A 72,089-nucleotide genomic window follows, 5' to 3' on the forward strand; every position below is an offset into this window, starting at 1 on the left:
GGGGGTACCAATAAGTTTGTTTATATGTTATACCACTTAGCTGTGGGGTATGGAATGGTTTAGGTTGATAAAATGTGAGCAAACGTATTTGACACTTTCTAAAAGCTGATTGATCAGGAAGTCAGCATGCTCTAAAATACGGGAAGAGTTATCTGAACCCAGAAAAGCACAAGGGTGGGAAGCAATGATACCATCACCTGTGGTCACTTTTCATATCCTTTGCTCTTTACAGGAGCAATTTTACAAAGCAATTTTCTTAAAATAAAATAACACCCCAAGTATAGAACTCACCACCATCTGGGACACCTTTAAATGTGTTTCCTAAGGGTGATTTATAAGTGCCACCTCACTCATTAAAGCAGACAAAGAACCGACCAGGGACAGCTTCCTGCCAGATATTGAATACGTAGAAACAGGGCTTGGGTACTATGTCTACAACCAGAAATATGCTTTATCATTCGGAAATTTAATAAAACAAGAAAAGGCCCTCCATATACACAGATTACAATATTATGAACATGGCTGTGGGCCAAGCCTTCTATTAGGTGAACAGTACAGGCTTGGAAACTGTGCAAAATGATGCATTTCATAAAAATAAAATCCAGCCACTAAATCAGAAGATATGTGTACGATTTCCTGAATTACATAAACATCTCCATCAATCAGGCAGGCCAACCTTAGAAAATATTAGTTCATATATTTATTAGATGTCTTGCCTGGCTTTCCTCCCAGGAGCCCAGGGGCAGAATGACCAAGAATCCCTTACCAACTCTTACCAGGAGGCTCTATCAATGAGTCCTTCCCTTATGGATGTTGTGAGTTTGCTGGGGGTTCAGTCTGGGACTGGGTGGAACCCTGGGTCCCTTCCCAAACCTTCGTTTCTGTATCTGTGAAGGTAAAGGTAAAGGGACCCCTGACCATTAGGTACAGTCGTGACCGACTCTGGGGTTGCGGCGCTCATCTCGTGTTATTGGCCGAGGGAGCCGGCGTACAGCTTCCAGGTCATGTGGCCAGCATGACAAAGCCGCTACTGGCGAACCAGAGCAGCACACGGAAACGCCATTTACCTTCCCACCGGAGTGGTACATATTTATCTACTTGCACTTTGACGTGCTTTCAAACTGCTAGGTTGGCAGGAGCTGGGACCGAGCAGCGGGGATTCGAACCGCCGACCATCTGATCGGCAAGCCCTAGGCTCTGTGGTTTAACCCACAGCGCCACCCGCATGTGAAGGTAGGATGCAAAAGGAAGCCTGCCAAACTGGTCCCTTTATCGAGGTAAAGGCTGTAACTGGCCAGTTAGGTGCTCATCAGCATCTCAAGGAATGATGGTGCTCTCCAAGAAAGGGGGTTGGCATTCCCACCCACTCCCCTCACCTGGCTGGAGGCTAGTGATCTCAGGGAAAGGAACAGTATCCCCCCCCCCAAAAAATATTAAGTAAGTAAATAAAAATACTTAACTAAAAGTAGAAATAAGCAGAATATTTGAGATTGAAATGCTCACTGCAATGGAAAAAAGGATGAATTTTGAGAAGGGAGTGCTGAAAAGGTTTTCGGCAAATCCAAGAAAATTTGTTTTAGATTATATTTTTTAAAAAAGTTGTGTTCTTTGTAATTTTGCTAAACATACTTGTTAACTGCATGAAAGGTACTCCCTGGTGTTAATTTTATTTAACTTCCTAGTTTTCAAAGACTGAAGATTTGGACAGGTTTTTCTGAGAAGTTGGAGTCAAAAGGAAGTGATTTAAAACAACTGTTGTCGAGACATTCCATTCCGAATCTGCAGCTAGACAGAGCCAGACGGAGGATGATGCTGGGTGGGTTTCCTTTCCCCCTAACATAAATCCTGACTATGCCCATGGTAGGGGTGGTTGGAGCTGGCAACCCTAAAAGCCCATCCCTGTGACCTAGAACTTGGACAGTATGGCCGCAACGCCCAGAACCAAGAATGCAATGGGAGAGACATCCGTTTATTCTACTACAAAGCCATGTTGGCTTATAGCTCTTTTCCCTGCTAGATCTCCGAATCAAGCATTGCTTTAGGGCGATTCCACACCCACCTTCCGTTTGCCATACAGCGCTTTCTTTTCACACAATAATTATTAGGCTCATGGAGTCTGCTGCTGCTCCCACGCCGGTGTCAAAAGTCGACAATGGATTCAATTAGTCGGTCAGCAGAAATCCGCGAGCCTTCAAAAAGCAGCGTGAAAGACTGCAATCCATCACGCAAATCGCCTTTTTTATTTTCTGTTTCTAATCCTATCCTTAATCAGCGCCAAGCAACCGAATGCTGGAAGGAAAAAGGCAAGCATTGCAAACGGCTGCTTTTCTTTCTCCTCTGACTTCATCGTAATACAGTAGCGCTGAAAACCTGCTCGGGATTTCTAGCAAAAGCCCTAACCGGGGTGGTTAATCAGGGGTTAACAGGGAAGCCCTCGCAATGCATGACGGGAGTTGTAGTCGCCGGCGGTTCCGAAGGGCGCAAACCAATCGCTCGCTCTTCCTCTTTCCCTGCTTGTAATGGCCGCTTCCAGGAAGGTAAGGCGAGTTTGACTCCCGTGCGACTCAAAAGGGATCGGTGGGCAGACGGGGCGCCGGAGAATCCGGTGCAGCCGCTCTGGGGTTTCAAGTTGCCCGAATGCTTTTCAAATCGCCCCTTTCCCCGTTTGGAGCAAAAACTTGACAGGTTGAGAGACCCCAAGTTGCTCCCAGTTGCAGCTTAAGTTTCTTTCCTGGCCGTGTCGTGTGTCGCCGCGCGTGACTCCCAAGCTCGGAGCTTTTTCCTCCTGGCCTCGGGTGGTTTCAGGATGATTTGATTTGCCTTATTTATGTGTTTTCTCCCTAATTCTTTTTTAGTAGTAGGCGTTGTCCAGGACGGCTGTCAGCTTCCTAAGATCCCAGCGCCAACCACTCCAGGGAATACCCTAAAGACACAGGCTGTTACCCCCCGGTAAGGTACTGCTGGTTGTGTGTTCGTGGGACTGCCGTGTTATCCAAGGATGTAGCTTGCTCTCTTCATACAGGGGTAGTTAGCCATGTTGGTTTGCTATAGCAACAGAAACTGCAGAGTCCAGAGTTGGGGCATAAACTTTCATGGGCTGGAAACCCGTCAACCGATGCTTCCTTAAATATTAGGCATTGCTTAGACTTTTAAGAGGATAATAATAATAATAATAATAATAATAATAATAATAATAATAATAATAATAATATTTTTTTACTATTTATACCCCGCCCATCTGGCTGGGTTTCCCCAGCCACTCTGGGCGGCTTCCAACAAAATATTAAAATACGTATCGAAGTATCGAATTCCTTGTTGATTTGAGTAAGGGGGGACGGACCACAGTGTGCAATCCTCACCTTGTCTACTGACAAGTAAGCCCTATTGAATTCAATGGATCTACTCCCAGGTATGTGGGTTATAGATTGTAGTCTTTGTCCGCCATTTAGACTTTAGCGTTTGCTTTCTTGCAAGAAGAAAATCCTCTGCGATTGTATCCTTGTATATACACCTGTCAAAATGTTTTACTGTTTAAATGTTTTACTGTATTTCTGGGAGCTGGTAGGAAGAGGATAGAGAGTTCTGTTCCTGTTGCAGAACCCTGCTGTATTTTTATGAAGCATGTGGATGAGGAGCTTTTCCCACTGTGGTATAGGAAGTTGCCGTATACATTTATTCCATCTAGGTCAGCTGACTGCTGGCAGTTCTCCAGGGTTTTGAGCAGAGAACCTTTGCTAACCAACCTGGAGATGTTGGGGATTGAACCTTGAACCTGAGGCCTTGTGAATGCAAAGTTTGTGCCCTACCGCTGACTCCAACCCATTTGGGGTCTCTGGCAGGCACAGAGGCAATGGGATGCTCCAGCCTTCATGAGTTTCTTGTATTTTATGGCTACCGGGCTAGTGTTTAAATACATGGCTGTGTAATATAAGACTTCCCTTATTGTAAAGAGGTGTCCCTCATTCTGAAACACTATGGCCTCATATGTTGTAATGGTCATTGTTTATCTCATGCAGCATAGCCCTTAAATACATTTTTTATAATAATAAAAACTTAAAATATAAGATTACCCCCTCCATTAAAGGGGGGGTAGAAAAGAAGTGTGCCCCTTACTTAGTGGACTATATTTGGCATCATAACAATAGGCCCTGCAAATATATCTTTATTTCATTAAACAGTTACTTGGCCTAAATGTTTTTTGTTATGAAATTTGATCTGACAATATTGTGTGCATGCCCCCAAACATGCACACTGATGAATGTGAGGGTACTTGAGGGATGGGGATAATGAAAAACAAAATGACACAGCTTAATTTGCTGTGTTTAAATAAAGCATCGTATTAGTAAGCTAACAGGGAATGTCTATTTTTAGAAACCAATACACATTTTGGTTTTTAAATGGATAGTGCAGTATACGAGTTTGGACCTATTGTGCCAAAAATTGGGCAAAATCACGTTTTGATCCACCCTCATGCAGAGTTTGTCAGTGCTATATCAAGAGAGAGCCAAGCCTATGCCAAAAAAATGGGCGCAGTCATAGAAAAGTCACATGTCAGCCGGCCATCTGGAGTCAAAATGGCACCCAGCAACTAAACATGGACAGATAGCACGGCCCACACCTCAGAAATGCCTCGTGCCAAGTTTAGCAATGATATCTTGAGAGGTGTCCGAATGTGTACAGAACAGAGGGACAGACAAACTCCTTTTTAAAATATATAGTAGATAAGCTGTCATTTTTATTGTCGTTCTTTTAAAAAAAATGTTAATGCAGATTTCACTTCCCTGTTTCAGTCAGTCTGCTGTGGCCTCCACATTACTCCATCTATCACCCCACCCAAAAAAACAGTTGTTATTGGCCTGATATTTTTATAACTGAACCAGGCAGAAGAGGAGGTAGGGTCATGAAGAAAATTGTCAATAAATGAATTCATAATAAATGGATGATCTTTCATCAAAATAGTTCAGTTGGTAGAGCATAAGATTCTAAATCTCAGGGTCATGGCTTCAAGCCCCATGTTGAGCAAAAAGATTCCTGCATTGCAGGGGGTTGGACCCTTGTGGTCCCTTCCAACTTTACAATTCTAGGAAGCTGGAATTTCCATAACATATTAGCTATTCAAATAGTTGCTATGCAAACCAATACATTTAGCATAGTGGCACCAGTAATTTGGAACACTGTATTGAAATCTGACAAATGCCCTCCATTGTGATATTTCACCACCTGCTGAAAACATTTCATTTCGCCGGGAGTTCTTAGAGAATTAATTTGATTCGGTGTTGGTAATGTTTTCTCTACTTTATGTTCTTAGAATTTTAAGTTGTTTAATTATTGTATGCTGCCATGATTTATTTTGGGGGGGAGGGGAGATGACAGTTTATAAGTATTTTTATCAATAATAAACTAATTTTAAATCCTGAGATAAGCAACCAATAAGTATCTCACTCTGTCATCTTCTCCTTTCTCCCTATTCTCTGCATTGTTCAACTAACCATTCCCTCTGTTTCTGATGCTCAGCCACGAGTGCCTGTTATGTATGTAGCCGAAATGGCAACTCTCATGCACAAGAGGAAAGTATCGGCAGACTTGGCAAAGCCCCGAGATTTTCTGACATACGAAAATTACGTTGAAAAGCTCCTGAGAGAGGAGGGACAACCCCAAACACAGCTCAGGGGAGACTGAGCATGCTCAGTGGTCAGAGAATACAAAATACCTGTGGGGAGGTGAACAGCAAGCCATGTATGAGGGGAGGGTGGGGTGTATTGGCCTGTTGAAGGACATGGCTGACTGGAATAGTGAAAGCGCCACACTGAAACATTCTGTTGCCGATCCCACTTGTCTCTTTCTGATGGCTTGGAAGGTTCCTGCCAATCATAAGCAACACCTCGCAAACATGCCAAGTGGGTGGGAGCAGGAGTACGTTGCACCTACTTTTTTAAGCAATACTCATAAGTCATGCCAGTTGTGAATTTGACAAACTTTCCCTCTCTTCCCCCCCCCCCCCCGCCCCTGTGTTTAGCCTTTCATTCAGGATCATCGGATCAACAATGGTTGGAAACATGGGCGCTACCAGGAATGCTTCCCATCTCTTCTTGGTGCTTTTATCACTCCTGATCGGGCTGCCTGTTGTGGCAGCTATGGATACAGGCGATGCATTAGCCCTACTCCTGGTTATGTTTCTTAGTTGCATTGGATTATGTGCCTGCCTGGGCTTATATGCAAGGAAACGCAACGGAGAGCTATGACTGAAGAAAAAGATGTCCCAGTCAAGCATAGCTACCTTGTTTGATGAGTTTCTGGCTGTTTCCAATACTGGAGTACGACTCATCAAATCCTTATTGCCATGTGGTGTTCAGGAACAAGGACTGTGCCTGACTGGAAGATTTTGGAGAATTGCACCCCACGCTCATAGGAAGACAAATATTTAATATTTCTTGGGATTAAGATGCTGCCTTAAAAAGGGGGCGGGAGTCTTGTTTCGACTGAATAGGGGAAATTATCATTTCTGAATGTGAATTTATATTAGCTGAGGTGCAGTGGAGAATTTGTGGCAGGGAGGAGAGGCAGTCTGGGTGGAGATTAGTGCAAAGAAACACCAGACTATACAGCACTGGAGAATAAATAAAGATGCAGAACTAGTTCATTTAGAAACTACTTTGATTAGCTTCCTGTGATTAAATGTGTATCTCTCTTAACTTCCCCCAAATTAATATATATATATGTTTGTTTGTGGATAGGTCAAGCTGCTGTGTACCTTCCTAGTTTTGTTATGTATTCATTTTGGGACCGTCCTGGTATAGCTAAATTTGCAGATTTTGGTTGTTTTCGGGTACAATCTATTGGGAGCATATGTTACGCAAGCTTTGTTGAAGCACAATTATGGGGTTTTTTTTCCTGGTATGCTTCCTTTTCTTAATTTCAGTAGAAGTTGCATGAAAGTTTCTGATAAATTAGGCTCTCAATTGTTCAATCAAAATATTTCCAGGGGAGGATGTTTGAATGACCAAATATATTTTCTATATATCCTTTTTTATTACGATGTTTTATTGTTTGCAGCGTCATGTTCAGTATTTTAAAGATACTCACTGTGGGTGGAAGCTTTCAGTGTTTTAAAGGTGTTTAACAAGGTTGAGGGTCACTGATGATTATCCTGGGTCTTCCGGTGTAACTAAATCAATAAACTCCACAAGTTGTATGGTTTAAATGGCAGCATGCAAGCTTTCTTAGTTTGTGTGCTTAATTCTTCAGGGCTTGAGGAGAAAGTCTGTCTAAATTTAGTCAAGATCCCGACTGAATCCAGTGCTTAAAAAAGAAACCAACAAATTGCATTGGTTATAGAAATGCAGGGATAGTGGGATAGGCATGCTTAGCTAGATCTTGTAAGGCAGTTGTTGCTTTATGTTACACAACTGGAAGAGTCTGAACATGGCATAATATAATTAAGTCAGGAATAAGCATAGGTAGGCAACCATTGAACCTCCCGATGTTGAGCACATTTTCTGTCATCCTTGGCCATGCTGGCTAAGGTTCCAACAAAATCTGGAGCTCTGCAGGTTCCTTGCACCTTTTCCAGTGGAAGGACCTCCAGTCTTTGGTCCCAAGAGCCCAGTAGGTATGTTTGCTGTGAGATTGTATGAAGCTTTGCTCTTTTGCGGAGGCAGGGTCTAGTCACAGTAATGTCAACCTAAGGAGGCAAAATAGGAACAAGCAGATTTACAGGCTGGCAGTAGCTGATGAAGGGATCTCTCTTGGTGAGCGACTCAAGAACTTGTAGGAGGCCACTAGAAGTTGGCTACAGAAGACTGAAACCACAGAGGCAGGGCGCGCCTATTCTTTTCTCTCCCATTACAAGCTTTTGTGTTTGGTAGCACCGTGTTTGACCCTTTGGAGTTGTTGCAAGTCTGGCTTGCAGAGAAGAATCGGCAGTAGCATTTAAGCAAAGAGCCTCTGAGCTGCATGCTGGTATCTTTGTGGTAACGTTTCAAGATGTTGAATGGGTTATGAAGCTTTGCCTATTACTGGTCTTGCAGTCAGCCTCTCTTTTGTATTGGGTCTCGTGCAGGCCTGATGTACATAGGGAAATGTAAACATCCATCAAGGGCAAACCTTCCTGCTGCAGCTATTGGCCAGCTGGTTTTCATTTACTGTATATTTTTCTAGTTTCAAAGTCACTAGAATACTCTTTCTGAGGTCCTTGCTCTAGCTTTCTCTCCCAGTAAATTGTCTCAAGGCAAAAAAGCGGTGTAGCATCTAGCAAGCATCACCAAGAGGTATTTTTACAAGGAGTTTTCCTAAAACTTCACTCTCCACATTTGAAATCAACTCTATTAGCATGCTTTCAAGAAATTCTGAAATGAATCTGTTTGTGTCCCTCCACTCATGAAAGACTCATTGACCCACTGGAGCAGTTTTCCCCCAAACCTGGGTCTCCAGCTGTTTTCAGGCTAAGATTCCCATCATCCCGGACCACTGGTCTTGCCAGCTAGGGATGATGGGAGTTGTAGTCCAAAAACAAGTTTGTGAAACCCTGCAGTGGAGGCTTTAGTGAATAGAAGTGAGAGTTGATGCTCACTCTCTTCCCCCGGGAGTCCCTACTGTAAATTTGCTTCAGGGGGTGGGGGCCCTTTGGAATAGTGTGGGAAGGGGCACAGGGGGCTGTAGAAGAAAGAGGAAATTCGTAAAAGCCGTCTCCCTCCTTCTATTCACTGAAAGAATTTTGGGGAGCCAAGAACTTTGCATGAGCAGAGGAACACAATTTGATACAACCCAAAGGCTTTCCCAGACGTGGTTCAATACAGCTTAAATGTTGTAGGTCACCGTAGAGATTCACTTTGGTTCCTTCTCAGTGTGCTCCTTTAATGTGAGAATCACTGGATATGTGACTTCTGTATGATAACCCTTTCTAAAGCAAGCCGGAGGGCAGCTGTCGTTTTTTTCATCACCTAGTAGGGAATATGAAGCCAAAGAAAAGGTGTTGTTTTCCTTTCCGTGGTTTGTTTTTGTGCATTGTTGAATTAGTTTTTCCTTACACAAGCATCATACTTGCAACCCCCTCAAATGCTATCCATTTTCAGTACAGGCATTTGATCAAAACAATAGTTTCTCTCTGTGCCCCTTAATTTGGTATCTCAGTTCTTACGAACTACAGGAACAAAACCTTGGCACTTGTGCTTGCTAGCCTGTGAATTTCTCCCCCCACTCTGGTTTTGTTTCTCCTCATATTTTTAATAAAAAATCTTTTCATTCTCTTTATTTGAGTGACTTTGTTGTGACAGAAGTGGGGTAATTAATTGCAAATGGCAAAGATTAGAAATACTACTTTTTCTTGTTATTGGTCTCAGGCTGTGAATTAATTCTTTTTGGCAACTTCTCTAATGTGTATAAGACCTGATTCTCTGCATTCTTAATCCCTTTTATTTAAGTAGTGCAGCAGGCATAGGAGCCTGGATTTTTCAGGGTTGGGGCCCCTGTTGATATAAGACCTTTTGCCTTTGTGTGGCAGTGTACGTGGAATTTTCGGTTGTGAAATTCATTTGCAAACGCTTTCATTAGGGTGACGTGGAGGGGCTGTTTAAACCTTCCCCAGATCGCACAATTAAATTCCATTCCCCTCACTTCAGTAGTCGTTTAACCCTGGTCATTGAGAGACAGCCTAAATGAAAAGATTTACAACTATATTTGCAAGATGCTCAAACTCTGGCACATCTCCAGTGGAGGGAATTTTATAGTTGTGGGCAGACACAGAGAATCCTTCTCTGCACATCTTTCTCACATTGTCATTTTGCACAGATGGTATCCTTGGGTTTTTGGTTGATGCTAGACGCATTGGGAAATAAACATTTTGAAGTGTGCACATGAGGTTTTTTACCATTTTGGATCTAACACTCTCCCTCACCCACACCCCACATGAAATGAGTCCATGCTCTAGTGCAAAAGTATGGTGTTTTGCCAGTGCCTTGTGTACTGTGTCCCTTCCACCCGTGGTCCCAAAGGGGGAGACCCTTGACATCCCTAACACCCTGGGCCACTTCATGCATTAAAACAAGCAACTCAAGACTGAAAATGTGCTCTGTAATTGTGCATATGTTAAACTAATGAAAAGAGATGGGTTGTTTTTTTAAAGACCCACTGTTGCGAGAGCATTCTAAGTTGATTTATTGAAGCATGCAAATGTCTTTTTCTTGTATGTTTAAAAAGTGTATTACACAAAATAGATAGCTGTACATTTATTAGGAATCTCTTCACTTCTGCTATCTAAAAGCTTCCCATTGCCCTCCTGCTGCTGAAATCAAGAGGCTGCCCCATGTGTGCTTCATGTATATGCTTAGAAACCAAAGAAAAAAATGCAAAGTTTTATGACTTTTTAAGTAGGACTGGAGTGGTCTAAGGCCCTGGCTCACAAATTTATGTAAATGTATAGCATTTACGGTACTTACGTAATAGAATTCATATTCCACTAAACTGCAAAAACCTAAGCAATTTACATAAAATGCACATTAGAATTATCAATAAAAAGTCAGAAGTGAAGAACAGGTAGACTTAAAAATTCAAAATGTAAATAAAACAAGCAGTTAAAAATATGCATTATTTAAAAAAACTATGTATTAAAGTGTATGTCAGGGTTACATTTTTCCAGCTGGCCCTGAAAGAATTGTGCAGAAGAACATTTGGCAGTAGTGGGATGGGAAATGTTTTGTGCTGTTTGATACCTAATAAATAGCAAGGTTGCCTGTTTTGGAGGAGCGTTCCTCTCCTTTTCGTCAGCAGAAGTCCTTTTAAGCTCAAAAGGACAGCTCCAGCTGTTAGCCACTTAGCGAGGAGGATACAGGCAACATACACCAACAATAATAATATCATTACATCCTTAAGTGGCAAAAAAGTATTCACTCCAAACTTTTCCTGACCAGATACACAGATATTCACGGTCTTTCTAAAGATTAAGTCATATGCCTTATGAAATGCATAATGGTGCCTCTTCGCCGCAGAAGCTGTTTAAAATGCAGGCTCACTGTGATAAGCACTGTGGTGTAAACACTTAGTGAGGCCCAGAAATGCATTAAATGTGTGGGCACATAATAGCCTGCAAACAAATATTAATGGGAGCCCCCCCCCTCCAGTAGCAACAAGAAAATCCTCAAACAACACACTTGTTAGCAAATGGAACCTACCACCTAAGCTGACGGGAGAGGAAGCCATTGCTGAATTCCAGTTCCCCTGCCAGTTGGAAGTCTCTGGAGGGACACAGGATTCCTGATTTAAGCAATCTGCAAACAGAAACCTACCATCTTTCAGTCCATAACTTGTAAACTGGCTAAATAATAGAGACACTCTAGATCAGCTAAGCTGCCTGCATCAGCTTAATGATGCAGGCAGACCCAAGTGAAAGGCCTTTGCTGGGTTTTGGGGCCTCTGTCATTAAATGCATCAAGTCTTCACTAGAATCTTGTCTCCCACTCAGATGTTGCATTAGCACACTTTGTTTTCCATAGCCATTTCTTCCACCTGAAGTATCATAGCATTTAATGCATTGATTAAGGAGTCAAGACAGTCCCTCTGGAAAATGGAAATGTGGCCATTGTTTTCTCCAGAACTGTGCAGCGAAGACGAGCATTACTAAAGCAGAGCACGCCACCATTCATATTGACTTATGTCGAAAATGCACACCTGATATCTTTATCACGAGACATACTCAGAGTTCATTATCTCATGCTTAGCCCCTCAGGCCAAAATTCTGCTTTGCCTTTCTCTTTCTAATTTTGGTACCTCGCAGATGATTTGTTTTGTGGGAATGGAAGCAAGCTAACTTGATGGGACATGGAGATAAAGAAGTTGACTGCTCCTGCTTGCATGCGAACTGGTAATTACAATGATTCATTCATAACAATATGTCTAGACCAAAAGGTTGCAGAGATCTGTATCATAGCGTTATGGGGACCAGATGGAGCTGTACATATTAAAAATAACCCCCCCTCCCCTTCACTGCACAGAAGTTCTGGCTCTGTGGCATTGATTTCCAAGAACTGGATTCTGCTGCTTGACTGATTCACTTCCCAAGCTAAGGGTTTAACAGCACCAGTGGCTTGTTCTTGTGTTGATGGTGGTGGAAGCATAACAGTGCATGGGAGAAAAACAGCAGGAGACCGCAGAAGGAAAATGGACAAGTTCTCAGGTTGTAAACCTGTGTCTGGGCTCTATTCGTTCTAGGCTTACTTGAATGATTGTCCATATAAAAACATTCCACATGTCTTAGGGAGAAGGATTCTAGCATAGCCTTCCAGCCGAATGGAAGATGTAAAACAAAACCTCATTCTCTCCTTTATCTATTCAATGAAAAGAGAACATTGGTGGAATTTTAGCACTGATAAAAGTTTTTTAAAAAATAAGTTTATAATAAGTTTACAAAAGGGTGGAATTAAATTCACACAGAACATCCATTGGGGAATTATAGCTATGTTCATATCACTTACTCATTATTATTTTCACAAAAAGTAAAATTAAATATTGTGATTCACAATGATATAAAAAGAATCCTCATTGTTCTCAAACGAACATTGTCATGAAAGATAGTAGCCCCTCCAAGTGTCCCTATTTTCCAGGGACAGTCCCAGATTTAGAGAAGCTGTCCCAGTTTCTGATCTGATCTCAGAATGTCCCGCTTTTCCTTAGAACATCCCTATTTTCTTTCGAGAAATGTTGGAGAGTATGAGATGAGTGATCTGAACACTTGTATTGCTTCCTAGCTGGCTTTATCATTTGATTCTGAGCAGCTTTAAAGCCTTCATAAAGTTTACTAAACAGGAAGTGCGTACTTGTGCAACTGTTACGCAGTCATAGACTCATACGTCATATGTTTAATGTTACTAACAAACTCGGCCTAGATAGTAAAACCTGCCTGTTTAAAAAAAAAGTGGCAAAAGGTCAAACCAGAAGCAGAGAAAATGGGTTCACTGGTAACAGAATCTGCTGCCATACTACTTTGGGGTGTAATGAATCGAGCTGACCCCTCTCCCTTACAAAGAGATACATTTTCAATATTTCATTCTATATACACACAATAAATACACACGTTTAAGAGTCCCTCGTTCTGGAGATGGGAGATGCTACGTTTAAGGATAGTCCTCACGATGGCGTCAGAGAAAGACAAAAACATAATTCTTAATCGAAATCCTCACCTGTACCTGAGATTTGATGTCATTGCGCATTGTAACATACTATTTTGGAATGTTATCTGTTTCTTATGATAAAGGGTTTTTTGAGGGTTTTTTCCTCCAAGGGTACCTAGTTGCATTAAAGCAATACATTTTAGGGAGAAAATATTGGATTTTTGGAAAGAATGACCTCATTCCTTACATCACCCTCAGATTAAGCTGAAAGCACCGCTTGGGCTTGATAGACGGGTCAATCAAACACTTTTATGCAGAGTGTCTTTCAAGATGTTGGCAATTACAATGGGAAAAGTGTGGAACAGCAAGCCAGATTCTCGGTACTCGACTTGCCTCAACCCTTTGGCCTGTTCCTAGTATTGTGTGTGTGCACACGCGCGCGCACACAGAGTGTTATGAAAAATGCACACGCAGACATCAAAGGATGGCTTTATAGCAGAATGACTCATTTGTTTCATTTGTTCTATCCTGAAGTTTAATGAATCCAATTAATCATGCATATTTTAGTAGGCACTTCATTACCAAGTGGCTTTCTAGGGCCACAAAGAAGATAGCTATGCCTAATTCATAGGGGCTCAGGCTGTAGAGGCAGAGGAAATCTTTGTGACCTTTTGTACGGGATAACTGGTCAGAGACTTCCCTATATATATCACAAAGAAACAATCCAGCTAAATTTAAGCACATTTAACTCCCACTGAGTGTAGCAGTGCAGCTCGAGGTTTTGAGAGGCATTGGAGAAAACATCCTCAGAATTAGGCGGGGTGGGGATACCATGTACAAATTTGCTTGTGCTATGTCTCGTCGTCTTTGGTGCTCCATGACTAGTGGTGGTGGTGATGTTGCTATTGGTGGTCTTTGACGGCATACATTTAAGGTACATTTCCCCACACACTGGGAAGTGTAGTTTGTTAAGGGTGCTGGAAGTTGTAGCTCTATGAGGAATAAACTACAGTTCCCAGGAGTCTTTGGGAATGCTTTAAATGCATGGAGTGCGTCATACCTGCCAAGTACCCCTGCCGCCATTTTGGAACTGGGCAGAGCATGCTCAGAAGCGACTTTCGATGCCGCTCTGTCCAGTTCCAAAATGGCCGCCAGAGCAGCATCGAAAGTCGCTTCTGAGCATGCTCCGCCCAGTTCCAAAATGGCCGCCACACCAGAAATCGCTTCTGTGCATGTCCAGAGACTCCAGACATGTGCAGAAGGAGCCTCCCCCGGCCAGTAAGTAAACCGGGGAAAAACAAAAAAAATCCGTTTTTCCAGCTGGGAACGGCTGGAAAAACGGGGGTTTCCCGGGGAATACGGGAGATTTGGCAGCTATGGAGTGCGTACAGCCATAGGTGCTTGCAATTTCCCATCCTTACCACTTCCTGGTGCTAGGATACAGAATTCCTGGAAGAGGAATAGGTATTGGGGTGGGGGGGAGAGAAATTGCCCATAAAGTGGGAACTAGCTCTATATTATCCTAGCACAAAGTCATTACATGTACTCTTAGGAGCAGCCCATCTAAACTGCTGTGCTAGGTTTGGAACAGGCTGAACATGGAGCAATCTGCCTAGCTATTACCGTATTTTCCTGTGTATAAGACTAGGCTTTTCAAAAAAAATAATGTCAAAAATTAGGCGGTGTCTTATACACAGATACACCCCCCCCCCATTTTCTAAAACCTGATTCCCCAAAAATAGGGGGTGTCTTATACATGGGGGCGTTTTATAGGTGAAAAAATACGGTATATGCAGCCCTATTTTTGTGATTGCAAAAAATAGGCTTAAATATACATTCACCTGCAATGTGTCTATGGCAGTGTGGATGTGCATTATTGACTGGTGTGCATTAGATCTCCTGTGTTTGCATTCTTTCTCATTCTCCATTATCTTTATTTATCTTTATTTATTTTTTATTATTTTTATCATATCCATCAGTTGCATTTTTGCATTAAGGTGTCTCAAAGCAACTTGCACAATAAAAACAAAGATGTTAAAACCCGATATAAAAATAGCAACAAGCAAAAACTAAAGTACTCATCCAGAAACATATTCTCTAACAATCTCTTAGGAATCTTCCTTACTGACCGTTTCATTGTGGATTTTTTTACTTTTTTGGGGGGTGGAACCCAACTTGTATAGAAGCAGGTCATTATAAACCCAACAGGATATAAATAAAAATTGGAATTATTCCGGCCCCTCCGGTGTAGGCTTCTTATCAGCATTAGTCTTTATCACTTGCTTCATTCCTGTTGAACCTTGCCTCGGTTCTTCCTGTTCTGGCACAAACACCGCCACTGTAAACAAGATATTTTCATATCTTCCAAGACTGTCTGCCCTGGAGCTGTGTTATGAGTTGGTCCCTGTTTACTAGCGTGAGATAAGGAGGGTCAAGTGATATATTTTACTGGATTATTTTTTATGAGATCTTGTATATTTGACGGCAATGTCATTTACAATGTGACGAAGAAACCAGCTGAACATAGTACTAGAATTGAAGACGATTTTTCAGCCTACGGTTATGAGTCACTGTGCAGGAAGTGCTACACACAGGTTCCAATGCGAAAAGTCCCTCCCTCGGGGGTAGTGACAATGAAACAGAAGCTATGGATGCCTCTGCGATTGCAATTGTCCTTTGCTGCTAGTGTTGCACACCCACAGATGGACACATAGGCTGCAGTCCTATAAATACCTGGGGATTAAACCCAACGGCCCGCCCTCAGAGGCTGATGGAGCTAATGGATTTCCAGACAGCCACGGAGGATTTTCCAACTGCTGTGACTGGCGCTTCTGTTGAAGCCCTGGCTGACCTCCAGGACATCTGAATGTCTTGGGCTGATCGTCCCTGAGTGCCCTCTTCTGCAGGGATGCCAACTTGAATAAAATGGGGGGGGCAGGTAAGCCCCGCCCTGCATAATCAACCACATGACACCATTTGAATGGGAATGGCCATCAACTTTGTGGGGGCCCAGCCGCCTCAAATATTTTATTGTGGGGGCCAATGCCCCCATGGCCTTTGTGGGGCTTGCTTGACTGCCCAGTATAGTCCAGCGCTTAGGACAAGGAAACAAGCTGGGAGACGGCTTGAACACGAGTGGAGGAAAACCCTGGTCAAATGCAATAGGACACTGGTGAGGGCTCATAATCAAGCCTACCTAGTGGCAGTGAAGGCAGCAAAGAAGGCATACTCATTGTGCCATCCAACAGAGGTTTTCCGGGTAATGGTGGGTTTTTTACAATCTGGCCCAAGGGAGGTGGCAGAGCCAATGTGGTCACTGTGACCTTTTTTTGCAAACCATTTTTGAGGATAAAATTGCTTGCATCCACTGGGATCTTGACGCCACTATTACAGAAGATGAATCTCAAGGGGCATCCAGAGTCCTGTCTAGTCCTGTTGTGCTGGATGAGTCTCAGTTAATAAACTTGAGGATATGGACAAGGTCAGGGTGACCACTTGTGCTTTGGACCCTTGCCCCTCTTGGCCTATAAAAGCCAGCAGGGAGGGGACAGCTGGATGGGCCACAGAGGTGATTCAGCACATTTCAGGGATACTGTCTAGGCCAGGCATACCCAAACTGCGGCCCTCCAGATGTTTTGGCCTACAACTCCCATGATCCCTAGCTAACAGGACCAGTGGTCGGGGAAGATGGGAATTGTAGTCCAAAACATCTGGAGGGCCGAAGTTTGGGGGTGCCTGGTCTAGGCCTAAGGATGCATCTTCAGACATAATATGACATTTGCCAGGCCAAACCACCCTTCTCGTTCCTCCCAACATTCTCATTCCTCCCAACAGAGTCACGGCTTATAGCAATCATCCAGTAAAATGTTTCCTAGTAGCATAAGACTGCATTGTAATATGCACTGTAAATTTGATACCATTTTTCCAATGTACTTTTAACTAACCGAGGACACTTAATCATTCCAGGCTTGTATCAGCAATGTAGTGCTCCTGAATATTCGACTTTGATGAGGAAGGTAATTATTTACTGAGTTTTGTGAGATCGTATGTGCGTGGTTTGTGTGTTTTACGTGCTCTGAGGAATTAGGCTGGAATACCCTGGACCTGTGGGACACGGGTGGCGCAGTGGGTTAAACCACAGAGCCTGGGGCTTGCCGAGCAGAAGGTCGGCGGTTCGAATCCCCGTGACGGGGTGAGCTCCCGTTGCTCGGTCCCTGCTCCTGCCAACCTAGCAGTTCGAAAGCACGTCAAAGTGCAAGTAGATAAATAGGTACCGCTCTGGCGGGAAGGTAAACGGCGTTTCCGTGTGCTGCTCTGGTACGCCAGAAGTGGCTTTGTCATGCTGGCCACATGACCTGGAAGCTGCATGCCGGCTCCCTCGGCCAATAACGTGAGATGAGTACCGCAACCCCAGTCGGTCATGACTGGACCTAATGATCAGGGGTACCTGTACCTTTACCCTGGACCTGTATAGGAAAGCCAGTCCAAATACTTCCGTGGGAATAAACTACATTATATCCAGACACTCTGCCTTGACAGACTTGGATGTGGCTTCAAATGAACAGTCTGAGTTACAATTACCGTAGATAAGCTATGTGCGACTGCATGGTAGCAGTTATGTTATGAAATTGAAAACTAACCGCAGCTATATTAAACTGGAACCAAGGAAACATCATTTAGACCTGTGCAGAATCATAGTATTGTAAGGTTGGAAAGGGACCCAAAGGGTCTCCTTGCAGTGCAGGACCACAGCTAAATAATCCCTGGCAGAAGTCCATCCAACCTCTATTTGAAAACCTCCAATGGAGGGGTTGTCCAACACCTTACAAAATGGTCAGGCAGCACTTACTGTCAGAAAGTTCTTCCTAATGTTTAGGTGGACAGCCTTGGGGAACTATTCAGAGATCAAAATGTTTGCGCAACACACTCTGCAGCTTGCACATGCTCAATCTTCATGGGATGGCTGTTCTACTAACCAGTGACAGTCTCGGGCATGACACAGACAGAACTTCCACATTAAATGCAACGTTATTTGGTGCAGTCAGTTCACACATTCAGTGGCCCATCCATCAAGCTTATTGCCGTCAAGTGGCATATGTGGGAACCAGGCCTTCATCCCTACCTGCCATCAAGTTAGTGGGAGTACACTGCACTACTGCCTTGGGATCTGTGCTGGCCTCTTGTTCCCTTTCAAATGCAATTCAAAGTGCTGCTTTTGACCTAAAAGTCTTAAAACAGCTTGAGCCCTCCACATCACAGGGGGAAATCTTTTCTGGTGAACTCTCAGCTTAACTAGTGACAACCTCTTGCTAATGCCTTCCATCCACAGATCGTGAACCATGAAAGCACAAAAAAGGCAAGTATCTTCTGTGCTTTGGAAAATCGGTTTCTCTACTTTTGCACAAAAGTCCAAGCCTCAGCAGCTTCCCAAAGTGATGGGGAAACTTTCCAAGCAGACACCTGGCAGGTGGATGGTTAACTGGAGTATTTTTTTAATGAATAGAAAAGTTGCTGTCCACCTTGAACCTAGAAGAATAAATCTAATCAAGCAATTAATTAAATGCAGTAAGGGGATAGTTGCGTATTTTTCCTCTGTAGGCTTAAGGTCGATATCATTTCATAGTATATCATGTTTATATCCCACCATTCCTCCAAGGAGCTCAAGGTGGTATACCTTGTTCTTCCCCTCTCCATTTTACCCCATAACAACCCTGCGAGGTAGGTTCAGCTGAAAGACAGTGACTAATCCAACGTCACCCAGCAATCTTCATGGCCAAGTGGGGATTTGAACCCTCGACTCCCAGGTCCAACATTCTAACCACCACACATTTTTATATCGCATTTTGTTCTGATGTGCCTGCTAGAATTCTTCTTCGCCTCCTCACTTTCATCTAAAAGGGCCAGAGAAGAAAGAACATCGGAATATTACAATCCCACGCACACAATTCTGTTTGTCGGGGGGGGGGATCATTACCTCACTGGATGAAAACAGGTGTACATTTACGACAACAACTTCCTACAGCACATAGGTAACCTTCTTAGCAAGCACTGAGACTCTGGGGTTGTATCCAATGTCAATTCTACTCAGAGTAGCCTCATTGAAATTAATGAGCATGCCCTACTTAGGTCCATTAGTTTTAGTGGGTCAATTCTTGAGTGTTGGATACAAGCATTGGTCAAATTTCCAAACTGGAAACTGGAAAACTGGAGTGTTAGGGAAGTGATACAGCTCTTCTCCCACTTGCTGTGTTATTGAGGACCATCTTGTCAACTGCTTAAAGGCACACTATGGTAAGTTAGTAACTTGATAAATTTATTTATCATTGTCCAGGAATGTGTTGGCAACTTTGGACACACACACACACACACACACACTGCTCTTGTTCTAGATGAGAGGTAGGCAGACTGAGCTCTAGTGGCAGATCTCTGGGTTATCTGCAGTTGGCTGGCAAGGATTTCTGACTCCCAAATGTTTAACAAAACAATTCCACCTTTTCCCACCCAGTGTGGTGCAATTGTCAGTGGAGGACCTGGGAGACCAAGGTTCAAATCTCCACTTAGCCATGAAGCTCACGTGGCGACCTTGGCCCACTCACTGCCTCAGCCTAACCTACCTCACAGGGTGGTTGTAGAGAATTAAATGAGGAGCGGCAGAGCCTCCTTGGAGAAGAAAATGAAGGTTATCAATGCAACAAATAAATAAAAAACAGGCTGCTACAGTGAAGAAGGGTAGCAAGGAGTGGAATTTTGTGGGAAAGAACTGTGGTGCTGCAAATGAATTCCTACACTCAGTGTGGGCTCAGAGACACCTTGGTCTTTTCACTCTGTTTTGTCTTCTACACCTGGTTCTGCTTTGCAGATCTTGTGGAGAGGGGGCGGGGGCCGGGAGTGAATCCTAAAATCTACTCGCCCGTATTGTAATCGCATAACACACATATATGTTCCTTGTCAGATTAAAAAAAACAAAAACCCTCAGGTGTATGGTCCTAAATAGACCATAATTAATTGTGCAACATCAAAGCTCCCTGCTTTCCTAAGAAATGCATCTTGCCCCTTCCATGCCCTAAATAATAATAATAATAATAATAATAATAATAATAAGGTATAATATTTATACCCAGCCAGATGGGCAGGAAATTATTTATTATTATTATTATTATTATTATTATTATTCCCTGTCCATCTGGCTGGGTATAAATACACACACACACACACACACACACACACACACAACCACCAGAAGTTGGGACTTCTACCAGTTAAATGTACTGTATACATTTCTAGGACTTGCTTCATTTTCGGGGGGGGGGCAACTGGTTTCAGAAGAAGTTGGGGGGGGGAGATAATGAGGTCCAGCCTGACCACCCATTAAACGATTAGCTACAGCCAGCAGCGTGGCACAGGAGGTCTTGCAGCCTCCTGCAACGTGTTCCTTTTTACGGGGAGGGGGGGAGAGAGAGAGAGGGAGAGAGGGAGAGAGAGAGAGAGAAAGGGAAGAAATCAAAGGATAATTTTGTGTTTTTCTGCAATTAAACCAAACAGCCGTGCTCCCTTGCCAAGGGGAGAACCGACGGCATATACAGAGTTCAGGAGGAGTAGGAGGGAGAGTCCAAGAGACTCCAAGAATGCCTGTCCCTCCTCCCTCCCCTCGTCTGCCAAGTGCAATAACAATGCAGTCATCAGGAGAGAGAGAGAGAGATTAGGGGAGGGGGTGCGCGGGGAGCTGCTCCTCCGCCCCCTCCCTCGAAAGCGGGCGGGTTCAAAGGCGGCTGGCTGGCTGGCTGGCTAGTCCCAAGCCCCGCGCCCCGCTCCGGGGGCTCCGAGGGCCAACGCCAGACGCGGCGGTGGCGGCAGCGTGCCACCGTCGGAGCTGCTACTACGGCTTGCCGAGGCTGCCTTGCCCTCATTGAGCCGGCGGCCTCGGCTGCTGCTGCTGCTGCGTTAGTGGGAGAGCGAGAGCGAGCGAGATTGTGCCGCTGCGACAGGGGAAGACGAGGCAAGGAGCTGGAGGGAGCGCACTGAGCATGCGCCGCCCGGACCCACTGGCTCCAGCGCCTCCGCCAAGGTACCCTGCTGGAAAAGGAAGAAATAAAAGCGAGGCATGAAAATACCAGCAAATAGAAAGGAGATCTGGTGAGGGAGAGGGGGGGTGGGGAGGTCTGGGGCTCTCTCTCTCTCTCTCTCCCACCTACCTACACACACACACCAGCACCAACAGGTATTGCGGGGGGAGGGGGGCTTTGTGTGTTTGTGTGTGTATTTGTGTGTGTGTGCGCGTGCATCTATGCATCTCCCTGCTGGGTAGGGCTGGATGGGATGTGGGGAGAAGGGAATGTGCGGTTGGCGGCTGGAAGGAGGCTGGCTCCGTGAGTGTGTATGTGTTTATTTGTTTCTGTGGTGGTGTTGTCTTAAAATTTTTATCACAGGGCTGCATAACGGAAGCGTACTAGGGCAGACAACGATGCCTGCACGGCGGGGCTGGCTCGGAGATCTGGCGCCTCTGGGCAAGTCTGAGCATCTGGGCTGGGGAAGAAAGAAGTCAGGCATCCAAGCAAACAGCCCTCTTGCCTGCCTCGCGTATGTATGTGCATGTATTGGGGTGTGGGAGAAGCTGGTTTCATGGTTGTGTGTGTGTGTAAGTGTGTGTTGCCTGCGTGTGTAACAATGCACTCATGATCCGATCAAGGCTCTTGTTTACGCAGCAAGCAAGCAAGCAGGGAGGCAGGCAGGTAGTTCCTAAAAGCTGAGAATGGTGGAATCTATTGTGAAGATGCTCTCTCTGTATGTAGAGCTCAGAAGAGACAGCATAGGAGGAATCCTCCATGGGGATAGGCAAGGAAGGCTGCCTGGCTCCGCCGTGGAGTGGCTGCTAGAGCCCTGCAAGCAGCAGAGTGGGTCTTTGTTAATTACATTTTGACAGGCGGCATTAGGATAAATCCTGGAATTCTGACTAGCCAGATGCAGATCCTCGCATTCCGTGCTGGTCAAAAATACAATCCGAATCAAACCAGAGCAAGCGGACATTCTTCCTGGGGTGCGTTTCATATTTAGCTATGTAAATACATAGCTGGGTGGTGACACACACCCCACTGCAATGAAGGGGGGGAGAATATATATATGCCCATATGGCAATTCTTTAGCTTAGGTATTTATTTAAAAGTCTAGTGGGGGAGGGGGCTCTGGTTCATTGCAAAATCAGGATTCCTGTTGTCTCCTTTCAGTGTGCATGAACTAGCAGGGTGTGATTAATATGCTTTGGCGAGTTGGTTAAAAACATACATTCTGCAGGGTTTCTTTTGGATGTTTTCCATATCAACACAGCATTTGCCTCTGAAACACACACAATATCAACAGAAAAGGTGGGCATTTATGGGCAACCATTCTTCCTTGCCATTTTTTTTTTAAGCTGCCAGTACCGGAATGATGATGTAGGAATTGGGTTGCCTCTGAAGCTTCAGAGACAGGAACTGTACAATTCCATACTCTGCCAAAAAAAAAATTGATTGTAAACAAGAAGGAATAAACTGAAGCAATGCATAGTAAGTGTGCAGTTCTCACTGAATTTCCCTCAAACAAATAATAGTACTCCAACTTGCAACTTCCTTTGGCTCTCCATAAATTAACATATTCGTTAGCACCTCCTGACACCATTTGTATGTTAACTTAAGGACTGATAGCTTGATTATTTTTTTCCAGATATTTTGATGGCATGATAAATCAGGAAGCGGAAAAGAGGATGTACTATGTGACTAGACAGACACCAGATCAGATCTGCTTTTGGAATATATTTTCAGTAAGATGTATGGATCTATTTTTTCCTTATACATATATCTAGATCATGAGACTTGACTGAGGCAATATTCAAATCATTCGTCCATCTATGGCGAACTACAGCCATGCAGCTGACAACATTTTACAAAATCTCTCCCCTCTAACAGCGTTTTTGAAATTGACTTCACTGGGTTTCATCATAGGAGTCAGTGTGGTGGGGAACCTTCTGATCTCCATCTTGCTAGTCAAAGACAAGACCTTGCACAGAGCTCCGTATTACTTCCTGTTGGATCTTTGCTGCTCAGACATCCTCAGATCTGCAATTTGCTTCCCATTTGTTTTCACTTCCGTGAAAAATGGCTCATCTTGGACGTACGGGACTCTCACTTGCAAAGTGATTGCCTTCTTGGGGGTCCTGTCTTGTTTCCACACGGCTTTCATGCTGTTCTGCATAAGCGTCACCAGATACTTAGCTATTGCCCACCACCGCTTTTATACAAAAAGGCTGACCTTCTGGACTTGTTTGGCTGTTATTTGTATGGTGTGGACCCTCTCCGTCGCTATGGCTTTCCCTCCGGTGTTGGATGTGGGCACCTATTCGTTCATTAGGGAGGAAGACCAGTGTACCTTTCAGCATCGCTCCTTCAGAGCCAATGATTCTCTGGGATTTATGCTGCTCCTCGCCCTTATCCTTCTAGCCACACAGCTTGTCTACCTCAAGCTGATCTTTTTCGTTCACGATCGCAGGAAAATGAAGCCAGTTCAGTTTGTTGCAGCGGTGAGCCAGAACTGGACGTTTCATGGTCCAGGAGCCAGTGGTCAAGCAGCTGCAAATTGGCTGGCTGGATTCGGAAGGGGTCCCACGCCACCAACCTTGCTGGGGATCAGGCAAAATGCCAACACCACAGGGAGGAGGAGGCTGCTCGTCTTGGACGAGTTCAAAATGGAAAAACGAATCAGCAGAATGTTCTATATCATGACATTCCTCTTCCTAACCTTGTGGGGCCCGTATTTGGTCGCCTGTTACTGGAGAGTTTTTGCGAGAGGGCCTGTGGTTCCAGGTGGATTTCTAACGGCTGCTGTTTGGATGAGTTTTGCCCAAGCTGGAATCAATCCTTTTGTCTGCATTTTCTCCAACAGGGAGCTGAGGCGCTGTTTCAGCACAACCCTTCTTTACTGCAGAAAATCCAGGTTACCAAGGGAACCTTACTGTGTTATATGAGGGAGCATCTGTAAAATCTTTAGCCTTGTGAAAACACTACCCTTCTCTGCTAAGCAATTGTGGCCTGTTGCCATGTCTGGAGAAGAAAAGGAAAAAAGGGGGGGAGGGGGAAATCAAACAGGGGCTGTCAGCGGTTGTAAGGATTTGGGCAACGACGTCCTGCAATCTTTGCAATAGCTCATCTCTAATCCTATTTCGAAACCTAAACTTGTTTCTGCTGGCCACTCGCGAAGGTTTGTAAATTAAGAGTAAAGGACTGAGCCACTGCCCTGAAATGCTTTGATGTGGTGGAAAACCTAGATCGTGATTCAGAAAGTAGCAGGTGCTAAATATATCAGCGCTCAATGCTGTATATATCACTACATAAAAGTAAGACCATCACAAAAAAGATTAAAATTGGACATCTGAATCAGTTAAGTTTGACATGAGGTTAATGTGTTGATGAAACTATTTAAGACACGGGATGACCTTTAGATCATTTCATACAATTATTGTTTTTCAAATACAAAAATCTGGGGACTGTGTTAAGTCCTGTAACCAATGGGAGATGTGCCATTTAGTATTGGATTATCACCCCACATTTGCCTTGTGATTTCTGGGGAGCATTACAAAGCAGTTTTGTGTTTTTGGGTTGTGGCTGGGGAGGTTTCCCCCTTGTTTTTTCAACTTGGGTTTTATTTTTCTCTAAATACATTCTTCGTCTTTCACCCACCCACCTGCTGCCATTCGCCCCCATCCCCCACGAAACGAAATACTGGTTTGTTTGTTTGTTTCCAGGCTGAAGTATTAACTAGCATATAATTGTGTTCTATGTCTCGTTTTATTTTTGTTTTGTTTTTTAAAAAATCACAATTTGCTATAATTTTTATTGGATGCATTTTATATTTTCGAAAGCTAGATATCAGTCTGTTAGGCAACATCAATGAGATTATCCAATCATGACAAAGGAGTAATCATTACGCAGAATAAACCACATGTTGCCTTAAAGGGTTATCTAGTATCTTCCATTTTGTTTAGCATTTTAGAAATAAGCAAAGAAAGTGAATCGGTTAACTCCAATCTGCCATTTGGGAGTGCATGAAAGATCACTTAAAATCCCTTATTTCCCTTTTTATTCTCATGATTCCCAAAATCAGTATGCTCATCACTAGGATTATATTCCCCCGCCCTAAGGTATGTTGCCCATTCTAGTTTGTTCTGAGAAACACAGGCAGACAATGTATGTTTATATTTTTAAGACAACTGTCAAGGGGAGACCGCAGCCTTAGTAAGATATATTGCACAATTTGTGAAGCATCTATTCTACTGAAGGCACAGTCTTGTTTATACTTTCTGCACATTTTGGTGTATTGGTTGTTTCAAATTATTTCAATTTTAACTTGTGAAAGCATATAATATGATTTCTAGTATTTTAGAAAATACATTAGAGTCTGTGAGTCTTTCCTTCTTTTAGATACAGATGTGTGGATTTCAATATAAAGTTGCATTTGCCAAAATTTACCTGTGTAGCCTGTTAATTTTCTTGGAATAAAATTTTACATTTTTCCAGTTATACAACAAACCTTTTATTATGATTATTATTACTATTATTTTGTTTAGTGAGCATGACTTTTTGAGAATGTAGCCATTATGGATTATTATTCTTTGAAGTCACTGTATTCCCAAACTGTAAAATGCATGAATGATGGGGACCACAGGATTGATAAATGATATTCTCGACAATAGCACTGTTGTGTAGTTTATCATAATTACCCTGATACCTATTTGTCAGTTCTGCTGAGAGGTGCTGTTAATTTGGGGATCATGATATTTGAGATCCATGGCCCAGGGCTCTACATTTCACTATAGCTCTAGAGCAATCCATCCCAAAATACACAAGAGTAGAATCCAGTTTGTGTTGCTCTATAGGCAGAAAGTGTTTGTGAGTCGAGAGAGGCTATTTTCAAGTTTCTTCTTCCCATTTACAGTCCTTTGCACGCACACACCCAAACAAACATATATATTCCACAAGGTTGAGAGACCTTTTGGAGTAGATTTTATGGTTCTGCAGGAAAGAGGAGGAATACCTGCCTCCCTGTTTCCCGGTTGATGTAGTGGCACCAGCCGGGTTTCACTGACAGCTAAACTGCTGTAAGCATATATAGATATTCTTATTAACAACAGAAGTAGTATTGTTCCTGTATACTAATAGATTTTTTTAAAAAATGGGTTGAAGAATTTTGGGAGGGGAGATGGCATCTTGATTCCGCTGGTGTTCACGGCAAGCTTCTTAATTTAACCCTCATGTACTTCATGCTAATGTTGATGGGTTCAAAGATTACATTTAGCATGCAGTGTTGGAAGCACTGCAATAATCAATCTTCATGAATGCAAAAACATTTCAGGTCACCATCCCCAAGAGGCTTGAAATGAATTTAAAGTCCCAGGGACCTGCAATGGTTCCTGATCCACAAGCTACAGAACAACTGTAGTACTTGGCTATGCATCTGATTTAGTCCCATGTCATAATTCCTAGACAGCTAGGGCCTGCATCCCTCCCCTTACACAGCTGTATGGAAATTTTAGGTTTATCCCCATGCGTGTAAGGATCATGCATGTGCCCACACTCTTGAGGATATGTGTTGCGCATTTTCAAGGCCTCCACATGATAAAACAGAAACATGTCCATGACAGCACGCATGATGTTCTGTGTGTTGGCCTGTGGGGTGGTGTTCTACAGCATAACAGGAAAAACACCCATGTGTGAAGAGTGATCCATAGGATGTTTTCAGAATACAGTGGTGCCTCGGTTTAAGTACGCAATTGGTTCTGGAAGTCTGTACTTAACCTGAAGCGAACTTTCCCATTGAAAGTAATGGAAAGTGGATTAATCCGTTCCAGACAGGTCCGCGGAGTACTTAACTGAAAGTACTCGAACCGAGGCGTACTTAAACCGAGGTATGACTGTATCTAACTAGAAAAAAAGAGAGAGGCCTAAGTAGGGATGGACAAATTCAACAATTTCACTGTATCTCAGGTCCTCATTTTCCCAATCTTAAATGCAGTTCTCAACATGAAATCCTAATGAAAAATTCATTAGCGCTTTAGTGTGAACTTCTCCTAAGGACACATTTTTGTATGCAGTTCTGACTAACACACACACCTTTGCAACCAATTTTCCGTAATGTCACACAGACATGTTATTTCACTAACGTATGCATTCTTAGGCCCACTTATCCCTATATAATGCATATATATGCATCTATATGCATCTTTTAGGAGCATAGACTATATTGCTTGGTCAGGAAACTGCATTGCAAAATTCAGATTTTGAATTTCAAAAGAGAGCTGTGTTTTGTTTTGCATATTGGTTCAAGAAGTATGAATTAGGCAGTTTCTCTTTAAAATGCAAACAAAAATGGATTTTCCTTCCCATCCCTAGACCCACCTTGACCACATACTCAAGCCAAACTCCCAACCATAGGATAGCAAAACAATGTTTAGTTTCATATATGAGAAGTATTTAGAATAAAAGATATTTTACTAAGACCATTAGGATGCATTGGTATCTGACTTCTATACAATAGTTACTTTCATAACTTTCATCACATATTTTAAAAACATCAATAAAACTGGAATTCTTATAGTAGTTGTGCAGATGCTGATGTCTCAAAGGCCAGAAACTTTCAAACACTCTTCTTCTCAGTTGAGTTTTGCAATGGATTTTTATTCTGAGAATTGTTTGTAAGATGCTTGAAGGACCTCTCAGAGCAATACAGCAGATTATGAGCATTCTAAATAAATAATACCATAGACAATGATAACCTATATTTATATTGTATAGTTTGGGAATATAAAGTGGGCATTGTTCCCCATTAATCAGTTTACAGTTTTGCAAATAGTACATTATAAAAAAAATTCAGTGAAAAACAGTTTAAATGTTTAAAATATTCAGGCTTGGTGTTTTTTTTTCGTTTTTTCTTTTGCATGTTTTTGGACAGGTTTTGCTTTTATTTTGCTTCAATAAGAAGAGCAGAGGTGTACCAAATGAAATTAAAAGGCAACACATGAAATATTTTAGCATATAGTTACTTACTTTGCAAAATGCTCTGTGACACAAAATTATTCAGGCAAATGTCTTAATACAGCTCCTAAAAGGATTATATGCTTACATGGATTAAAATGGTGTGTGGGGACAGCTGTTATAATTTTGGGTAGCGTATTGTTCAGTGAATGAACGGGTAGAGATCAAGAAGAAAATTATGCCTGTGTTGTTGCAAAGCTGGCTTCTTACAATGCGAGTACTTTATTTTCTTCTAAACATTGGGATGTAGGCCACTGACAGACAAAGCAATGGCACGCTTTACTCCAGTTTCATATTTCATTTAATTTTCTTGATGCCAGCATTTATCTCCCCACTCCCTGTTTGACCCAATATCGGAGTTGAGTTTTGCATTTAGAAGTACCACGTGGTACAGTTCCCATTGGACTGTACTACTTCAGACTTTGGTGAGGAGGGGTCACATATTAAAATGCCTGTCAATGTGCATGGAAAGCATACAGTACTCCATGATATTTCTGAATGTACGGTTTGATTTCAGTGACTTCAGCAATAGTAATAATATCTCTAACTAGGCAGTGAAAACCTACTGAAATAAACATATCTCTCAATCTGCCCGTTTCCCCCATAAAGTTACCCCTTCCATACTTGGCCTAACTTTATTAAATTTAGGAGACATGACAGCTACTTTTGGTATGTTCCACTGTGATGACTGGGTTGCAGTTTTGAAAGGCATTGTGTGACACTGTCTCATTAGACTGGCCAAACACGCCCAAGCCCATTTTGTAATGTGTACCTACTAAAACCACAACATGTTGATTAAGCACTATATGCACAATGATTGTGTAGTGCATATCGTTCCATTGACATCTTGTTCTATGATTTCTGAAATACAGTTAGTTTAACCAGTGCTATTTTACTAGAAAAGGAGGTATACTGGAATTCACCATGAACCTTGTTCTCTTATAATGGCAATGACGCCCACATGAGAGGTGCTTGAACTGAGTTCCAGCTGGAATAAAAAACCCTGAGTTTAACCATTTAAATCAGGCATCCCCAAACTGCGGCCCTCCAGATGTTTTGGCCCACAACTCCCATGATCCCTAGCTAAGAGGACCAGTGGTCGGGGAAGATGGGAATTGTAGTCCAAAACATCTGGACGGCCAAAGTTTGGGGATGCCTGATTTAAATGCTTAAACATTGTAAAACCTCTGTGACGACCCTCCCTCCATTTTTCTTCCATGTCAAACACCATACAGTGTTTATCTCTATGTGAATATATATGTGGCCTGCCCAGTGCTGAATTAAAGCTCAAGAGGGTTCCCCCCCCCCGGCTCTATGGCCTAATGATTAACTGAGGGATTTCTTTTCCCCCTTTTTGGTACTAAAGCTGCAGTTGATTAATTTACTGGTTAAGCACTGATTAAACTTTGCAACTTATGCATATACCATGATATGTGTTGGTCTGTACTTGGCTGACCTGCAAACCAATATGAGACAGGGTGGCAAGTGATTAGAGCATAGAATACAGCCCCAGGGAAGAACCTTAGCTCATGGGGAGCGACCATAGCTTAGTAGTAGAGCACAGGTTTTGAACACAGAAGGCCCCAGGTTCAATCCCCGCCACTTCCAGTTAGGGCTGAAAAAGTCCAGTTCCCTACCTATGTCCCTAGAGAATTTGCTGCCAGTTGGTGTAGACCAGGCATCCCCAAACTGCGGCCCTCCAGATGTTTTGGCCTACAACTCCCATGATCCCTAGCTAACAGGACCAGTGGTCAGGGATGATGGGAATTGTAGTCCAAAAGCTGAAGTTTGGGGATGCCTGGAGTAGACAATACTGAGAGAATGTGTAGACAATACTGAGGTGAGTTAGGAAAAGGCAGAGCTCTGTGTTGTTCCTTGTATTATGGATCAAAGCTAGAAACTGCTGTGAGCTAACAACAAAAGTTTTACTGAATTCTCCACCTCAGATGACCCTTTGGCTTCTGCTCTTCCACTCTCTTTCTACAGCTGCCCACACCCTTTCACTCCTTGGTCTTTCCAATCATTCTTTATTCCTTTTAGCCCATCTCTTAATGGAGCCTTGCTCTCACTTCTCCCCCTTTTTGATAATAACGATGCTGTCGTTTCCTCCTTTATGACTGCCCATCTGATGTGGAGACAATGTATGAGCATGGAGCCTCTTCCTTAATAACCTTTGCAGTCAGTTTCCATGTGGAGCCATCATAAATGTGCAGCTGGCTACAATATTTTACAATATTCTGCAAGTCATTGTCATAGTATGCCTTCTCTTTAAATTTCGTAGAGCCTTTCTGGAAGTGTACTTCAAACTACACCATTTCCACAACCTCTAATAAGTTGGGCAACATTGTTCAACTAATCCTTCCAAACAGAAGCACTCCAGGTGTTTTTCCATGTTCTAGTGGAAATGCCCTATTATTCAGCAATGCCAGGTTTGGGTCGATGTCTGCCTCCTGTGCTTTCCTTTGCAATTTCTTGGCAATTTGTACTCCATTTTCAACAAGGACATTTGACTGAGATTATTTGAGCCTTGAAACACACTTTTGAAAAGTTCTTAAACACATGGCAAGCAAACTGAGGGCAAACCACCTCAGAAATGCCATGCCCAGCAAATATGAACTTGGATTTGTTCAGTCACCTGAGAACCTGTGGTATAAATTAGTAAGACAGCTTTTGGATAGTGAGAAAAATAATCTACAATCAGCACATACTATTTCCTGCATATGCAAACATATATGTGACAACTTTGGTTCAATCTGATACAGGCGTGTCTGGCTTGGCCCTTTCAGATCAGCAACAAATGCTGCGGCGATTCTTCATTGTGTTGTTTTCTTGTATGAAAAACGTCTATCTCAAAAGTGTATTCCTGCTTGGTGTACTGTGTCCCTCAAAACTTCTTACCCGCAATATATTTAGACTTTCCTTCTGCAGTTAGTAGGAAAGTGTTAAACAAATCAATGGCTTGGGGCCCTGCAGGATTCAATTAAATAGCTACCTTCCTTTTTATTGGCCTTATCCACAGCTCCAGTGGCTTCGATGAACAGGCCAAACTGCTGCTTAACTCTCCAGTTGTCTGCAGCATGGTTTGAGAGATCTAACATGTCTGGAAGAGATGTTCCATCTATCTTCTTTCTCACCCTTCTAGTCTTCACTATCACCTTGTGGATCTGGACTCCACTCTTGGGGCCATTGTATTCATTGTGTTGTTCATTGTATTACGGTACAATGTTCCAATACAAGAGATTTCCATCTTGGATGCTTGTGCGCTTCCACTCCCTCTCTGGAGCCAGCCATACTCCTTTACCTCCTTATTCCTTCCACCCTGACTCTTAATGGAGCCTTACCTTCAAAGAAGCTTCCTATGTTCCTCATGAGCATGGGGCTTATTTGGTCTGGCATTGCTTTGCTGTAACAGGACTCCATGGGTAACGTTGGGGAAGTCAAAGGTAGACATGGTCTCCACCTCGCTGTTTTTGAACTGAGACACACACAGAGAGAGAGAGAGACAGAGAGAGAAAAACCTGATAGGAAGGTTGCCGAAGGGGACTTGCCAAAATCCAGAGCCTTCACTGGAATTTCAGATTTACAAGCACTTAATTTGTGCAGAGCAGGGGAAATGTGCAGGCAGCATTCTTTCCAAATGCTCAGAACCTGATTGACAAGCCAGGAAAGCAATGAAGTCCAGCTTCATTTCCTTCTGCTGCTTGTACAGGGCAATGAAGCAGGAGAGGTGGGGAGGATTTCTGAACTTCTCTTCCTTGTCAATTATGGCAGTTGTTTTTCTCCATTTGGCCGTGGCTGCATTAATTTTTCTGGTTGCAAGGATTGACATTGATTTTCCTGACTTGGGAACAGATTGGGTACATGACATTATTCATTTATTTTCGCTTGTGTGTAGCTTTGTGGGCATTTAGTACTTAGTTTTTCCCTCTCTAACTTTGGAATAAAGCGATAGGCACTCGTGTGCTATTGTTTTTAAACAGATATTTTTAATAACAAATAAATTTTAATTATAATAAATTATTTAAAACATAATGGATTGCTTGCATTTAGGTTTCTGCTATTATACAGATATTTGCAATGTAGGCTATTTGCCTCTCCTGCCTTGGCAAAATTTCTGGCTATGGGCTTGGAAACAAATGTATCCTAAATTGCACTGGTTTCTGTGGTTAGGTTGGGCAAAAAGGCATGATCTGAAAAAGGCGACAAGAGGCCACAGGTTCCTCTGTCCTGAGGAAATCTACTTTTTTAAATAATAATAATAAATACTGAGAGTGGGACTGACTTCTGAGTAGACATATTTGGGCTTAAGCAGTTTTCTCTGGATTTCTTTCTCGTTCATTTTTTCTTTTTCTTTTTCTGTGGTGTAAATTGGCATAGCTCTGCTGGCTCCCAGTGGATCTGTGCTGGCATGTGGACTGGTGGAGAATCTTTCACCACTTAGCGAATGAAAGCAATTTATTCCGCAGAGCTACAAAATACTGTTACAAAACAGCATTCAACTGACCTTTAGGCCTTAGGGGCATTGAAGTTCATTGAATCCTTGCTCACTGGCTCTTTCCTTTAAGAACATTATGTTTGTTCAGTTGTCTATTGTCTGCCTTTTCCTGCAGAAGAAAGTTCATTTCTATTTATATCATGAGCCCATTGCTGGAGCACCCGATCGTTACACATGAGTAAAATTAGCGAATTTAATTATTTTTAAAGTGAATTACAATCCACATATTTGATTTTAGAAAATGTTATTTAATAGCAGCAAGTTATCAATCCTGAATATGCAAATCTTGAGAGACTTCAAACAAGGAAGGGAAAGTGATCCTTATCCATATTTTCCCAAAAGGATCACTCACAGTAAGAATAGACAATAATATAATACTGGGTTTGTTTGTTTTTTAATTTTTGTTTGTTTCTTTGCTATCCATAATAATTGAATAGGATTTTTGTCAATAGGGATACAATCACTCAAGTCTTATACTTGTCTTTTGACTTTTGACACATAATCCTTGGGATCTAAAATGACAATCATACCCCTTCTATCAGTAGGCTTAATCACAATAGACTCATCCTTCTGCAGAGCTGTCATACCATCTCACGATGTTTCCAAGAGAGAGAGAGAGAGAGAAATATCAGCAGTTCATACTTTTAGACTAAAGTTTCTTAAGATCCATCTCTCAGACAGAGAGATACACATGAAGCTTCTATAAGCATCAATCCAATCATTTTAAACTTGTGTGCATTGGATCAAAGAGTTTCCTTGAAAAGAGCTCTCTGCTTTTATTCTCTTAAAATTGGTGCGCATTGAATTGCGTACCTGCATTAATAGTCATTCCTCTTAATAGCAAAGTGGGTGTTTCACATGTATATGTGCTGGGAATCCAAACAGGCTTCGGAAGAGGGTAGTATCAGGTCCCAGCCAAAGGAGCACCCTACCTGGTTAAAAGGCAGAAAGAAAGGAGGTGAAAGAGAGAGAAGGCCTGCACTGTTAAATAAAGTAAACAGCATGGGAAATTGTCAGATTGCAAATACCCAGTTAGATGAATAATGACAATTGAAGGCTCTGTGCAGGTGCAGGAAGAGGGAATACAGCCAATTTGGGGGTGGGGAAGTACAGTGAACAGAATGTGGGCAAATAATGCATGGATGTTGTAAGGGAGGAGAGAGATGCTATGGGGAAAGTGGATATTTTGCAGAATAGAGGGGGGAATCAAAAAAGGAAACCAACAACATCAAATCTGGAGCTCATGTCTACATTTTGAAACGTGCAGAGACACATAAAATGGGAGCAGAGAAGGGTGCAGGCTTTGCAAAAGGAAGGGCAGTTATAGGCCAGAAGGGCAGTTATAGGCCAAAACAGAGTCACATTTCTAGCATAAAGTACATCCTGTTCTCACAGGGGCTCACAAGCAGGGCCTGAGTGCAACAGCACCCTTCCCCACTTGTGATACCCAACAACCGGTATTTTGAGGTATACAACCTGCAACAGAATATCGAACATGGGTAGCTAAGTCCCCAGTGATGGTTCAGATGATCAGTACTGGATTTCAGCATGTCGAGCAGAATGGCACCTAACAGAGATGTCAGGTCTTTACTACCCTTTCCATTCTACTGAGTAGGGCTTCAACCCGCTGTTCAGACAGAAAAACTTATCACTTTGCTTCTATCAACACCTATCAGTCCATGGAAACATCACCAACTGGAAGTGTCTGGTGTGGGTTGTATGGTTTCATCCATGCACAATGTGTTCAGCTGTGGCATAATGCCTCTCAGTTCCTTTGCATCTTCTCACAAACCACTACCAAGGGTTAGGGCAAAAACTGAACGCTCTTCCTTTGTAGATTCAAACTCTACTTTCTTCTTTGAATTTACAAAGGAAGATGGTTCAATTTCTTCTTCCTCCTCCTCCTCTTCTTCTTCTTCTTCTTCTTCTTCTTCTTCTTCTTCTTCTTCTTCTTCTTCTTCTTCTTCTTCTTCTTCTTCTTCTTACTTTTATGTACAACTCTTCAGCCATTCTTCACAATCCACTCACATCACAATCACAACAGCAAGTTATTTAGCAGGAATCGCAATAGGAAGGAAACCTGATAGATCTGTGGGGTCTGTCTTCTAAACATGGTCATGATTAAGAACACAGTAGCACACAGAGTTGTTTAATTTGTTTTTGCTGCATGCAAACACGGATCCGGTTATTCTAAGCAGATATTGCTTTCTGCTTCAAATGCTTAAAACAATTCATTCTGTCTTTTCTTCTAAGTTGTTTCATTCCAGAGATGATGAGACAGCCAGTAGGGACACTCTGCCTAATATTGACACCTCTTGATCCATGCTGTCTAAAGATAGATGCCAACTGCTAAATATTTTATTAGCGTAAAGCTCAAAGGAGGCCATTATTTGTAAGTCAAGTTAACTACAGTGGAAATAAACCTAATATTCTATAGCGTCTTGAGTACATTAGACTTTACTCCTGGTAGACTGGATACTAGCTGACACACACACACACACACACACACACTGAGAGAAAGGAATACAGCATCTGTATGAATTGCTTATATATGTTTAAGAACTTATTTCTAAAACTGATTACTTTTTGTAACAGGTTTTCAGCACAAAACAAAACAAACATTTCCAGTTTTCCCTTCTCTCAATTTTTCCAGAAAAAAGTAATAACCGTGGCAGGGATACACATCAAATCTTTGCCTTTCATAGCACCTTTTAAGGTGCCACAATACTTCTTGGACATCTCGAGGCTGTCAATATTTTGCATGAGGGATTCAAGTGCATATCTGGAGATTTATGTTTGTGCAATTAAAGCTCATCAAAGCCTTCTGTCATCCAAACAAAGCAAAATTATTTTCATTCAGACTTTTGGCCTTTTATCTTAGAGAGTTTTAGCTTCATATTAGTTTTATTCTTTTATTATACTGTGAGTCGCTTTGAGTGACTAGGGAGGCCATTGAGAATACAGGAAAACTGTATTTGATGGAGTCCAGAGCCAATCCTGCAGGTCTACTCATTTGTCTCTTTTGCAGTCCCAGTCCACCCAAAATAGCAGAACCTACAGTTTTCATGTCATTGTTAGCGAAGTCATTTGTATAGCTTTCTGCCTATAAGAGCATATATGACCTTTGTCAGCAAAACTGTGGTTTAAAGGCAGGGTGAAGCTGTAAGTCCCCCAGAAATTCCCATCAGAAATTCCCATCCAACAGAATACTGTCTGGAGTACATTTATGCATAGAATCATAGAATCATAGAGTTGGAAGAGACCACAAGGGCCATCCAGTCCAACCCCCTGCCAAGCAGGAAACACCATCAAAGCATTCTTGACATATGCCTGTCAAGTCAAGCCTCTGCTTAAAGACCTCCAAGGAAGGAGACTCCACCACACTCCTTGGTAGCAAATCCCACTGCCGAACAGCTCTTACTGTCAGGAAGTTCTTCCTAATGTTTAGGTGGAATCTTCTTTCTTGAAGTTTAAATCCATTGCTCCGTGTCCGCTTTTCTGGAGCAGCCGAAAACAATCTTTCTCCCTCCTCCATATGACATCCTTTCATGTATTTGAACATGGCTATCATATCACCCCTTAACCTGCTGAGTCAATTTCAGGAATAACAGGAGGCATTAGAGGATCTCTGCCACATTCCAAGCCCTGGGAGGTAGGCTGGAATTCTCAACTGAGCATAAAGAAATTGAGGGCAGTGAAGGCCTTCCATTCTGTGCAGTCCGAGGGGAGAAGATGGCAGACTTCCTGCCTGCAGAGTTTGGTTCTGTTCAGGAGGACGAGAGTAAATTATGGGGGTCTCTTCAGGCTCCTCCCATACTCCGTCGGCAGGTATGGGAAATGTGAAAAAAATGAGGCTCGTTGTTTTTTGCTGCAGTGTGATTTTAGTGCACACGCTCTTACACACAATTAAATTTATAAATCACTTAATAATAATAATAAACACTAAGCAGTGTACATAAACTCGTAAAATATTTATCGACAGCATGCAGGTTAAATGAACAGATATTTAAAACAAGTATTCATGACTGAATTATATGTCCAGACTGGTTTGCTGTTTTTTTCTTTCTTTTGAAAAAAGGTTTTAGCAGGCACTTAAAATTGTATTAATGAAGGTGCCTGTTTAATGTTAATATACAGGGAGTGCCAAACCATTCTGAAAGATTGATTATTCACAGATTTCTGGCACTAAGGATTTTTTACTTCGTCCTGAGTGGCAGAGCCGGTGGATGAGCCGAGCCAGAGTGGGTGTGCATTTAATATTACAGTAGATTTTCTTAAAGTGGTGCTGAGATGAGTATCTCTGCAGAAAACCATGGATTTTTGCCTTGTTTCTTTCAGTTTTTGCGTCAGCGTTTGGTTTGTCTTCTTTGGTAAGGAAGGGCAGACCATTCCTTGACGGTTGTAGAGCTGATTATGACTAGCTGTTGAGTAATTTGGCTTCTTTATCTACTTTTCAGGGGGAAATCCTCCATTTGAAAGGCTGTCTTCTATTTGAATGAGTCCCACACCAAAGGGCTGTGTGGTCCAAATGCAGTTTAAGGCTAGGGAACCACAAAAAGGGGAGTGCATCTGCAGGGATGACCCTGGCGCTAGTGCCCCTGTTCCGCTCGCTTCCCTCCCTGCTCTCGTGGCGCGACTGGTGGAGGGAAAAGGGAGGCCGCCGCGAAGCTCCCCCACCTGCTGGGGCGCCCCTCACGCCCCCTGATCGCCCAGGCGCAGTGGTGCATTGCGCTACTAGAGTCAATGGGCGAGCCGGGCCTGTGCATCTGGGGTATCCATCAGAAGTTAGCGCCAGGGCAATAGAATAAGCAGGCAGAAACATAGGTCACCTGGTCAAGTCTTTCCTACTATGGTGAGATGTGCTGTATCTCTGTTTAAATTAGGGTATTTATTTCGAAATTTGTAACTATACATATAAATGGCCGTGTGCACATTTTTATCAGCTGGTGTCCTTTTCATGTTTTGTTTATTAATTTCAAATGTATAACATAGCCTTCTTCCCCAAAGGAAGCTCAGAGGGGCTTACAAGAATAAAAGAAGCACAACACAATTCAAAACAATCTTATAACATATTGCAGAGAGCAGTTAAAACTAACAGAATAAAAAAAAACTTCATAAAACCAATGACTAAAAGCCTGGATAAATTAAGTAAAGAGTTTCCACACTTCCTGAATGCAGATAAAGAAGGGAACTGCTTGATTTCCCTCGGGAGAAAGGCCCAAAACATTTTGGTGATATGTGTCCACCCTAACCCCAAGCCCCCAATTGTCCCATACCCATCTCCATATTTTTAATATCATCTTAGCATGAGTATTTCTGGACATGTACAATTTTAGTTCATTGGCAGCTTTTGAGATGGAAGAAATTCCGGATCAGGTTCATTTAAGTGCTACATTTCATTTCATTTGTTGTTTTAACGCAAACAGGTCATTATATTTCATTAGCATGTCCGTGCCCTGCTTCTGCTTTATTTGCAGGTTATGTTTTCTAATTTTAAAAAATGTATATTTTAGGCAGACGTCTATCTGGAAGATAATAACAGAGGGATTTGGAAACATTTCAAATAGTAGCTTATACCCACACATCCTAAATGATATGCAGATCAAGTTTAAAGGTGACCCCTTGGTCGTGCTTTACCATTTATTTCATTTAAGGGTAGCAACCTTTTTTTGATATTACAGTTGAATAAAAAGCCAGCTGGTGTTACATTATACAGCTATGGCCTTGTCCTTATCATTTAGCTGTTAAGCCACTTCCCCGCTATTCAAATTAAACCAGAGTAGTCCAAACCCTCACATATTTAAATTTGTATATGACAGGAGATTTCGACCTTTTTGGGTCCATGGCTCCCTTGACCAGCTACATTCTTTCTGCAGCATCCCTGTGGGGCTCAGGAGCCCATTTGTGTCACCCCTTGCCTGAAGAGCTGGCAGCCTCTCACCCTTTTTCAAACACCCTCCCTTGTGGGGTGTTTCCTCAGCCTCCTCTCCTTAGGAGTCCTCTGGGCAGCTGCTGAGGACTCCACCCCAAAGAGAGGTACCTTCTCACATTGCCTTACAGGAGCCTGGGAAAAGGATGCCCCCACCTTAGTGGCCCAATGAAGACTGGCCAAAGGTGAATGTGAGGCCAGCACCTTACCTTGGGAAGCAGCAGTGATAGCAATGGACGCTTCCACGCCTGCATGGCGGAAAAGCACTCAGTTCCCAGGCAGGCCTTGCACATAGGAAGCACAAGAAAGGCCTGTGCAGCGCCTGCCTGCCTGGCCTCCCATTTGTCTGTCCTTTCCCAATAGCAAGGGCTGGTGGACTGGCTGGCTGGGCTCCCTCACCCCGCTTGCTTGCTTGCTTGCTTGCTTGCTTGCTTGCTTGCTTGCTTGCTTGCTTGCTTGCTCCAAGGCTGCCTCAGATCCTGGCAACCACTACCCCCCTGGCCAGCCCCAGAGCCACTATTTGCCTGGGGAGCTTGTAGCCAGGGCTGCTGCAACTAACAGCTGTGCAAGCCTTTGGGAGGCAAAGATGTACAAGGAAATGACTAGAGCAAGCTTTACAGGCCATAACTTGCCCCCAAAGTTATTCAGCAGCTGTGCAATGTCTTGGATGGGAAAATTGTGTCGTCCTTCCATTGTGTTTTTTAAAAGTCAGATTGTCTGAACTCTGGGGTGGTGGGGAGGAAGGAAGCTGAAGGGGGATAACATAGGAGGCTGGTGTTTAGCTCACAACATCATGCACGTGCCTCGTAAAAAGTGAGTGAACAACGCATGTCTATTCCACAGAGTGTGCCCCATGTGGAAGCAGCCTGAAGACTTCCGTCATCCTCCTTGCGATACTTGTCGGGTGAAAATGAATAGGCATTGCATTGAGTCATTCATCATGTTCTTCTTTGCCTATTCAGCCGCAACAGGCCCACTGGAATAGGTCTTTGAATAGGACCATGAATTTCATAAAGGATTCTGCAGAGATCAGGTTGGGGAGTGAGAGACTGCTACCCTGCATCCCTCTCCAAGGTGAAACATACTTTAAAGTAGCGGTTCATGTCCTCTCTGTTGGAATTTAGAACCATGGAGTTTGACAGGACCTTGGATTCCAGCCCCCTGCTCAATGCAGGATGTGCCCACAGTATCTCTGCCTTCCCAACAAGCCTCATTTGCCATGGAAACTGTCCACTCCATGGCCAACAACATGAAACATCCTACAACAAAGCACTCATGTTTATGTTGCTACCATACAACCCACATTGTGTCCACTGGATGAAGCAGCCATATCTATTTTTTTTAATGGCTGCATATTATAGTAGTTTTTAAGCTGTCGCAATGTTTTTACAAACAACAGAAGAACGTCTCATGTGCATAAGAAAGCTGGTTTTTATTTGTTCCCATAGTATCAACATCCAAGGCCATCATGGTTGTTTCTGCAGGTCTGGGTGTTAGCAAATCACATTCAGGGCTCTAGATGCCCAAGGAAATCAAATGAAGGCCCCACCAAACTAAACGCTCTCCACACAAGACTGTCCTCTTGAGCCCCCTGAATCACTTTGTCCACATTTGAAACAACGGAAATAAAAGAGAGAATGCAGGCAAAGCCCTTGACCTGGGTTGTTGAGATGAATGGCAGATTGAGATGAGTAATGCAACAAAAACCAACAGAACTGCAGTATATAATTTTTTAAAGTATTTTTTTTCAAGCCAAAGATACCAGGAACATTTTTCATTTAAACGGAATACACAGTGAAAGTGATAATTTTCAGCATGACCAGAGGAGACTATTTTTTAGGTGTGTGCACCGATCATAAGATTGGGTTTGAACCTCAATTCAGCCCACCTTGGCCCAAAGCACTTTGGGAACTGGCAGATTCAGCTCAAGGTTGATCTGAGTCAACTTCATGTCCTCTCTTCCCCTGCCCTGTTAAGAATGTTTGTTAAAGGGTCATAATTTTCCTCTTTTCAACAGGCAGATGAAATTTATAGGCATATTGGCCCCTCCAGAGTGGACAGAGCCTGCTAAATTACAGGCAAATCGGGATTTGGCGCCCAGCACCTTTAAAGTTTGATCTTGTTTTCTAAGGGACCTTTTCCTTTTGCTGCAGAAGTGGGTGAAATTTGTAGGCCACATTGAAATTTGAGGGCACGACTCCTGCCCAATTTTAGAAATTGTCTGCAGTGGTTTTTTGACAAAGGAAGTCATTAGAGTTTTGGGGTAGTGGGCAAAGGAATGATTTAAACTTCCTTGATTTTTTTAGGCATAGAGAGGTGCTCCTGGGTAAGAAAATTGCCAAATTGCAGACAAATAGGTCTAGAGATGTTTATGATAGGCACCTTTGAAGTTGATTAGGAGGGGGAAATAATTTAAAGGGATTAGCTTTCCAAATAAAACATTCCCTCTGATTATAAGCTTGGCCTGTCAGTCAAAAACCCCTCCACCCTTTCTCCCCAATGGTCTTCCATCTCCCTTCTTCTACCACCCCACTGTGGTATTTCTCAGTAATCTTAGAGATGTTTGGTTTCTCTTTTGACAAACACTTGTCTGCATTTTTGTTGTGGTGTTTTGTTTTGTTTTGTTTTGTTTTACATCTGATTCACTGAGCCACCATGAAGCACCCCAGAGATTACTGCTTTGACTTTGCCACCTCATACAGATTGTGTTTTACCTCTGAGAAGCCCAAAATTCCTCTGATATGCTTCATTTCATTTCAGGATTGGCTATGTGCACCCCTTCTGCTTATAAAATCATTTTTCCCTTTAGGGATTATTAGTCCAAATCAAATAAAATGAAAAGAAAAAACCACCAGGAAACATCTACTAAATGAACCACGCGAAAGAGAGACTATTTTTCAAGATGCTGATAAATGTTTAGGTATCTCATAAAAGGGGGGCCAAGAAAGGTTCTTCTGGTGTGTGTTTAAAAAAAACAACCCACACACAGCTGTTACTGCATTTGAGTAAATGGAAACAGTATTTTCCAGATATCTGTGCAAATATATATGAGTAATTGTGTTTTTAAATAGCTGTAGATATTCATGCATCAAAGTTTTAAACAGAGGTTTTCTTTCTTTATTCAAAAGCCTTTCGAAATCCCTTGCTATTGAAAAATTCGTAAGCAAGTATACAAAAGCACAACATTAATACAGCAAAACAGTATCATAAAAACATAACTAGTGAAGTATTGCTATAAAAAACCAGGAAAACACGGAAATTCAGTACAAACAGGGTCCAGTCTTATGGGTTAAGGAAAGCCTGGGCAAAAAAAGATACATCTTTGCAAGACATCTGAAGCAACTGATGGATGCTGCTTAAAGTGTGGCAGAGAAAATAACATTCCAAAGCACAGAGGCAACAACAGAAAATGCCCATTTTGGGGTCACCACCCTGTGTTATTCAGTATTACGACCAAGTTTGGTATTTTTCTTGTTCTTTCTGGTAACTTTTGGGGCCTGTTTAATTGGCTTTCTAGAGGAAAATATAGGATTTGGGGTGCATTATGGATAATGGTGTGTATTAATATTATAGTTCTGAGTTACTCGTATAATCAGTATCCTACAAATATTATAACCGTTTTCTATCTCTTATAGAAAACCTCCAGAAAAGGCTTTTTCATAGAAACGGGCTATTCATAAAAATACACCAGTATATTAAGATAGTAATCTGTCTTTTTGACAGTGGCGTAGCTAGCTGCTTGGGCGTCCGGGGCAGCGTAAATGCCCTGCAAGCCGGGGCAAAGCATGCTGCGCAGAACCTCCACGGAGTCCACAAGCCCCACATTGCCGTTTTGGGCAGTGCAGGGCCTGCAGGTGCCCGAGCCACCGCATCACTCCCCAGGAGAGACATGTGGCTCGGACGCACTGCAGGCCAGGCCCCGCGGTCACACACCCCTCAGTGATGACACCCAGGGCAGCCCGCACCCACCGCACCCCCCTTCCTACGCCACCACTTTTGCTCAGTCAAAGCAACACCAGTGCTTCCATGGGGCGAGGCGAAGCAACAGGACTCAAGTGGCAGATGTGGCTCAACTCCTCACTTCCACCATAGCACCACTGGCAGCAGCATGGGGGCAATGGAGGGGGCAAGGAGGAGGCCAGGACCTGCAGGGGGACAGTGTTGGGGGATGCAGGGGCATTTCCCCTACAGAGTTAATATTTCCCAGGTTTCCCCTGGTCCAAAGCAAAGGAAGCCAGATGGAAGTCTAATTAACAAAAGCATTTCAGCTGGCTCACTTACATCCTAGGTAGTTTTCTACCTGGAGCAGAGCAGCAAATGCCCCACCCAGTGCCTGGATTCAAGGTGCATATGGCTGGTCAAGTTATTCTGGGACCACCCGAGATAGAAAATATTGTAAGGCACATTATTATTGTATCTTACATTTCATGGAATTCTGTAGAACATCTGGAGTGGGGCAGGGATGGTAATTGTGCCTGAATGAGGGCTGGAGTTGCTCGGATCCTTAAACCTAGTGCCTTCCATGTGTTTTGGACTACATTTCCCATCACCCCCAGCCCAGCAATTTACATCAGTCCCAGGAGACCTTAACTATCCCCTTTCCACACTAGCTCATGGATTTTCATCTTCAGCTCTGATGACTGCTCTTTGATAACCACAAATATAATAGCAGATGGAAAGCTTTCTCCTCAGTTCATATTTTTACTTGGATTCCAAGGTATAGAGAGGAGCAATTAAGTGGCCGTATGGTATATTGAAAGTAAATGGAGCAACGCATTATACACTTGCATAAAGTTAACTAGTACCAAATATTCATGAAATAAGCTCACCAATTAAAGCAGGGGTAGCCAACATAGGGGTCTTATGATGTCATGAACTACATCTCCCATTATCCTTCACCATTGGCCATGCTGGCTGGGGCTGATAGGAGTTGTAGTCCCAAACACTTGGATAATGTTGTGTTAGTTACGTAAAGGATTGGGATAAAATTCTTATTTATGATTAGGTGTATGAGTTTGTTTCTTCTGATTATTGCTTGGACATGTTTCAATGTTACATTTGTCTGGGTTTTGTGTGTGTGTGTGTGTCACAGTGGAATGTTTGATTCTTACATATTTCCTATAATCCCAAAGGATTTCAAAAGCCATTTACCTGCAGCATGACAGTATAGAAATATAAGCATATTTATTGCCAAGAAGCATCTTGCAATGAAATCCTGTTCATGATTTCCTACCATAAGATACTTCTAGTGCGTCCATAGAAATAGTTCATTCTTGCACAATCTTCCTATTCAAGAAGGGAAATTCTACCTAACCTACATACTAATCTCCTTATAGATTTGTGTGTTACAGGCTATACATGTATAAATTTGAAAGTGCTCCATTATGCTTTGGGGAACTCTGATACAAATCAGTTTTGCTGAAACTGAATAACTGACACCAGAATTTGGTTTTGATTGAAAGGCCATTGAAGCTCTAATGGCAGCTGTCTAAGCAAATATGCAGTTTACTTACATTGAAGAAACCAGCGATTGTAGATGTGAAAAGTGATGGTTTGCATAAGTGGAGATGACTTTTCACTTCTTACAATTGCACTGGTGTATCTGTACCATAAGGTCAGACCCTCCAAGTGTCCCTATTTTCCAGGGACAGTGCCGGATTTACAGAAGCCGTTCCGGTTTCTCATTTGATCCTGGAATGTCCCAATGGTCCTTAGGATGTCCCTATTTTCATTGTAGAAATGTTAGAGGCTAAGGAGTTATGCGACCCCCAGGCCAAGAAGATAAGTAACTATGCAACCTTTAGAAGACATCTGAAGGCAGCCCTGCATAGGGAAGTCACACTGCCCTAAATCTGCTTCTGTTGACAACCAGCTTTTCGTTTCCCTGTTTGTTGATTGGAGTAGACAAAGGAGGTGATGTGAGAGAGAAATTTCAATTGTGTGTTTCACATCCAAAGTAATGCACATGGCCACCTAAAGCACACAAGCACACTTACCCACTAAGCCCAGGGTTGAAAATTACCTAGCTGCAACAATGATGAACAAACAGGAAACGGCAGCAGGAAATAACACAATGAAGAGATGGGTAAGGTATGTAGCTAAATGCTTTGTCCCAGCTCTCTGCTGCCAATCAACGTAGATGGACCAGTCTGCATCGGTATAAGGCAAATTCCTTTGTTCCCATTTCGAGCTTTGGAGTTACAGCTGTTGTTGCTGTTTTTGATTGAAAATAGCTCACCTTTACCCCAGCTAGTTCACGTAGACTGGCAGCAATTGGATCTTGCAGCCGAACCTGTGGGTTGGAGGCACTCGACAGTCTCCTTCAAAGCATCAGCCACCCTCATAAGGCATAGCATTTATTTTCTTTCTCGTCTTTACTAGATTCTATGCTGCAGTGAAACGCACATGTTTTGAATTGCCTCTTCCTAAACTCATTGTTTCCCCTATTCCCATTTGAAAGTGTTTATATTTTAAATATCTGTGTAAGTAACCTGGGAATGTCTACTGGGTAAATCGAATATTTAAATATTCAAGCTGCAGCTGTGCTGGGGGTGAACACATCTTGCTTTAAGTCCCTGCAGCTGCAAAATATTTTTTAAACACACACTTTTCTGAAGAGAAATAGATTATGACAGTAATAACTAGCCTGGGGGACATGGTTTTCAAGGCGTTGTTTATATTTATCATTCCCAAAGACAATAATTTTAAGTGCATTTTATTATAATTCCTTATCCAGCAAATTAATAACAAGCTGGAAAATGTCCTTTCTAACAACTAGTTCTAGAAGCACTCTATTACTATTTGACATAACCCCTTTTCAGCGACAGCAATCCATAAACAGGGTTGGCTACAGGTTATAAAGGGCCCTTGAGCAAGACATGAGTAACCCTCCCTCAAGCAGCTAACAGTCATCCAAGTAACAGCCATGTAGGAGCTACAGTTCCCAGTTCCTCCTCACAGAGCTACAGTTCCCAAAACCCTTATAAATCTACTATTCCCAGGATTCTTGATGGGGGGTTGTGCTTTGAATGTACTTTGAAATGTATGGTGTAGATCTGCCAATTGTTAAAGGAAAAGGGCAGGCTGTTCACCAGAACCTGGTACCATCAGGTAACTGCAGGTAGGCTTGCCATACGTCAGGAAAATTCCTGACATGTCCTGTTTTTCAGATGTAAAAATGGCATCGGGGGCAATTTTGCAGAAAGTGGCAAAATGTCATTGAAAACCCGTATGTATAGCAACACGATGGAAAAAGCTTAAAATCACTATTGGGGGGTTCTTTCTCCAAAGAAGCTGAACAATTTGGGGTTGTTTCCCCCCCCAAAAAAGCTCAACAATTCCTTTAAGAACCTCAACAATTTTGCGGGTGTGTCAGGAATTTTACTTTTTGAAATATGGCAACCCTATGCAGGGCCTGTCAGTGCCAATGCCTGGCTGGCTCAGGCATCTGAATTTATGAGTTACTATTTTAATCCCCACCCTAATCACCATGACTTACCACCAGGACCAGCATTTTGATTTCCTACAATGCTCCAGAGAGACACTCTGTTGGAGGCATTGTGGGAAATTTAAGATGGTGGTTTGTCACTGCCAGCAGAAGGCAACAGCCCCTTCAAGTGTCCCTATTTTCCAGGGACAGTCCTGGATTTAGAGAAGCTGTCCCGGTTTCTGATTTAATCCCAGAATGTCTCTGCTTTTCCTTAGGACAGTGGTGGCGAACCTATGGCATGCATACCAGAAGGGGCACTCAGAACCCTCTCCGTGGGCACGCGCGCCATCGCCCCAGCACAGAGTTCGTTACTAGAAAGCCAGAGGGACATGGGGCTGAGCTGCTCCCCTCCCCCTCTCCACATGCGCATGAGGACATTTCTCACAACACCCGCACCTCTGCCCTGCCCAGCCCAGCTGCTCCCGCTCCGTTCTGTGCCCCTCGACTGAGTCAGGCGGAGCCAGCTGAGCGCATCACATGAACTACTCACGCTCCAAGCGTGTACGAGTTGTTGTTTTTCTAAACTTAGTATTCAGGTTAAATTGCCATGTTGGCACTTTGGGTTTTGGGTTGCAGTTTGGGCACTCGATCTCTAAAAGGTTCACCCTCACTGCCTTAGGACATCTCTGTTTTCATCAGAGAAATGTTGGAGGGTAAAAGGCAACATTCTGCCAACAGTGGAGGGGCCTCATGAGGGATCCCTTTGGCAACAGCCCCCTCAAAAGTCAGGCCTTGGTCAAAGGTTAATTAAGGAGCTTGCTGGGAAGCGCTCTGAGAACTCTAAAGCCTTAACTGTTACAGTACATCAATATTATGTTGTAGTAGAGCAGGGATGGGAAAACCTTTTGGTCCCATGCGTCAGATCCTTATCAGCTTCTGCCTTGCAGGCCAAAATTTCCCGGTGTCCACCTGCCCAAATCCCATGTGCTCTGATCATAAAGGGGGAGCAAGGGAGACTCACAAAGGCTTTTGCAAGCCTCCGCCTGTTTCCCTTTTAAGCTCCCGATCTGTGCACCCAAACACTTTAAGGTTTGGGCAGGGGGGCGGGACAGGGAAGGGAGGCCCATGCAATTACAATGGGTGAAGGAGGCTTCTCTCTGCATCTCATCATTGCTCATCACCAGCAGGGCTGGCCCAAGGCATTTTGCTGCCTGAGACAGAACAGCAAAGGGCACCACCTCCTGCCCAAATCAAGGAGCATGTTTTCCACAGCTGGCCGAAGTATTTTGGCATCTGAGACATAAAATTCCACAGCAGCCTTTCCCTGGGAGTGAAACTATAATTGTAATTTTTTTTAAAAAAAAACACACACACACACACACACACAATTTGCTGTCATTTCCTGACAACCAGAACCAGCTGTCTGAGGCAGCCACCTCACTTTGCCTAATGGTAGGGCCAGCCCTGCCGCTAAAGAGACTGCGAGTCAGAAGAGAAGACTGGCAACATGAGGCTGTATCAGTCATGTTGCGCACACAAGGGGGAACTTGGTGGTGGGCAACATGGCGAAAGGATACTTTTGGATGAACGGAACGGAAAAAGAGCGCATTGCTAACACTTCTCTCCTCAGAACTCCTACAGGTACACTGCCCCAGGGCTCCGAACACAAACAGCAACTCCTTCAGTTGGGGGTGGAAGGACAAGCACCACACACAGGTAAGCGAAAGAAGGCCGGAGTCTGTGTATCGGAGTACAATGGCTAAAAAAATGCATGCTACTTATCCATAATCCCATGCGAACGATGGAAACTATGTCTTTGCTATGGTGTACGAGGATTCTAATTCACTCCACATTTTGGAGGAAACTGACCGAGCTTACCCCCCTCAGACCCAGGCACAGATCAGGACATAAATCTGCAGATTAAGCCACATGTCTGATTATTCGATCTGTGGATGGGTTCATTCCGTAGCTACAAGGTGATCCGAGGGCTGCCTCTTTCTTTCCTTAACATTTCCCACTGGCTTAGAAAAGATAACACTTCCTCCATGGCTGTGCAGTAAAACAGCTGCTTTGAAATGCTCCCAGGAAGAAACTGTACATCACAACATTAAAGTCTTTCCAGGGAATTGTGCAGAGAAAAGGATGGCTGTCCCTATGTACCTTTGGGGGCAGCCTTCCCCCACCCCCCACCCATGGTAGCCTTACAAGGACATTGTACTGGGGGGGGCCTGCAGGCAGAAATGCACATTATCATGTACCATCACTTCCTTGAAACATTTTAGAGCCAATTTTTGTTCTACTCTATTCAGAAGAAGCATTAGAGGCTGTAAAATGTTAAAGAGAGAGAGACAATCCTCAAACTTTGTGTGTGTGTGTGTGTGTGTGTGTGTGTGTGTGTGTGTGAAAAACTGGTGGATTTTCCTTTAAAAACTACCCACAAATACACAAAACCTATCTCTGCAGAACAGACCTGTGCTTAACAGAACTCTGTGGCAAATCCATACAAGATGGAGAAAGCATCTAATCAGTGACTATACTCTCTCCCTTAATTGGGGGGGGGGGGTGTTACTGGGGCTTCGGATCCAGAGCTTGTGAAAAGGATCTAGGAGTCTTGGTAGACCACAAACTTGACATGAGTCAGCAGTGTGATGCAGCAGCTAAAAAAGCCAATGCAATTCTGGGCTGCATCAATAGGAGTATAGCATCTAGATCAAGGGAAGTAATAGTACCACTGTATTCTGCTCTGGTCAGACCTCACCTGGAGTACTGTGTCCAGTTCTGGGCACCACAGTTCAAGAAGGATACTGACAAGCTGGAACATGTGCAGAAGAGGGCAACCAAAATGGTCAAAGGCCTGGAAACGATGCCTTATGAGGAACGGCTTAGGGAGCTGGGTATGTTTAGCCTGGAGAAGAGAAGGTTAAGGGGTGATATGATAGCCATGTTCAAATATATAAAAGGATGTCATATTGAGGAGGGAGAAAGGTTGTTTTCTGCTGCTCCAGAGAAGCGGACACAGAGCAATGGATTCAAACTACAAGAAAGAAGTTTCCACCAAAACATTAGGAAGAACTTCCTGACAGTAAGAGCTGTTCGGCAGTGGAATTTGCTACCAAGGAGTGTGGTGGACTCTCCTTCTTTGGAGGTCTTTAAGCAGAGGCTTGACTTGACAGGCATATGTCAAGAATGCTTTGATGGTGTTTCCTGCTTGGCAGGGGGTTGGACTGGATGGCCCTTGTGGTCTCTTCCAACTCTATGATTCTATGATTTGTAGCAGTTGACCATTACACTCTTCCTGTCTTCCTTGGCTTTCCACAGGCAGCATTCCAGCTGGGTTGGAAGGCAGGACTTTCCTCAGTCAGATTCCTAGTGAGGTCTACAGCAAAACCAGCAGATGCCAGATTCCTGGTCCTCTGCTCCAACCTTCTTAACCCAGCTACTGTAGCTTTGAGAGCATCTTGCTAGACAGTTGCATAACAGGTGAAGCCCTACTCAAGCATAGGAGACCAGGAAGGTTGGCAGCTCCGTTCATATCTTCTTCCCTTTTCCCCCCTTCCAGAACCTGCCTGAGCTGTGATGCTGTTCAATAAAAGCTCTGGTGTTGTGGCAGCTGTTGTTTCTTTGTCGGCTGGGGTGGCAGGTAGGGATCCCCCTCCATCCTGTTTCTTCCTCGCTTTAGCTGGCCTCGGGGTAGGACTCTGGCTGGGAGCAGGGCTCTGGGACTTCCTGCTACGACGGATGGCAGAATCTCCACCGTCTGATCACTAAAGTCCAGCACAGGTAAAGGAGATCACAGGCAGTACCATCACTGTGGCTAGAATGGAGGCAGCCAGTGGTTGGGAGGAGGGGCGTGGTTGAAAAGGAAGCTCAGCCAATTGTGCAAATGAGCAAGGGCGTGGTGTGGCTTGATAGGATAGCTGTTGCAAAAGGCATACAATTTCTAAATGGGAGTGTTCCCGCCTACAGCAATCGCATGGTTAGGCATTGCAATACTCTTACAGGTATCCCTGTGTGGACTTCTGCCACACAGGACTGGGACTCCTTAGGTAGCAAATACACTGCCTTGCCTGAGGAGGTGTCATACCTGCCAAGTTGCTGTCGGAGAAATAAGGGACCGGGCAGAAGTAGCAGGCCGGAAGTAGCGCTGGCGCCATTTTGGAACAGGGCGGAGCATGCTCAGAAGTGACTTTTGATGCTGCTTTGCCCAGTTACAAAATGGCCGCCGCACCAGAAGTCGCACTGCAGCCATTTTGGAACTGGGCAGAGCAGCATCAAAAGTCGCTTCTGAGCATGCTCCGCCCAGTTCCAAAATGGCCGTCGCGCCAGAATATACCGGGGGGAAACAAAAAAAACCCAGTTTTTCAGCTAGGAACAGCTGGAAAAACGGGGATTTCCCAGGGAATACGGGAGACTTGGCAGCTATGGGAGGTGTGCCATCCTCATTATTAGGTGGCATTTCAAAACACTCCTGTTCATTCAAGGGCTGAAAGATACTGAAAGACAGTGGAGTAGCGACGGCATGGGTTGCCAGTACCCAGGGCCACATGGAAGGGTGGTGGTGGGAAGGAGGGAAACAGATGGAGTAAGCATGCACATTCAACTGCCTAATGGCATCTGCGTCACTCAGGAGAGGTCATTCAGCCACAGACATAAGGGGGGAAAGTTGTTCCGTTGTCTGGAGAGGTCACTTCCTGGTTTGCATGGAGAAGATGTTTTCAATGGAGCCCAGTGGTGTAAGCGTGTAGCTGTATTGAGGCAGCACTGGCTGTTGCACCCCTAATTTAGGATTGGAGGGCTGAACTTGAGAGCATAGGATCCAAACCGAATGGCTCACTGGGGGGACAATAGGGGATGAAGATGATAGAATTGCCTGGCCCAACACCGGTCTCAGAGGATAGGCATACATCATTCAGAATTGGACAGGCAAGGGATTACAACCTCTAATTAAAACCTGGCTGAAATCCATCTTCATAATCTTGCCCTTCTGCAGAGTCCCAGGGGCACATCAAACCCACATTGGAACCTTCGCAACTGCAAGAGACCAGTGAATAAGGGATGCTACATTTAATGAATGAGCAGAATATTAACTGCATCAATTATTTAATGCTGTGGGACCCGTCAAAACTATTAGGAAGATAATAGCAGGGATCATTTTGCTACTATTCCACACAAGCAATATGTTGGTGACCTGTAAGAGTTGGCGCCTGTTTAGCAATACGTTGTATGCTTGCATTGTTCCTATTAATAAATGCTACTTTGCTCTAAGGGGAGGGCTGTTGATCTGTGGAAGAACATAGACTTTGCAGTCAGATGGGTTACAATCGTTGGCACCTCCAGGTAGAGCTGGGAAAACCTGCTCCCCAAAACCCTGGAGACCCACTGCCATTCAGTGTAGACGATACTGAGAACCATGAAAAATAGTAGTGTCCTTTCTGAAGCAATATCACCACCATGTTGATTTATTAGGAGCCTGCTAATGGAATGCTTCTCCTGAGTGAGAAATGAAGCAAACATAACCGAGGTGACTGACAGTCCTTCAAGCATTAGTCAAAAGCTCATCAGCCCAGCCTAGAATGTATTGCACAGATGAGACAAAGGTGAAGGGAGGAGACAGGACTTCACAAAGGACAAGTGAGCATGGGGGAAGACGGTTATTTGGGCAATACGATAAATAACACCCACCTAGCTCGTACATCAGGATAGCAAGTTATTAATGGCTGCTTAACTACTAGCATTTAAGATGCCCCCCTCCCTATTTTCTGTCGTTTGACAGCGTTAGAAAATAAATCTCTTGTTAAAACAGCCCAGCCGTTGTTGGATCAAGCCAAGAACAGCATGTACAGAGGACTTTTTGTTCACATCTAGCTAGGATATGGAAGCTGGACTGGGGTGATAATGCACATGCTGAAAATGAGTTCCTGCAAGATCTGCCGCTACACCTCAATGCATATCAGGGAGATGCTACATTTGAATTTTTTCAAACTGAGTACGGTCAGGGTAAAATATAGTACGAGAAACTTAGAGGTGCGAGTAATGGACTATGCGGAAATGGCGAAGCTGACAGCAGTATTAAGAGATCGAAAGGATCTACTTTTAAAAGAAGAATGGAAGTCTTTGTTCTACTACAGTGGTACCTTGGTTCTCAAACTTAATCTGTTCCAGAAGTCCGTTCCAAAACCAAAACGTTCCAAAACCAAGGCACGCTTTCCCATGGAAAGTAATGCAAAATGGATTAATCTGTTCCAGGCTTTTAAAAACAACCCTTAAAACAGCAATTTAACATGAATTTTACTATCTAACGAGGCCCTTGATCCATAAAATGAAAGCAATAAACAATGTACTGCAGTTACACAATCAATCAATCAGTAGCTGAACTGGGTTCCACACAGGCACACCAAAAAAGCGCCACAAAAATGCAAAATAAATAGCAAAAACAGACCTCAGTGTAACACTCAAAATGAAAGCATAACATTCCGAACGGAAGTGTGGCACTCAAAATGGAGCACATTCAGGTTCCAAAAAAAGTTCAGCTTCAGGATCTGTCCTTCCAGTGAGCACTCAGGGCTGATTTCCTTAAGAATGGAAAGGTTTGATCTTCTTGCAGTCCATGGGACTCTCAAGAGTCTCCTCCAGCACCATAATTCAAAAGCATCAATTCTTCAGTGATCAGCCTTCTTTATGTTCCAGCTCTCACTTCCATACATCACTGGTTACCGCTGGGTAATTGATGAAGGAGGGAGCATAGCTTCTCAGCAGTGTTGATGGGGCCTGCATCTCTTCCCCCCCCCCTCTCTACTGCAGCCTTATGTACTGTCAGTATCTGAGCATGCCATTAAGGTTCCATCGTTCATGTGGAAACCAGGTCCTTTGCCACATGTGTTGTGCGGGTGTGTGTGTGAGAGAGAGACAGAGAGAGAGAGAGAGATGGGATCCTACCTTTTACTGCAGCTTTGTTAATGAGGGAGGTCTAACTAGATTAAATACCTTAAGCCCACTTCCCCTCTCTCGGTTTTAATTGGATGCAGTATTGTACCAATATTATAAATATGTTTTAATATTTGCAAAGGGCTTTAACACTCGGCTGGAAGGTGCGAAAAATGCAGCGCGCTAAATATAGGAAGTGGTTATTAATACAGCACAAAGGATGTGAATTGTTTATTAGAAAATAATCACAATAAAGAGCAGTTATAATGCCTTGGGTTTTGCACAACATTCTGGAATACAGCCATGGTGTACAATGATCAAGGCTGGTTTGCATCTTTTGCCAACCTGAGCAGAGCTGGGTAAGATGAATTGAGTGCTCCCCAAATCCTCTCTGGATTCACAAATGGTTTTTCCAGTACAAGCAGAGGGGGGAAAGAGGCAGCACTATACTCCAAATTCATTAGATTTGGCAAAAACAAAACAAAACACTTTCCCCAGCAACTTCTCTTTGTCTGCCTCTGTTTGGCTGGTGTGAAGACTTTTACAAGCCTAGATTCACCCAGATCACCCAGAGGGATGGTAGCTGTTGCAGGCAGAAAGCTCAAAGTTGACTCTCCAGTTAACGGGATCAGGGGGCTGGCGTTAGGAAGGATGTTCTGCCCGTGGCGAGTGTGGTGCACCACTGTAAGTCAGAGAAGACACTACAGTACTAGGCTACATGGACAAAACAAGGCAACTTTCTGTTTCAGAATTCCTGGCAACATAAGTGAGGGTTGTTAGTTCACACAGGAAGCTAGCTGGAGACAATGAATGAGCACTATGCAGGCCTGACAACTAACAGTTGAGCAAATTGGCCTGGGGGGGTGTATCTTAGTAAACAAAGCTCATTTCTATCAGAAGACCAGTATTCTCTCTTTCATCTTAGCAGAGCTTTCTTATTTTGGCCATTTTTGGATGGACAACAAGCAAAGGCAGATTAACAAAGACCGAGGCTTCTCTTTGATAGGGGCTCTGTTGCACTTGTCGATGCAGTGGGTAATGAAGACAATTGGGTTGATATAATAAAAAGGTCGCGTCTTATCTATATCTATTATAGATATATATGGATAAGGGGGGTCTGAAAATGTCTGTTTCATGCATGATAAAATATATTTTGAACTGCTGGAAATAATTTTAGAGGTATCTAGGGTGAATCGTGTGTGTGACTTTTCTAATCTTGGCATTTGGCTGCCATCTTGACAGCTAAGTACCTATGAGGCTGAATTTCTAAATTAATTTAAGTAGGTAATGCCATAACCTATAAACTTCCTTTGTCTTATCATGAGTAATTGCCCACTACTTGGCAGGACTAAGCCTTTTTCAGTGCAAAGAACATAATGATAGACAAGATCTTTGTTTCAAGTGGAAAGGTTTATCACTTCCCACCTTTGGTAACAAAGCTACAAATGATTATGAAACACATATAAATAAAATAGACCAGTTCAGCTCAAATTTGAAGTCATTGTTAACCATTAAGTGGCTTTTTTTCAGGGGTGGGGGATATTGGGGTGTTGCACCCGACTTAAAATTCTCCAGCTCCTTCCTGGGCATTCACAGGGAGTTTCTTCCTGCTAAGGAAAGAGCCAGCAAGGAGAGCAGGCTGGGAAGCTCGACAGGTATGTGTCGAAAAACAAAAAAGTGTGCCTTCAGAAATACTGTTTTATTCATATGCATAATTCATCAATTGATTAGGCAATTCATTAACAGACTCAGAAAATTAATTGGCTAAGGTTTCTTGAATTGGATGGCAGTCTAATTACAAGAACACAAGGCGTGATAGATCACTTCGATTCCTTACACTTTCAGTGTCTGTGGTTTAATAGCGTTACCTGGTGCCCTTGGGACAGATATGTCTGCATGATGCCATCTTCCCTTATTCCCTTAATTTCTTGAGTTTACCTAGACTTTAATCCAATTTACATCCGCTGCACTGCTCCTTTTGGCAGGATTTCTCCACCCACCACAGATGTGCAGTTCCTGGAAGGTTCTGCATCCAAGGCTCATACATTAGTGTGTTCCAAACATCCTTGTTGTTTCATATGAAAGCCATCCTTTGGATTGCTGAGCAACCTAAGGCAGCAATCCTGTCCACCTTGACCTGGAAGTAACCTCCACTGGATGCAGCGGAGTTTAGTTTTAAGTAGGTCTATAGGATTGCGCTGTGAGCTTTATCTGAATTAGGTACACATCTGAGCCCGTGTAAATGTTCTGCATATTATCCACAAACATCCTGTGACTTTTTTTTAAAAAAAAGAATGTATAATAATTAGACTGAAAATATAGACGCTATTAAATTTTAAAAATGCAAACTGTTTAATGTATTAATTATGTACCTGCTTATGTATCATAAATATTTCATACTTCCCTTCAGTACAGAATTCCTGAAGCAATTTATATAAAAGAAAATAGAAAAACAAGAAAAATACAAATATTACAAATCAGAACCGACACAAGCATTCAAATGCAGCATAATCTTAACACCCAGGTCAGATTTCCTCCTACCTTTCTTTATACAGCTAATCATATTTATCTGGAGTAGCGTTATAAAAAGCAGGAAACGTGTCATATAGGTTGGTCCTAAGGCCTGAGGGACGCAGGTGGCGCTGTGGTCTAAACCACTGAGCCTCTTGGGCTTGTCGATCAGAAGATCAGCGGTTCAAATCCTCGCAGCAGAGAGAGCTCCCGTTGCTCTGTCCCAGCTCCTGCCAACCTAGCAGTTCGAAAGCACGCCAGTGCAAGTAGATAAATAGGTACCGCTGTGGCGGGAAGGTAAACAGCATTTCCGTGTGCTCTGGTTTCCATCGCAGTGTTCCGTTATGCCAGTCATGCTGGCCACATGACCCAAAAAGCTGTCTGTGGACAAACAACGGCTCCCTCGGCCTGAAAGAGAGATGAGCGCCGCAACCCCATAGTTGCCTTGACTGGACTTAACCGTCCAGAGGTCCTTTGAATGAATGAAACTTTCTTTGCGTTAGCCATCGGCCATAGCAACAAAAAACATTGCGATATACACAGAGCAAAATAAAAAGTTGATTATATGAAACACAGTTTAGGGTCCTGAATCAGCAGTCAAATATTATTCTGATTGCCCCAGCTAGAAACCTTGCAACCTTTGCAGTTATCTGCTCCTCTTCATCTGTGGCTGTGGTTGGGCGACCCGGAATGGTCAATAAAAGAGGCATGATAATCTCGTTCCTCAGGTCTTTGTAAAGAGTGCCCGCAAGGAGGGCATGCACCACTGATTCGGTGCTGCCATCTCCTTTACCTCAGGGTCCTTTACCTTTACCTAAGACCTGACAAGGCAGCACCGGGAGTCTGCTCTCAAAGCCACGACCAAAAAGGACTCCAAGGCTAAACCCTGTGCAGGTGACCATTTCTGAACAGTGGCAGGAGCAAATTATCTCATCACATCAGCACAGTATCAGTCCCAAACTGGACACATGTAATAAGTGAGCCTCACTGCAGGGAGAAAAGGCCTGTTAATTTCTATCCTATTTCCAATTGTTTCACCTAGTTCCACACAAGACAATGGAATGGTGAAATGGGATCAATTTCATCCTTAATATACTTGAATGGTGGGATATGGCTGACTCGCAGTTTATTGATCTCATTTCATATATTTCTATGCTGCTTAATACCTGAACAGTCTCTCAGCAATTTACAAGAAATAATAAATACAATATAAATGTGTGTATATTAAAACAACAAAACTTTTTTTAAAAAAATAATGCTACCAGATAAAAATCCCCCCAAAGCAAAAATATAGCAGCACATAATGAAAGCATCTCAAGAGTCGGAAAAATAACTCAGTACTGTATATACTTTTGAAATACACTAAGGTATAATATTGTATTGATGCTGCTTGCGCTGCTGAGTGTTAGTTCTGACATTTCCCAGAACTCTTGAGGGCACAACAAAAAAAGAAAACAAACAGTCTTCTGCCAAGACCAGTTTCCTCCAGTCTATGGCTAGACTTGCATGCTATGGGCAAAAAACGAGACCTCAACCATTCAACTCTCCACTGCTTCCAAGTCTTAAAAAAAAACTGTCTTCTGTTTTCAGTGTTTTTTGCAGCCCACTTTTGGCAGGACCCCCAGCACCTCAGCTGCTGTGCTCCCTCAGTGCCTCACAGGATGAGGCCTCTAAACCTGTGGCTTTGAATTCTCAACACCCTAAATTTCCCCAGTTGATGCTCTTATGAGATGACTGAATTAGCTGGCATTGCAACAAGAACTGTGTTTGTAGAATGGTTTCTCAAGCAGTGAGGTGGTCCCTTTCCCTCCCCCACCCCACCCCCTCCTTGGGGTTGCAATCATATGCACACTTACCTGGGAGCAAACCCTACTGAATACAATGGGACTTACTTCTGAGTAAGCATGCATAGGCTTTCACTGTCTATGCTCCACCCTCTCTTCTGAGCATCTGCTCCTCTGCATGCGAAATTGAGCACATCATTGCTATCTCCTCTTCAGGGTGCCTCTCTCTGCCTCCGTCTCTCTTGCTCTTCTTTCTTCTTTTTTTTTTTAAATGCAGCCAGACTCCGTGGGTAATTTTCCAAGGAGATTAGCAAGGAGCAGCAGGAACAATAAATGTTACTTAAAATAATGGGAGAAGAATTAAGGAGACAGACCTATCACAATATATCTAGCCTCCCTATTTTGCTAGGATTTGGTTTTATTGAAGGATATTTTTCTGTAGATAAGAGTAACAAATTGTCAGCTTTTCAAATCATAGGGAAGCACAATAGCTTAATTCTTTGCGATCTCTTCTGAGTGTCTGCGCTTCATCTTCCTACAAATGAGTTCCTTGTAAAAATGTCACATCGCAGGGCTGCTGCTTCAAGGCTATTTAATATTCTTCTTTTCCTAACAGAGATATGGATTCCTTCCCTTACATCTGAGGTTGCTTTAATCAGCCTCGCATAATAGCCTCGCTCCCCAAACTGGTGTGCTTACACAAGAAAGGAACAGAAAAGCAAATTATAACATTCTGACCCGCACAAATGAAGTAACAAACTGTAACGTTTATAAGAGCTAACATTCTTCTTCTCTGCAGCTATTAGACCCCTGCAAACAAAGAATGAATTTTGGTGTATCTTTCTACAAATGCCAAGGCTGACAGTTTGGGTCCAGGAATTCGGGTCACCGCTATACAGCCGCAAAGCAGAAGGGAAGGGGGTGATTTTTTCCCCTGGTCCCAAGATTTGCCCTGCAGCAAATCCCTCTCCCTCTCTTCCACACCCAATCTACTGCCTTCCTCCAGGCATGTATTTGATGATCTGGAGGGTATCCAAATAGTATCCGAATTAGTGATGTGATGAGTTCATAGCGATGCACATATTATTTCATCGTAAGTTGACACATCAATTACCAAAATTCTAGCCAAGGCCTTTAAAAACCTATGGATTTGGAAAAACCCATCCCCCCATCTGGTACCACAGTACTGAGCCCTGCTGTACTCACTCTCCGTGGGCGACTTAATGGGACCGCCAATATAACCAAGATAAGGACGATTATATGAGCCTCGGGGACCGAGTTGCTGTTTTAATTTTGTTGTATTCCCAAGATTAGTGTACATCATTGTTGTTGTTTAGTCGTTTAGTCGTGTCCGACTCTTCGTGACCCCATGGACCATAGCATGCCAGGCACTCCTGTCTTGCACTGCCTCCCGCAGTTTGGTCAAATTCATGTTCGTAGCTTCGAGAACACTGTCCAACCATCTTGTCCTCTGTCGTCCCCTTCTCCTTGTGCCCTCAATCTTTCCCAACATCAGGGTCTTTTCCAAGGATTCTTCTCTTCTCATGAGGTGGCCAAAGTATTGGAGCCTCAGCTTCACGATCTGTCCTTCTAGTGAGCACTCAGGGCTCATTTCCTTCAGAATTGATAGGTTTGATCTTCTTGCAGCCCATGGGACTCTCAAGAGTCTCCTCTAGCACCATAATTCAAAAGCATAAATTCTTCGGTGATCAGCCTTCTTTGTGGTCCAGCTCTCACTTCCATACATCACTACTGGGAAAACCATAGCTTTAACTATGCGGACCTTTGTAGGCAAGGTGATGTCTCTACTTTTTAAGATGCTGTCTAGGTTTGTCATTGCTTTTCTCCCAAGAAGCAGGCGTCTTTTAATTTCGTGACTGCTGTCACCATCTGCAGTGATCAAGGAGCCCAAGAAAGTAAAATCTCTCACTGCCTCCATTTCTTCCCCTTCTATTTGCCAGGAGGTGATGGGACCAGTGTACATCATTAATCTCTATTATTACTATCTTATTATTACTATTTTGCTGTTGGTCCAGCAATGGGAAATTCCCTTCCATTGATGCCATAAACACATGCTTATTTTGCTTAATGGTTGATCCAGCCCTACAGCTTTGCTATATGATGCTGGAGATCATGGAAATTCCCATCCTGGCTGGAGTCGGCAGGGATGTAGTCCAAGTTGCCAAAGCTTGACTTAAGAGTATCAAGTCAAAGGCTGGGCAAAACTGTCTTCATCACTTGATCACAATCCCCCATAGCCAAGGGCGTTCCGAGGTGGAGGTGGGGGAGTGGCTCGCCCTGGGTGCCATTCCAAAGGAGGGGTGACAAAATGCCAACCCCCGTTCGGTGGCACCTCTTGGGGCACGCACCACTCACCGTGCACCCCCTGGGATGCATGCCACGCCCCCTTGGACACGCGCCACTCTGGGTACCAGAACAGGTTGGTCCACCTCTGACCTATAGCTTCTTGGCGGAGACAGAATAACCGAGGCTCCCTCTACTCTTTCATTCCTTTCCTGTCCTTAGCACTGTAGCAAAGAAAGAACGAAAGAACGAAAGAACGAAAGAACGAAAGAAAGAAAGAAAGAAAGAAAGAAAGCCACTCTTACGTATCCAGACATAGCACAAGGAGTCTTGATGTTCAAGGTGAAGTCACTTTCAAAATGCAAAGAAATGAAAACCTGAGCAGTTCTATCCCTTAGTGTGTGCCATGGTAGCCTTAACTCTGCAATGTTGCATGCCACGGTAAAATGAATTGTAACGACCTTCCCTAGTTCTAGGTGGGATTTCATCATTTACCAGCTGTCAGAGGGTCGTCGTGGCTACTCTGGAGTAACTCCGCTTGAGTCCAGTCTGTCTTTAAAGGCTTTTATTGTGCAAAGTATTTACAGTGCAGAGACAGCTTAAAACATGACCTCTCATTCCAAATCAGAATCTGGCAATGGCATACGTTTGTTTCTATGCCAGCAAAGTAGTCGGGGCACCCCAAAACGCCTCCCCCTTGACCTGCGTCACAGTGCTCTCTTTAACTCTTGCAACGGAAGGAGCGATGCCCTCTCAGCCTCCTCCCTGTCAAGGCGGTGGAAGGGCTCTCCAGCATCCTTGAGCCCTTGCTTACATCTCTCCTCCCCTGAGCCTTCCTATTGTTCCGCACGCTGGCTTCCCTCTTCCTCCGAGTCTTTCCCCTCCCCCCTGGCTGCTTCAGACCCACTGCTGCTCCATGTGCTTGGCAAGGTGGATGTCAGGATGATGGGGGCTGGCTCCCTGTAGGGAGTCACCCTTACACCAACAAACCAAAGTGGTGCATTTAAAGTTGATCTGCAGATCCTGCACGTTAAACCTACTTCTTCAGATGATCCAACTTTTTGCAATAAGGGAAAGTGAGGAAGAAATGCACCAGATCATGTGGGACAACATTTGCTTGAGACAACGTCCTCTAGCCTCCCTTCAAAAAAATAGAAAGACGGTTCAGTCCATAGCCAGCATCGCCTAACCTCCTTGAAACAGATCAGGATGAATGCTCAATAAACAGGTCGGCTGGAATCGACTGATGCCTCCCTAGAAACCATAAGCATTGTGGAAATGTAAACATAGCTTAACTGAGCTAAGAGCCATGCAATTAATATTTGAGAGAAAGCAATGACTGTAAACCATGATTTGATTTGGTTTTTGAATCATTTATAACCCTTTAAAATGGGGGAAGCCAGTGAGAAGGTGCAGAAAGTAGTTTGCACAGTGGGTTTGCTTATTCCCCCCCCCCTTAGCCGTTTCTACCCCGCCTTTCAAGAGAAGCCTGTTCAAGGCAGCTTCCAGCATCAGAGACAATTGTGTTGTTTATTAAAACAATAAAATCTGCAAGCCATAAAACCAAAACAAGAGGATAAACAGCGGAGCATTTGCAGCATTAAAATGATCACATCAGAGGTTTAAAAAATTAGGAATATAAAGACGCTGAAAAATCATTGTCAGATAAACTTTCCTGTGCAGAACATTTGGCCAGGTGGAAGAAACACACACTCCTCTGTGCTATGAACAAACAACATCATCATTTAGCGCAGGCTATGACCCTCCAGGTGTTGTTGGATTCCAACTCCCATCATCCCCAGCTAGCATGGACAATGGTCAAGGATGATGGGAGTTGTAGTCTGATGTTCGGAGGCCCACAGGTCCCCTATGCCACATGGTTGTGTATACACCACACTTACTATGCCTATCCCCACAGATCTGCCCCCACAGATCATTGCTCACCTCTGGGACTTGGCAACCAGGCTACCTAAAGGGTCACTTCCTCACACGCATACCTACCCAGACCTGAAAATATTGCTACAAAATCTGGGGGCCTGCCCCTCTCTCTGCCAAGCAGCAGCAAGAGCCCATGGGGCCCCAGGCACACTCACAGGGTCTGTGTCCTTTTGGAGAACGGAAGACACGGCGGAGACTGTTGTGCTTTAAGAAACCAGGTTATTCACCTATTTACACCTTCAGTCTGCATGGAGGGAGTCCAGATCTTACGGCATGCAGAATTTCAGAGGCAGCAGCGCAAGCAACCTTCAGGCTGCCTCCCTCAAGGATGGATCCCAACTCTCCTTCCTCCTTCTCTCTCCCAGAAACCCCTGTCCAAAACCACATCCCACCACCTTGGCAACCTTTCAGACCCCTTTCTCTATCCACACCTCAGGGCAGGGGGGAAGTTCTCCTGCACTGGCAACAACCCTCAATGGTCCTCTAAAAGGTAAAGATAAAGGACCCCTGAACAGTTAAGTCCAGTCGCAGATGACTCGGGTTGCGGTGCTCATCTTGCTTTACAGGCCAAGGGAGCCGGCGTTTGTCCGCAGACAGTTTTTCCGGGTCATGTGGCCAGCATTACTAAGCCGCTTCTGTCACAGCAGAACACCGAAACCAGAGCAGTGCATGGAAACGCCGTTTACCTTCGTGCCGGAGCGGTACCTATTTATCTACTTGCACTTTTTGGTGTGCTTTCGAACTGCTAGGTTGGAGGAGCTGGGACTGAGCAAAAGGAGCTCACCCTGTCATGGGGATTCGAACCGCCAACCTTCTGATCGGCAAGCCCAAGAGGCTCAGTGGTTTAGACCACAGCGCCACCCGTGTCCTCTATTGTTCCCTTAATGCCCCTAGCTTGGCCAGGCTGGTTTGCATAAGCCAGCCCAGGAATTCCCTGAATTCCCTATCTGGCACATTTCTGCACTTTAATCCATATCCCAATTAATGATCAAAACCCTGGCATTTATTAATTTCTAGGGTTTACCCCAAATCTATAACAATATTCATTCAAGGTTCCAAAGGGTCTTCTCAGTGGCAGTGCCCAATTTGTAGAATACAAATATAAATTGTAGAATACAAATTGGTATTCTACAATGGAAAGACTTACTTAGTACTATGACTTTGTCATACCCTCCAACATTTCTCGGCTGCATTTCTATGATTTTATGTCCTGCCCACAATCCCATCCCATTTCAGCTGTTTGAATGGTGTGTATCTTTACCAGTGTTCTGTCAGTGGAGCAGCACAGTGCCAGGGGCTTGTCTTGAGATCCAGCAGTTGTGCTATATCCTGCAGCTCCTTGACTGGTAGGGTTTTAAGTGCTGGATTGCTACCTCAATATCATTTCTATGCCAATATTAAAACATTTCTATTGCATTCACGAGACTCCCTCTGGTGGCTAATTGAACGTTCCAGAACACAAGGCAAGAGTTCCTGGAGGGTTGGCATTGTTTTGTTTTTGGCAGTCTGCGTAGTTTACTGGATGTTGCAAAAGACTATTCCAAAATATAATTGAAAAAATATATAAACTGGTTAAGAAGCAGAGATGTGCTATCTCCACTTTTTGGCAAGGTCCATGAAAATAAAAAAAGCAATCCAACATTATAGGAGAGCTTTCAACAACCTTGTGCCCTCCTACGTATAATGTCGTTGGATACTTGACCCTTGACCATGCTGGCTGGGGTGGATGGGAATTGTAGTTCACAACATCTGGAGGGTGCCAGGTTGGTGAAGGCTGTTCTAAGGAACTGCATCTATACACTAGAGATGGAAAGCTGCAGAGTATGCCTCTAAGACCTCTTACCAATATGCAAAATGTGTGACATTTCCAAATGTGGCATTCCACTCTGCATTTTGATTTAATCTTCCATCTCATTTAAGGAACAAAATTAACGGTCTGTGGATTGGTTCTTTATACTAGGCCCTAGCTGGAAATCTGCAGGTAGACTGTTTTCCTGCCAGGATAGCTGTTTAAAATTAAAACCCCTTTTTCAGTCTTATCATTAAGCAGATCTCGTGAAACTTCGGCGAGATCTTGTGAGATCTCACCAAAAGTCAGTGCTGCCGCCGCTGCTGCTTTGTAGCTCAGCTGTGCAACACAGGTAAGAGAAGTTCTACGCAGTGGGGGCACATTCCTGTTTTGTGTCAAGTGGCAAAACAGGATGTGTTGCCCCTGTCTTTCCCAATACTGTACATTTTTTCAAAGCGTTCCTTGTCCATCTCTTTCCCTGCAAAGAATCAGAGCTGTTATCAGTATGTATTTACTATCGGATGCATTTCTGTATGTGGACATAACAATTTTCTTCTCTGTTCAATTTCTGTGTGATTTAATGTAATCTCCACTTCGTTGATGCACTGAAAAACCTATCCGGAAACACATTTCCTTTGAAGTTCTGCTTTTGCCGGGTGTTTGCCAAGACAAGTATTCTTATGTGCCACCATAATAGCTGCTTTTGATAAGGGCATCTTAAACTTTGTGATGGCAGCAAACTATCTTGGCCACTGTTAATATAGCTCTGCTTAACACATCAAAACACTGCTTGCCAGGTTCTAAGAGATAATGAATAGCAGGTCCTATTCAATCCACTCAATTGCATGTAGTGTATACATGTTTTCACATCCCAAAAGGGTTTGTTTTGTTTTGTTTTGTTGTTTTGTTTTGTTGTTTTGTTTTGTTTTGTTTTGCAAACACACCAAACTGCCTTTAGAAAGGAATTTGAGCAGACTTAAAAAGAAAAAAAGAAATAGTGGCAAGGCTCCCTTAACACATTAATTTATTTTCTCATTTTTATCCCAGCTTTCCTCAGAACAGTGTACACATGGTTATTCCCTCTCCTATTATATCTATTGGGATGCGGGTGGCGCTGTGGGTTAAACCACAGAGCCTAGGGCTTGCCGATCAGAAGGTCGGTGGTTCGAATCCCCGCGACGGGGTGAGCTCCCGTTGCTCGGTCCCTGCTCCTGCCAACCTAGCAGTTCGAAAGCACGTCAAGTGCAAGTAGATAAATAGGTACCGCTACAGCGGGAAGGTAAACGGCGTTTCCTTGTGCTGCTCTGGTTCGACAGAAGCGGCTTTGTCATGCTGGCCACATGACCTGGAACCTGTACGCTGGCTCCCTCGGCCAATAATGCGAGATGAGCGCCGCAACCCCAAAGTCAGTCACGGGGTCCCTTTATTATATCTTTACAATCTTTCAAGGTAGCCTGGGCAGAGAGAGTGACTGGGCCAAGGTCACATGGCCTTGTGGTTGAATGGGTCTCTCTGGTCCCAGTCTGTAACCCGAAGAACATCTGGAAGGCCACAGGTTACCCACCCTTGCATTACACCCAGGGGTGTAGCATGGGTTGCTGACACCCGGGTCGGGGCAAGTGCTGGTGGACTGGGCAGCTAGGGTGTGGCACACACGAGAGGTGCATGCATGGAGGGTGAATGAACCCCGACTCCAACAGGCTCCTCAGGATCACTACAGGCAGATTCTGATGCCAGGTGCACATCCTTTAACTTTAGAAGCCCATGACAAATCACCCACCCTTTTTAAAGAAACAGTCATGTTTTTCCTCTGCTCAGCGATGCCTACAAATATATATATATGTGGCATGTTAACTCCTTTATATCTGTAACCAGAGAAAGGCAGCAAATGTGCATTTTAAACCCTGCAATGGCCATGTGTGTCTGTATGTGTTTGTGTAAACCAGGGGTTAGCAAACTTTTTCAGCAGGGGGCTGGTCCACTGTCCCTCAGACCTTGTGGGGGGCCGGACTATATTTTGAAGGAAAAAAATGAATGAATTCCTATGCCCCACAAATAACCCAGAGGTGCATTTTAAATAAAAGGACACATTCTACTCATGTAAAAAAACACCAGGCAGGCCCCCCCAAATAACTCAGAGATGCATTTTAAATAAAAGAACACATTCTACTCATGTAAAAACATGCTGATTCCTGGACCATCGCGAGCCAGATATAGAAGGTGATTGGGCCGCATCCGGCCCCCGGACCTTAGTTCATGGACCCCTGGTGTAAACATTTGTGGGGCAATCTGGAGTGTAGGAACAAGGCAAGGAAAGGGTTAATCACACCCTTTCCCCTCCCCCCCCATACAGGCAAACCTTTGGCACCAGATGTTACTGAACTACAACTCCTATCATCCCTGGTCATCAGCCATGCTTGCTGGGGCTGATGGGAGTTGTAGTTCAGCAACATTTGGAGGACCAAAGGTTCCCCACACCTGGCCTCCCTGATCTCCATTAACAACCTGCTATCTAAACACTCAGTGTTGTTTTATGTGACTTTTTGCTAGGAATTCTCAGAAGGGGAGAGCACCCGTTTCTTTACGTCAGTGTACAAAAAACATCCTCATTACTCCAGTTTTCAGTATTGGTTTTCATAAGTGTGTCCTATTTAATTAGCCATGTGCGTTTTGAGTTCCTACACAGGAAGCCATCCAAGAGCGTCTAATTTTAGCATGATCTGATTTTTCTCTGGTTGCCGTTCGAAACACCTGGGGCCGGCCACATGAGTAAATTAGATTGTACTAAAATGTGTAGTAATGAGGCTCAAGCAATGGCTCCCTAAAGGGGAAGCAGAACTATATTTAGCTTTCTTCCCCTCCCCCTCTTGCAGTTAATGCTTTATTCTAATGTACAGAAATGTATGGAAGGGATGCTGTGGAGAACTCTGAAAGAAAACGACAGATAGCTGTTTAAAGGCAGAAGGTTTACTTCTGGGTAGGAAGTGCATGGCTGGTATCAGCCGCTACTTGTTGGGTGGGTCACTTATCAAATGTAATGGCTGGAAGCATCTCTACAGAGGGCCTCTTCTGAGATAACCTTTCATGGAACTTGAGAAGATGCCTTAAACCGGGTCAGAGAACAGGTCCATTTCACCCAGCAAAATATATATCAGGAGGCTTCGTTTGCAGACCCTGTCCTTATTTTCCAGAAACAGTCCCACATTTATAGAAGCTGTCCTGGTTTCTGATTTGATCCCAGAATTTCCCGCTTTTCCTTATTACGTCCCTACCTGTATTTTTATCTGAGAAATGTTGGAGGATATGGAGTTATGTGACCCCCCCCCCCAAGCCAAGGAGATAAGTAGCTATAAAACCAGTGCTTTTTTTCTGGGGCTCCGCAGGGGTACGCATACCCCTATACATTTTGTGGATCAAATTTGGCCTCATTGAGGGGCAGTATTTCAATATGAGTAGGAAAATGAGAGTACTGTACCCCTAACCAATTTTTTTAAGAAAAAAAGCACGGTATACAACCTTTAGAAAACACCTGAAGGCAGCCCTGTATAAACAAGTTTTTGAATGTTTATTGTTTTATTATGTTTTTATATATCTCAGAAGCCACCAGAGTAGCTGGGGCAACCCAGTCAGATGGGCAGGGTATAAATAATAAAATTATTAATAATAATATGGAATAGGATGTCCCTATTTTCATCAGAGAAATGTTGGAGGGTATGAGTTAGATCAGAATTGAGTATACACTTCCAGAGTTAATGCTAAATACATTACTTCTGGTAAATGAGCCACCATAGCTGCTAGAGGGCCATGAAAATGACTTGTCTACCTATGTACTATCTGAAACCAAAGGGACGCATTGGTTGCCAGATGTGATTTTTTCCCCAGCTCTCCTACTGCCAGGATTAGCTGCTGTTCTCTGTCAAGCATGCAAGTGGCTGCAAACCCACTTGACCCTAAGGTACTGTTTGCAAGAAATGATAAGAGCTTTAAATATAGAGTCACATGCCACCTTAAAGACTAACAAATATGGTGTAGGCCGCTTTTATGATAAGCTTTCAAGAATTCAAGCCCATTTTCTGAGATGCATGAAGTGAAATCGTAGCTGGCAGGTATATTAATGCGAAAACTAAAGCGGGAGTTGAACGGCAAGAAGATGCAAAAAATTACAGTCAGTGGAAATTAGAGCATAAATGTATGCTAAATAGGCACACAGTAGCAGATTCAAGGTGCCAAGTCCCTGGAACCCTGGGTGCCTGAGCACCCACAAAATTTCCCATGAAGGGGCTGGGCACCCACCAATTTGGGTACCAAGGCCATGCACGTTGCATGGCACCCACAAGCCCGGGCTCCCAGGGTCGTGGGCCAAGCTGGCACTCCTGAGCAGATTGGTGATAAGCATTGTGGAGATGATTGCATCAACCTCTGTAGCGGAGCCAGGAACTATTTGCAAGAAACAAGTCACAGATAGCACAGATACCCTGGCATTGCTCAGTTGACTAACACACACAAGGTGATTAAAAAACAAACAAACCTTTGTCTTGATTTAACCCACAAACGATAACATCGTATTTCTTGAGAAACTGCAATTCAGCTACTTCATGATGCACTTTTCCTTTGCCTTAAGGTCCGCCACAGAGGGTTCTGGGAAGTTAAAGTGTTCTCCCATTGTTTTATGAATATTAGCATTGATTTTTTGATATATATTTTTGCATAAATAAAACCAGCTAAATTCATACTGCTGGACTCTCCAACGGTAGATGCAGGGATCGTTTACATCAGAAGCCGTATAGCTTTTGTTTTTCGCATTCCTTTTTGTGCGAGTAACCTCAAAGATACTGGAACTAGAGCTGATATTTAAGTATGCAGAAGAACTGCTCTTTTTTTTCTTCAGTGCTTTAAGAAGCCCTGAGGAGAGAAGCAAATTAATCAGAAATGGAGGATGATGAGAATAGGTAACAAGGGACTGCCTCTTCATTTCTGTGTGCAGAAGCAATTAATGTGCACAGAATGCCTATTAATTGGAGCAGATTTTTATTGCTACTGGAGCACAGCTATATACAGCAACCTGACTTCCGTGCCAAGTTGCTATTCTTATTGTACGGTGTAATAAAAGTGGCATAATAGTATATAGGATACAAATTTAACAGCATGGGAAAGGAAGAGCGCCAGTCATCTATTGCACTAGTAAATCCTGCATCTTAGAAGAAAGAAATGCGACTGCAGCAACTCTGCAGTCAGATGTGGGAAAATGCACATTTTAAAAGATTTATATCCCACTTAAAAGAAACACTGGGAAAATGTGATGTTAACATTTGTCCCAACTGTCTAGTGTTCCTATTGCTGTCTTTTAAGGGGCCTATGAGGCTGCAATCCTGTGTACACTTACTTGGGAATACTTCTCCCCCCATTGAACTCTATGGGACTTACTTTTGAGTAAACATGCATAAGAACGGGTGGCATCGCTAAACTGCAGAAAAGACAAATCATTCCCATCTTTGACAATGCTGCTGTTGATATAACAAGATGTAATCCAAATTATATTGTGTAGTTTATGTTTCACCAGTTACAAATCCTCTTGTCTTGCTAAATGTTTTTATATAGTTCTTACATTACTAACCTTCTGAACCAGTTTTAAGAGTGCATTTTAACCAGCTAACAGTGTGGTCTGACTACTCAAACTCACACCTGTCTACTCAGAAGCAAGTCTCATTGAGTTCAATGGTACTTACTTCCAGGTAAGTGCAATAGGATTACAGCTTCAATCTACTTCTTCTTTGAAGCAATCCCAACATTCATTGGTGTGATATGTGAAATGCACATGGTGTGGGGTGTTTGAGAGCAGAATTATGACTAAACAGCAAATGATTGAAATTCATTGGTTCATTAACTTTCACAAGACTGCCAGCAATTAGTCAGACTGCATTTTCGTGAATATGTCAATTATACAACATTGCTGCAGAATGTTACTATGATTAATAACCAGCAGAAATGTTCAAAAAGGCTGTACAAATTAAAATAAATGTATACCACAGCTATGAGTATCATGTCAATTTTCAGTCCCTGCTCATTGAGGGCAGGAGGGGTGAGATGGCATGAGAATGATCAGAGTCCATGTAAGGGTTTGTATACAAAGGGTAAACCAGGAATCCCTTGATGTGGCCGTGGGGTTGCCAGACTCAATAGAGGACAGGACTTCTGTGCCTTTAATTGCCCTGCTCTCTTTTGAGTCTGGAAACCTAAAAGAGAAACCAGCAGACCCTTTGTTTAATTTCCAGGCAAAGGGTCTGCTGGTTTCTCTTTTAGGTTTCCAGACTCAAAAGAGAGCAGGGCAATTAAAGGCACAGAAGTCCTGTCCTCTATTGAGTCTGGCAACCCTATGTGGCCGCCATATGCAAAATGATAGATTAGGGCTGCAATGTTTAGTTCAACGATCACTTCGATTGAAATCATTGTGCTTGCTTAAAAGGGTACCCCCTGATGAAACTGGCAGCAGATATTTCACACCAGAGAGAGTGGCCTCTTTTAAGATGAGTTACCCGCATGCATCCCCTTCATGGATCAATGCCTTGTCGTGGCGAAGGGGCTTGAATAACTCAGAGAAGCTATGAGCTATGCCATGCAGGGCCACCCAAGATGGACAGGTCATAGTGGAGAGTTTTGACTAAACGTGATCCACCTGGAGAAGGAACTGGCAAGCCACTCCAGTATCCCTGCCAAGAAAACTCCATGGACAAAGACAACAGGCATATAAAAGTTATGACGCTGGAAGATGAGCCCCTCAGGTCGGAAGGCGTCCAACATGCTACTGAGGAAGAGCGGAGGACAAGTACAAGTAGATTCAGAGCTGATGAAGCGGCTGGGCCAAAGCCGAAAGGACGCTCAGTTGCGGATATGCCTGGAAGCGAAAGGAAAGTCCGATGCTGTAAAGAAAAATATTGCATAGGAACCTGGAATGTAAGAACCATGAATAGAGGTAAGCTGGATGTGGTCAAAAATGAGATGACAAGAATAAATATCGACATCCTGGGCATCAGTGAACTAAAATGGAAGGGAATGGGCGAATTCAGTTCGGATGACTATCATATCTACTACTGTGGGCAAGAATCCTGTAGCAGAAATGGAGTGGCCCTCATAGTCAACAAAAGAGTGGCAAAAGCTGTAATGGGATGCAATCTCAAAAATGACAGAATGATCTCGATACGAATCCAAGGCAGACCTTTTAACATCACAGTAATCCAAGTTTATGCACCAACTACCGGTGCTGAAGAAAGTGAAATTGACCAATTCTATGAAGACCTACAACACCTTCTAGAAATGACACCAAAGAAGGATGTTCTTCTCATTACAGGGGACTGGAATGCTAAAGTAGGGAATCAAGAGATAAAAGGAACAACTGGCAAGTTTGGCCTTGGAGTTCAAAATGAAGCAGGGCAAAGGCTAATAGAGTTCTGTCAAGAGAACAAGCTGGTCATCACAAACACTCTATTCCAACAACACAAGAGACGACTCTACACATGGATATCACCAAATGGACAGCATCAAAATCAGATTGATTATATTCTCTGCAGCCAAAGATGGAGAAGCTCTATACAGTCAGCAAAAACAAGACCTGGAGCTGACTGTAACTCAGATCATCAGCTTCTTATAGCAAAATTCCAGCTTAAACTGAAGAAAGTAGGAAAAACCACTGGGCCAGTAAGATACAATCTGAATCAAATCCCTTATGAATACACAGTGGAAGTGAGGAACAGGTTTAAGGATTTAGATTTGGTGGACAGAGTGCCTGAAGAACTATGGATGGAGGCTCGTAACATTATACAGGAGGCAGCAATGAAAACCATCCCAAGGAAAAGGAAATGCAAGAAAGCAAAATGGCTGTCCAACGAGGCCTTACAAATAGCGGAGGAGAGGAGGCAAGCAAAATGCAAGGGAGATAGGGAAAGATACAGGAAACTGAATGCAGATTTCCAAAAAACAGAAAGGAGAGACAAGAGGGTCTTCTTAAATGAGCAATGCAAAGAAATAGAGGAAAACAATAGAATGGGGAAAACCAGAGATCTGTTCAAGAAAATTGGAGATATGAAAGGAACATTTCGTACAAAGATTACCATAATCAAGGACAAAAGTGGTAAGGACCTAACAGAAGCAGAAGACATCAAGAAGAGGTGGCAAGAATACACAGAGGAATTATACCAGAAAGATATGGAGATCTCGTACACCTCAGGTAGTGTGGTTGCTGACCTTGAGCCAGACATCTTGGAGAGTGAAGTCAAATGGGCCTTAGAAAGCATTGCTAATAACAAGGCCAGTGGAAGTGATGATATTCCAGCTGAACTGTTTAAAATTTTAAAAGATGATGCTGTTAAGGTGCTACACCCAATATGCCAGCAAGTTTGGAAAACTCAGCAATGGCCAGAGGATTGGAGAAGATCAGTCTACATCCCAATTCCAAAGAAGGGCAGTGCCAAAGAATGCTGCAACTACCGCACAATTGCGCTCATTTCACACGCTAGCAAGGTTATGCTTAAAATTCTACAAGGCAGGCTTAGGCAGTATGTGGACCGAGAACTCCCAGAAGTGCAAGCTGGATTTCGAAAGGGCAGAGGAACCAGAGACCAAATAGCAAACATGCGCTGGATTATGGAGAAAGCTAGAGAGTTCCAGAAAAACGTCTACTTTTGCTTCATTGACTATGCAAAAGCCTTTGACTGTGTCGACCACAGCAAACTATGGCAAGTTCTTAAAGAAATGGGAGTGCCTGATCACCTCATCTGTCTCCTGAGAAATCTCTATGTGGGACAAGAAGCTACAGTTAGAACTGGATATGGAACAA

At 43.4% G+C, this 72,089-nt stretch overlaps 2 protein-coding genes across 6 annotated transcripts; both read left to right on the top strand.

Annotated features, from left to right (window-relative positions):
• Positions 1–2,405: 2,405 nt before the first annotated feature.
• On the top strand, positions 2,406–9,249 carry SMIM30 (small integral membrane protein 30). 2 transcript variants are annotated; one of them, XM_035127970.2, is made up of 3 exons: positions 2,406–2,537; positions 2,856–2,949; positions 6,017–9,249. In XM_035127970.2, the coding sequence occupies exons 1-3, from the start codon at positions 2,444–2,446 to the stop codon at positions 6,240–6,242; spliced, it is 414 nt and encodes a 137-aa protein (XP_034983861.2). In that variant the 5' UTR covers positions 2,406–2,443; the 3' UTR covers positions 6,243–9,249. The 2 variants fall into 2 exon arrangements, with proteins under 2 accessions (XP_034983861.2, XP_060135575.1); XM_060279592.1 differs by having other exon boundaries at positions 2,859–2,949.
• Positions 9,250–20,788: 11,539 nt separating this feature from the next.
• GPR85 (G protein-coupled receptor 85) lies at positions 20,789–27,892 on the top strand. 4 transcript variants are annotated; one of them, XM_035127971.2, is made up of 2 exons: positions 20,789–21,233; positions 22,797–27,892. In XM_035127971.2, the coding sequence occupies exon 2, from the start codon at positions 22,981–22,983 to the stop codon at positions 24,091–24,093; it is 1,113 nt and encodes a 370-aa protein (XP_034983862.1). In that variant the 5' UTR covers positions 20,789–21,233; positions 22,797–22,980; the 3' UTR covers positions 24,094–27,892. The 4 variants fall into 4 exon arrangements, with proteins under 4 accessions (XP_034983862.1, XP_034983863.1, XP_034983866.1 ...); XM_035127972.2 differs by having other exon boundaries at positions 20,789–21,165; XM_035127975.2 differs by lacking the exon at positions 20,789–21,233 and adding an exon at positions 21,245–21,318.
• The last annotated feature ends 44,197 nt before the right edge of the window (positions 27,893–72,089 follow it).

This window comes from Zootoca vivipara, chromosome 10, assembly GCF_963506605.1.
Source record: "Zootoca vivipara chromosome 10, rZooViv1.1, whole genome shotgun sequence".
Lineage (NCBI taxonomy): Eukaryota > Metazoa > Chordata > Lepidosauria > Squamata > Lacertidae > Zootoca > Zootoca vivipara.

What these genes read in the sequence shown, in the direction of transcription:
- GPR85 (XM_035127971.2), top strand. Translation starts at nt 22,981, where the DNA reads ATGGCGAACTACAGCCATGCAGCTGACAACATTTTACAAAATCTCTCC.
- SMIM30 (XM_035127970.2), top strand. Translation starts at nt 2,444, where the DNA reads ATGACGGGAGTTGTAGTCGCCGGCGGTTCCGAAGGGCGCAAACCAATC. An exon ending in TAATGGCCGCTTCCAGGAAG is followed by an intron (nt 2,538 to 2,855) that starts GTAAGGCGAGTT and finishes ATTCTTTTTTAG; the next exon opens with TAGTAGGCGTTGTCCAGGAC. An exon ending in ACACAGGCTGTTACCCCCCG is followed by an intron (nt 2,950 to 6,016) that starts GTAAGGTACTGC and finishes CCCTGTGTTTAG; the next exon opens with CCTTTCATTCAGGATCATCG.